The 69,753-nt window shown below is 46.6% G+C and overlaps 3 protein-coding genes and 1 pseudogene across 7 annotated transcripts; all 4 read left to right on the top strand.

Moving 5' to 3' along the window:
- Nucleotides 1–9,433: 9,433 nt before the first annotated feature.
- Nucleotides 9,434–21,157, top strand: LOC147912852 (MHC class I-like protein MILL1). Of its 2 annotated transcripts, none has more exons than XM_087421513.1 (5): nt 9,434–9,689; nt 14,129–14,392; nt 14,638–14,910; nt 16,035–16,313; nt 16,431–21,157. In XM_087421513.1, exons 2-5 carry the CDS (start codon nt 14,155–14,157, stop codon nt 16,532–16,534), a joined length of 894 nt encoding a protein of 297 aa, XP_087277639.1. In that variant the 5' UTR covers nt 9,434–9,689; nt 14,129–14,154; the 3' UTR covers nt 16,535–21,157. The 2 variants fall into 2 exon arrangements, with proteins under 2 accessions (XP_087277639.1, XP_087277638.1); XM_087421512.1 differs by lacking the exon at nt 9,434–9,689 and adding an exon at nt 9,723–9,924.
- Nucleotides 21,158–21,235: 78 nt separating this feature from the next.
- Nucleotides 21,236–28,070, top strand: LOC147912851 (MHC class I-like protein MILL1; annotated as a pseudogene). The gene is made up of 3 exons (XR_015549473.1): nt 21,236–21,934; nt 27,149–27,412; nt 27,658–28,070. The product of XR_015549473.1 is annotated as an MHC class I-like protein MILL1 (transcript).
- A 4,028-nt stretch (nt 28,071–32,098) lies between these two features.
- Nucleotides 32,099–43,736, top strand: LOC101388625 (MHC class I-like protein MILL1). Of its 3 annotated transcripts, XR_015549471.1 has the most exons (6): nt 32,099–32,326; nt 36,276–36,539; nt 36,785–37,057; nt 38,184–38,461; nt 38,580–38,768; nt 39,194–43,736. XR_015549471.1 is itself a non-coding variant. In XM_087421509.1 (5 exons), the coding sequence occupies exons 1-5, from the start codon at nt 32,236–32,238 to the stop codon at nt 38,706–38,708; spliced, it is 1,035 nt and encodes a 344-aa protein (XP_087277635.1). In that variant the 5' UTR covers nt 32,099–32,235; the 3' UTR covers nt 38,709–43,736. The 3 variants fall into 3 exon arrangements, 2 of the variants coding, with proteins under 2 accessions (XP_087277635.1, XP_087277636.1); XM_087421509.1 differs by having other exon boundaries at nt 38,580–43,736; XM_087421510.1 differs by lacking the exon at nt 32,099–32,326 and adding an exon at nt 32,909–33,038 and having other exon boundaries at nt 38,580–43,736.
- Nucleotides 43,737–43,821: 85 nt separating this feature from the next.
- Nucleotides 43,822–51,940, top strand: LOC101388888 (MHC class I-like protein MILL1). Its single transcript, XM_087421514.1, has 4 exons — nt 43,822–44,049; nt 50,039–50,302; nt 50,549–50,827; nt 51,600–51,940. The coding sequence occupies exons 1-4, from the start codon at nt 43,959–43,961 to the stop codon at nt 51,809–51,811; spliced, it is 846 nt and encodes a 281-aa protein (XP_087277640.1). The 5' UTR covers nt 43,822–43,958; the 3' UTR covers nt 51,812–51,940.
- Nucleotides 51,941–69,753: the final 17,813 nt, after the last annotated feature.

Here is a 69,753-nt window from a genome sequence, read left to right as displayed (position 1 = left end):
GAGCCAAAAGCACCCTGCCCTCACCCCATCAGCAAGCAGGAGACAGAGCCTGAGGCACCGGGCAGTCCCCGTCCTGCATAGTTGACCTCCTCCCTGCACAGCCGAAATTCCTCCATGTCCCTGCCTGTCCCCTGGAGGGGCTCCCTCAGGACGCTGGAAATAACCCCCCAGTGCTGCCAGGAGGCAGTTTCAGCCTATTTAGCCCCCAGGGCAAAGGGTCAGCCAATGAGAAAGGCTGTGACTGGAGGAAACACAATTTTCTTCTGTCTTTCACATTCCAGAAGCACAGATCTCCCAGCACCGCCCAGGAGCTGTGGGAACGTCTTTATTGGGGTTTGATAGGGGTGCCTGACACCAGGGCCTGCTCGCCCTTTCCAGAGGGCTGGTCCCAGGACTGATGGAGGCCACTGGCTGGGTGCTTGGTGTCTGAGTCCAGTCCAGACTGTGTCTGTAATCCACAGAGGGGCCTCCTATCAGGATCTTCCCTACACAGAGGAAACTGAGCAGAGGCAATTCAACCAATGGGGTTTCTACATCTCTTATTTCCCATGAGAACGTAAGTGTCCTCTGGTGTCTGGAGGAGACAGAGTCTCCAACACCTGGGCACATGGCTGTGGCCCTGGCAGGGCTAGTCTTTGGTGTCACAGAGTTTTAAGTGCAGTAGAGGCAGCAGACTGGTCCCTCGACAGTACAACGAGACTGGGCAGAGCAGAGGCAGCTGGCTGTAGGATTTTTGCTGTTGGTGGTGGTGGTTTGTGGTGGCTAGTGATCCCTGCTGGATGCAGAACAGACCCTCAAGCAGGAATGTATATTAAATGTATAACGTATATATCATAAACTATATTTCATGTACTAATGTACATGAAATAAAGTTTATTACACACACAGAAGACAACAATAGGATTCCCCAAGGAGAAGGCTCAGGTTTCATCCGGAGGGAAGTGGGGTCATTAGCTTTGGCTTTTATTTTTGGCTAGGAGTGGGTCAGGTCTTGTTTCTTATGGTTTGAACTTCCTGTAGGGGTGAAGGGAGGGAGCCTGCAGACTTTCAGAGCTGGCCAGGAAGTGAGGCTGAAGGGAGCGCCTGTGGCTTGAAAGCTGTCAGAGAGAAACATCCTGAAGGTGTCTCCCCCTTGGTTACAGAGAGTTGAACAAGGCTATCTGTAAGGGCGTCTTTGACACTTTGAGGAGGGGCAGAGGCAGGATTTGAAACCAGGGCTGCCTGACTCCAAGGCCTCAGTGCTGTTGAGTTAGCGATCTCAGTGTCCACACATCTCAGGACCAGCCACTGCCCTCCAACACAGGCTCTGAGCCCCTTGCACTGTCCTGTCTCCCTCCACATTCCTGCCTCAGAGCCTGACTCAGCCACCCTGAGACACCAGGCTCCAGGCTCCAGCTGGGCTCCTCCTGCCCCAGAGACACCAACTTCAGCCCTGCCCTGGGCACCGGGCTCCTCTCTCTCACCCTGGCTCCAGGATCAACCTCACTTTCTTCACAGCAGAGACAACCAGGCTGGGCTCCAAGCCAGCCTGCAGCCTATTCAGGAAACACCTAGAACCAAGGAAATGACAGCTGGATCCCTTCCTGGATGACATGATGGGTAGTTTAAGTCAGTGGCTCTTAGGAAAGGAGGTGAGCCCGGGGCTGGAGCCATCTCCATCCCTCTGCTTACCAACTGTTTGACTTCCACTTCCCAGGAAGAACTGATATCACAGCATCATGCAGCTTGCACACAGTCCAAAAGAAAGTTTCTTTAAACAACAATCGATAAGATTCTCTGTAGTGCACACTCTTCTATTTTCTAATCTGTTTTTTCTTTCAAATTTTGAAACCATAACAGGTAGGAACTACTGTTATGAGAGGTTCAGGGATTCGATCGGAGACGTAAAAGACACTTTCCACTCCAAACAAATGGACCAAAGGTATATTTTATTATATAGAGGATAGTAAAGGTGACAGTCTGCAAACAGATCCAAATAGGTCAAATATTAAGAGGGAAAAAACATCAGCCCGACTGGAAAGGGAAAACACCCACATCGGCTGAAGAGAAATGACACAAATCAACCAGAAAGAGAAACACCAGGTTGACCGAAAAGAGAACACATCAAATCAATTACTTCATATCAAATCAATTACTTCACATCAAATCAGTTACTCACAACATCCACGCCCCACTGCCGGGAGAGCCCTGTCAATCGACGCGGCTGGGCAAGGATCACACGTCCTGGGCAAGGTGTCCCTTCCACAGGTGGAACTCTCACTAGGGCTCAGTTTCCAGCAGTTTTTATACCATCAGTAATTTTCAGAGTAAGCAATTACAGAGTTTGCAGAGCAAGCATTTAGTGTTCCCATGTACAAAATGGTTATCAGTGGCGTACGTGCACTGAGCCCCCTGGCTAACATCCTGGCCCAGTAGTTGTGTACGTGCATTGTTCTCTTTGGTTATCGTCCCAGCCCGGCACAGATGGCCAGTCCATCCCGTGCTACGACGCTCCAAGAGCCTTGAAATGTTACAACTTGCAACTCCCTCCGTGAGGGAAAGGCCAGTTCCCGGGAAAAGGCCAGTTCCCACCACACAGAAAGCAGCTTTTATATTTCTTTTTGTGCTGGTGGCTGTAGGTCAATGGAGCAGCCAAACATGGCTGTACTGATGTCAAAACATATTCGGCCGTAGCCGTCTCCATTAACCATAAGACACCATACGCACAGACAATGAACTTCGTACACAAGTACATAAGGCACATCCAAGAATCCAAAATCCAATGACTACAATAATTATAAAACTATCTCGCAATAAAGGACCCAAACCCCAAGGTAACCAATCAAACAACCCCTTAGAATATGAAATGTTATTAACTTGATCTTGCAAATCATGTACAGTATCAAAGATAACATTAGTTTGATCTGATGCACCGCATAGAGTTCAGCATATTGGCTACTCGTATTATCTCCGGTGGTGACAATTGTTTGTTGGGTGGATGGGTTATAGGCAACTGCTTTCCATTTCCGTGAGCCTGATATCATTTTGGCAGAACCATCCGTAAACCAGGTAAGTTTTTGTTGTTCTTCAGTCAATTGATCATATGAGACACCCCATTTAACAGGAGATTCTGTTATATCAGTCTTGGGTGACACAGTTGGCTCACTGCTATATTGAGACACTTGTTCATGCAATAGAGACAACCCCTTTGGGCCAGGTTTGGCCCGGTCTTGAATATACCATTTCCATTTGATGATATTAAATTCTTGTGCATGTCCAATTTTATGAGTAACAGGCGTGCTATGAATCCATTGCATGATGGGTATTTGGGGCCGCATAATTACCTCATGTCCCAGGGTAAGGCTTTCTGAGTCTATTAGAGCCCAATAGCAGGCTAACAACTGTTTTTCAAAAGGACTGTATCTTTCACTGGAACAGGGAAGCTTGCGACTCCAAAATCCCAGAGGATAACGTCGGGCACCTTGTTTTTGCCATAAACTCCAGCTGGCATACTGATCAATGACATCTACCTGTAACTCAGTGGGTCCCGGTTTAATTGGCCATAGATCTAAAGCAGTCTGAATAGCATGCTTGGCTGCTTCAAAAGCTTCTTTTTGTTCCATTCCCCATTCAAATTCATATTTTTTCCTGGTAACTTTATATAAAGGTGCAAGGAGCCGACTTAAATGTGGAATATGTGCCCTCTAAAATCCAAATAATCCAATAAATTTTTGTGCTTCCTTTTTGTTACGGGGTGCTGCAAAATCTAATATCTTTTGTCTAGCTTTAGGTAAAATTTCTTGTTTTCCATTATTCCAAAGTACTCCCAAAAATTTAACATTTGAACTCGGGCCCTGAATTTTAGCTGGATTAGTTTTCCATCCATCCTCCTCAAGTATGTCCATTACTTTTTCTAACTGTTGTTGTACTTTTTCTTCTTCATTTCCTTGGATCATAATATCATCTATATAATGTACTATTTGGACATCATCAGAAGCAGGTACCTTTGCCAAGGTTTCAGCAACCTGTCGATGGCAGATAGTGGGACTATGAACATATCCCTGAGGAAGTCTAGTAAAGGTATATTGTTGTCCCAGCCACGTGAAAGCAAACTGTTCTTGGACACTTTTAGGTATAGGTATGGTGAAAAAGGCATTAGCCAAGTCTATGACTGCATACCAAGTGCCTGGATAACATTGCACTTTTTCTATAAGAGTAATCAAATCAGGGACGGCCGCTTGAATAGCCAGAGTCACTTTGTTTAGCTCTCTGTAATCTACAGTCATTCTCCATGTCCCATCACCTTTTTTAACAGGCCAGATAGGATTATTCCAGGCTGTCGTTACTCTGCGAAGGACTTTTACAGCCAAATAATCTTCTATGGTCTCAGATATTTCTTGTTGTCCTCCAGGGATGCGATACTGTCTTTGATTGATCACTTGTGTGGCAGGTGGAATTTCTACTTCATGATGCAAACAGCCCACAATTATAGCATTAATATGAAAAGACAAAGCTCTAATAGCAAATTGGTATTGTCCATCAGCCAAATTTAATGTCAATCCTTTTAGAATATCAATCCCAATTATATATTCTGGTATTGGCACAATCATAACTAGATATGTGTGCCGGGGTATTTGCCCAATTTGCATAGAAAGATTAGTGGTAACTGCCTGGATTTCTTTTCCTCCCAATCCAGTTATCAGAATTGATGTACCTTGAAACTTAGTTGGATTCCCATAGATAAGGGTGGCCTCTGCCCCTGTATCTACAAGTGCCTTCACACTAGTTGTAGATCCATTCTTCCAAAATATTTTAATTGGTACATGTGGTCTAATATCTTTTCTTATAATGGCACTAATCGATACAGAGGTTTGGCCTTCCCCTCAATCACATAAGTCAGCAAGAAGAGGATCCAAGGGAGGAGGTGGTGCACTAGGTGCAGTAGGCACTGGGTTGGAAGCATCCTCTATACTGTCCCTTCTATTCACTTGTTTTACATTCAACCCTTTTTCTTTATATAGTTTCCATAATTCTCTAGTGTCAACTCCATCAATCTGGTCTTTAGGTACTCCTGCCTGGAGTAGGGCCAAAAACATATCACCTCGAGTCATTTTATCCTTTTTAAAGAATGTTTCTCTTTTTTCCCTTCTTGGAGAGTTTTCAGTTGTCTGCCAGTCTCCCAAGTCTGCTAGCTGCATAATCTTATCTGCAAGTGTTGATATAGGACTTTCAGTTTCATTCATGAGAAGGGTTGTAATTATTTGTTTGTATGCCGGAGGTGCAGTTTTTATCAACTTGTTTCGCACCTGGACACTTAAAGTCATTTCATTTAAAGCTTCACCACACCCCAGAAACACAGCCCGTTTCATGGTTTCTTCTCTCATCTTTTGAACACAATCTTTTAAAGTATACCATGGTCTATTAGTGTCTGGCCACATATCATCCATGGGGTATTTATCTTGAGCTCCTTTTACTGTAAGAGCCAATAAAGTTGTACCATCAGTGTCTTGTCCACGATCATTTGGGGGGTGAGCATTCATGCTCCAGTCTCTGAAAGCTCCCCGTATTACTGGATCATTGGACAAAATTACAAATTTAAAAGCATCTCCTGCATCCAGATTAATTCCTGTAGCGCCCATATCATATAGGCGAACAAGCCAGGTTATAATGGCTTCTCCAGGCTTTTGTGTAGCCCGGGCTAAAATATCAGAAATTTCTTGTTGGTTAAAATCCTCAATCACATCTTTCCTTACAGGATGATTACCATCCATTTCCATCCGCCGACAGCGAAGAGGACGTGCCTCTGTGTGTTTGGGCGGTTTTTCCTCTTCCTCATAATCAGTTTCAGAATCATCATCCCAGATATCACCATCCCATGTGTCCGGGTCCCACTTAGGACCGGCCGATGCTATGGCCATATGAACTTTTCGTTCGTTTACCTTTCCTCTTCTCTTTCTATATTTATATTTGGCAACTCTTACAGCAGCCTTTTCTGCTATAGCTTGGTAGTTACGAGCCTGATCTCCCAGTGCAAGATATTGACATTGAATCATAGCCAAGCGAGACTGCAAATCTAAATTTTCTTTTTCCGAGAGTGCCTTCTCTGTCTGTATCTTATCCCTATCTTCTATAGCCCGGCGATAAGCAGTCAACAAACACCAACCTCGCCGTGCCAAAAATGAAACATCATGTTTCTCTTTCCTTTCCACCGTCTGCAAAGCTTTGGTCACATCCAACGGTTCAAATCGTCGCAGACGAGCATCCCAAGCTTCATATAACCCTGACCTATGAGCCCACTCCCCAGCCAGAGTGCAAAAGGGAGGGTCCTCCCATCCTGGAATTTCTTCCACCTTGGCTTCAGTTACCTTTCGTTTGAATAGGAAAGGCATCTCCTTAATCGAATCCTGCTCACAGCGCCAATTATGTTATGAGAGGTTCAGGGATTCGATCGGAGACGTAAAAGACACTTTCCACTCCAAACAAATGGACCGAAGGTATATTTTATTATATAGAGGATAGTAAAGGTGACAGTCTGCAAACAGATCCAAATAGGTCAAATATTAAGAGGGAAAAAACATCAGCCCGACTGGAAAGGGAAAACACCCACATCGGCTGAAGAGAAATGACACAAATCAACCAGAAAGAGAAACACCAGGTTGACCGAAAAGAGAACACATCAAATCAATTACTTCATATCAAATCAATTACTTCACATCAAATCAGTTACTCACAACATCCACGCCCCACTGCCGGGAGAGCCCTGTCAATCGACGCGGCTGGGCAAGGATCACACGTCCTGGGCAAGGTGTCCCTTCCACAGGTGGAACTCTCACTAGGGCTCAGTTTCCAGCAGTTTTTATACCATCAGTAATTTTCAGAGTAAGCAATTACAGAGTTTGCAGAGCAAGCATTTAGTGTTCCCATGTACAAAATGGTTATCAGTGGCGTACGTGCACTGAGCCCCCTGGCTAACATCCCGGCCCAGTAGTTGTGTACGTGCATTGTTCTCTTTGGTTATCGTCCCAGCCCGGCACAGATGGCCAGTCCATCCCGTGCTACGATGCTCCAAGAGCCTTGAAATGTTACAACTTGCAACTCCCTCCGTGAGGGAAAGGCCAGTTCCTGGGAAAAGGCCAGTTCCCACCACACAGAAAGCAGCTTTTATATTTCTTTTTGTGCTGGTGGCTGTAGGTCAATGGAGCGGCCAAACATGGCTGTACTCATGTCAAGAGAACTACTCAACTTTTTTTACAACCTAACAGAGGTTTGGAAACCACTGCTCTACCTGCAGCTGTAGGGACAGGAGGCTAAAAGAGCAGGGAGAGAGATGGGGCTGGGCGGGGCGTGTGCTGCCCCCACTCCCCATGGAGAGAACTCAGACATTTAGGAGTCTGGCAATTGCACAATTATTTCTGCTACAGCAGCCTCCTGCCTGGTCTCCTGTCTCCTGTCTCAACTCCATGTCCACCCTCCTCACAGCAGACAGACATGGAGACGTGCCACAAATCTGACTGTAACTTGACTGGAGAGTCAGGTCGCCCAGGTTCTTGGTCAGCGTAAGACGCGAATTCAGACACCGACACACCGGGAACAGCAAGCAAGCAAAGATTTACTAGAGGAAAGGTCAGATACACTCCAAGTGAGGAGCTGGCACTGCCAGAGAGCGCATCAGCCCCGAGTCTTGGGTTAGTTTTATTTTTATTTGGGCTGTGTAGAAGGGAATTAGCATTATGTGGTTATCTGCCAATAATGGCATTTCCCCCACCACACATTGGGAGGGGGAGTTCTTGATGTTCAAGGGGAATTTCCGGAACTGTCATGTCAGCCATCCCCCTCAGAAGGGGGGCTAATGCACATGGAATTTGTATGTAAATTAAAGAAAAGTCAACGTCCTCTAGAGGTGTACAGCAGAAGGCTTTGTGTGTGCTGTTTGCGTACCCATTATTTTCATCGTCGCGGTTGATGGCCTCAGACTCACTGGTGGTGTCAGGCAGGTCTCAGTTCCCCTTTATCTGCATCTTGTAGGATGCCAGCAAGACACGCTTCACTGATGCAGCAAGGTCTCTAGCCACGATCCTCTGCTCATGTCTACCTACCTACCTATCTGACGACCACTTCCATTTCCTGCTTATGACCCATCCGTGGCTCCCGGTGCACTGAGGATAAAATCCACAGTCCTCACGGAAGCCCACAAGGTGACTGCCCCTGCTGGCCTCTCTCCCTGCCTGCCCTCTGCCATCCCAGTGCTCAGCCTCTCTGAAATAGTCACAGTTCTCTCCCATTCTTAAAATCTCATCTCACAAGTCCCCTCCTGCAGCTAGACACCTCTGACCCCTGTGTATCCCATCCAGCCCTGCTCACTCTAGGTCGTCAGTGTCTGGGTGGCCTGTGTTCTCCACTGGACAGTAAGACTCGGAAAGACAGGGCCTGGGCCTAAGTCACCATGTGTCCCCAGCATCATCTAGCTCAGGGCTGAGCACAAAGCAGATGCTCAGGGAATATTGAGTGAATAAATGGATGGATGGAAGGATGGATGGAAGGATGGATGGATGGATGGATGGATGGATGGATGATGGATGAAAGCACTGTTTTAAACGTGTATCTGACTGGATGTTTGCATCTTCACATAGTAACTTCCCTTAATTCCTCCCTGAAGTTCTTTGCAAACCTCTTTCCCTTCCAGTTGACTCCTCCTCCTCCCCTGTGTCCTCCTCATGTGAAGTTACTGCACAGCTGTGCCCCGTGGGGCGCCCCTGCTGGGGAAGGGTCGCATCCTCCCCTTCTGACATGAGATGCGTCTCTCTCCTCCCCACCCCATCACCATGAATGTGGCCCTGAGGGACTTGGGTGATTTCTGGGCCTGGAGAGGTCTGCCATCAGGGGCATCCACTTGATCCTGTCACGTTGGTCTTGAGGCCTGAGGCCTGTGGAGGCCCCTCGAGGCTCACTGTCAGTTTCCCTGGGCTTGCAGGCACCAGATGCCTTCCCTTCTCATCTGCACAGCACCCTCCTACTGGAGCTCTTTCAGATCCCCCAGAATCCCCTCCCCTGGGGCACCCCCACACACAAACACACTCACCAAGCAACAGCATCTCTGCCACATTCCTTCTGCAGCCTCCTCCCTGACCCCCTGGCATCCACCAGGCCCCAGACCCTCCCTCACAGCAGGATCTTGTCCCAAAGACCCTTTCCCAGGGCCCCCCAGCTGGACCTGGTGATGGTGAGACCCTCCCCCACAGCAGTAGGATCTTGTTCTGGGCGAGACTGCAAGTTCCTCCTCTGCTCACAGCCTGCCTGCCAGGCTCACTTCCCTGGAGGAGAAGTCTCAGCCCTGACTGCTGACCTCCTTAGGGGGCTGAGACCCTCCCACTTCCTTTACCTAGGGAAGAAAGGAGAGGAGGAGGGGCTTAGTCTGAGGGGAGGGGTGGAGTGGTAGGGAGACTGGAGTTCCATAACTCAGCTTATGGGGAAGGGGCTTCTGAGCTCCACACACAGCAGACCCCACCCTGTTGTGGGACGGGGTCTCTCCTCAGCAGGGGCAGCCACAGCTGGACAGACACAGGGCTGGACTCAGACGGTCCCGTGGGTGGGGGCACAGAGACCCTGAACACCCGGGACCAGACAGACTTCAGCCCTCCACCTCCTCAGCCAGAGGGAATCTGGGACCCTTGAGGCACAGACTTGGGGTCCTGGGCAGAGATGATTTCGAGGTGGGGTCCTGGGGGCCTCTGGGGCTCGCCATACAACCAATCAGAGTAAGGGGGGCTGGGCCGTTAGTCTTTAACAAGACTGAAAACGAAAGAGGAAGCTGGAAAGGAATTCCTTTCAAATCGCTCACCCAGAACTCTACAGGAATGGGGGTGGTTTTCCCCGGGGTCCCCAGAGCCCTGAGCCACCTGCTGCTCCTGTTGTTGCTGCTGGAGGAGTCGAGGGGGTTCCCCCCCGGTGAGCGCCTGGGCGGCGGTGGGGGATGGGGGAGTCTGGGTGCGGATGGGGGACCGGGCTTTGTGTGCGGCTTGCGGGAGGAGAGGGGATGTTAGGACTTGCGGAGGGCGCGCTTGCAGGGGGCTCTACCGAAGGGGGCAGGGGCGTTTGAGGCGCCCGGCGGCGGCGGGGAGAGGGGATGTGGGGAGGGTCTGGCGGGTCCTCAGGGTGGTGTGGGCGCCGTGTTTCCTGGGACGGAGGGTCCGCAGGAGGCAGGTGAGGGTCTGGGGGGCTGGGAGGCGCGGGCGGGGAGGACGGTGAGGGTTCCCCGGAGACACGTGGAGAGGGGGGCAGTGAGTGTCCGGGGCACTCCGTGGGGAGCGATGTCTGGATGGGGTGTCCGCAGGGAGCCAGATGAGAGCCTGGGGCCCGTGGTGGGGGACGGTGAGGGTCTCTGGGGAAGGCAGGGAGACAGGTGAGGGTCTGGAGGAGGCAGTGTGGGGACGGGAAGTGTGGGAGGGGGGCTGCCATGAAACTAGCAGTGAGGGAAGGAAGTAGCAAGGAGCATGTGGGCGGCTATTGAGGGGGATGGTGGGTGTTTGTGTGTGTTGTGTGTGTGTGTGTGTGTGTGTGTGTGGTCCTCGTGAAGGAGGAAGGAGATCAGCAGGGAAGCTGGTATTTGGGAGCCATGGTGGGGATGGTGAGTATCTGGGGTCCACGGAAGGGGGCGGGAGGCTGAGGGGCTGCAGTATGGGGGTGGTAAAGGTCTGGGAAGGTGGACCAGAAGGGAGGCAGGTGATGGTCTTGGGGGGCATCAATTTGTGCTGGCCTTATGAAACGTATCTGGGGTGCTCTCTCGTGTTCCATCTTCTGCTGGAGTTTGTATAATACCATTTCAATCTTAAACATTTGTTAGAATTAACCAATGAAGCCATCTGGGCCTGGAGTTTTCTTGCTGGGAAATATTTAATCACGGCCTTAATTTCTTAATATTTGAGGGATTATTAACTTTTTCTTCTTATATCAGCTGTGGTAAGATGAATTGTTTTTTGAGAAATTTGTCCATTTTTATTGTATGTAACTTCTATTTCACTGATTTCTCCTTTTATCTTTATTATGTCTTTTGACTTTTGTTATGTATTCTATGTTCTTTCTCTAATGTCTTGAGCTTGAAGCTGAGCGGGTTCACTATTTAGTGTCTTTTTCTCTAATATCTGCATTTAAGGCTGTTACTTGCTCTCCAGTCACTACTTTAGCTGCACTCCCAAGGTGTGATATGTATTGTTTTCATTCTCATTCAGTTCAAAATATTTTGTAATTTCCCTTATGATTTCTTCTTTGACCCATGGACTATATCAAGTGTGCTGTTTAATTTCCAAGCAATTGGGGGTTTTCTAGATATCTTTTTTTAAAATTGATTTCTAGCTTATTACACAGTGGTCAGATAACATATTCCGAATGATTTCAATCCTCTGACACTTGTTGAATCACTCTTCATGTCTCAGGGTGTGGCTGATTTTGGCAAACGTTCCACGTGCACATAGAAATGCTGTCTGTTCGTGTGGGTCAACTGTGTCAAGTTAATTCTGTGGTCCAGACTGTGTACCGTACGGATTTTATGTCTGCTTGTACTCTGGTTATTGTGAGAGAACTGTTAATATCTCTCGAAGTGTTTTGGATCTGTCTCTCCTTTTAGTTTTGCTAATTTTGCTTTATGTATCTAAAGCTGTGTAATTGGAAACATACAGATTTATGATGGTGAAATCTCCCATTGCAGGGGCCTCTCTTTACTCCCAAAATGTTTTTTGTCTTAAAACCTGATGTGATGTTAGCAGAGCGATGCCAGCCTTCTTCTGGTTAGAGATGGCATTTATATCGTTTTTCCATCCTTTCCATTTCAGTCTTCTGATGTCTTTGTGTGACTCTTATAAGCAACATAATTTGATTTTGTGATTTTTTTCTTTTAATTGTGTCTGACGACTTGATTCTTTTACATGGAGTTTTTGGTACACTCACATTAATGTAATTACTGTTATGTTTAGGTTTATATCTACCATCTCGCTCTATATCTTCTATTCAGCTAATCTGTTTGTTCGTTTTTTTCTCCTTTTCTTTCCTTCTTTTGGATATCTAGCTTTTTCAATACTCTATTTTTTTCTTCTATTAATTTGTTAATTGTACATCTCTTACTCTTCTCACAGTGGTAGTTTTAGAGAATATAGTATGTATTAGTATTGTAGTCAAGTACTAATTATGACTTTTAAGAATTCCTAGATATTACTAGACCTTTAAACTCCGTTTCCCACCACCCCAAACTCTCACATTATTGTTGTCATAAACTTTATTTTATTTATTTATTTTTTTTTGTGAGGAAGATCGGCCCTGAGCTGACATCTGCAAATCCTCCTCTTTTTGCTGAGGAAGACGGGCCCTGGGCTAACATTCGTGCCGATCTTCCTCTGCTTTATACGGGACGCCGCCACAGCATGGCTTGCCAAGCAGTGCGTCGATGCACGCCCGGGATCGGACCGGGCGAACCCCGGGCCGCCGCAGCGGAGAGCTTGCACTTAACCGGTTGCACCACCGGGCCAGCCCTGTTGTCATAAACTTTAGTTGTACATATAGTTAAATTCCACAGAACATGAAAATGATGGTTCTACTCCTTCAATATTCATCGGAAATACTCAAACAGTTGTTCTTTGGGGTTTCTGCCTGTGTTTGCTTCTTTCATTCTGGGATAACATCTCCTCTGCCTGAAGAGCTCCCATTGGCTTTTCCTTTAGTGCAGACCTGTTAGCAGCGCCTATGCACATTTTTTTTCTTAAACCATCTTTATTTTGACTTCCTTCCAGTATAATATTTTTCCTGGCTATAGATTTGTAAGGTAGTGATGATTTTATTTCAGCACTTGGAAGATGTCATTTCAGTGTGTTCTGCTTTCCATCATTTCTGTTGAGAAGTCAGCTCTAACGTTCTTATAAAATGCTCCCTAAAATTAATATGTCTTATTTTCGTTGGGTGTTTTTATTTCCAATGTTTCTCTCTGTCTCAGCTGTTCAGTATTTTGGCCATGATGTTCTCAGGGGGCTTTGTTTCTGTTTATCCTGCCTAACGCTTAGAGCCTCCTGAACGTGGTATTGATGTTTTGCATGTTCTAGACAATTCTTGGCTATTATCTCTTTGAATAATGCCAGTGTTGCCTTTTCTCTCTTCTCTCCTGAAACTCCAAGTGATACAGATGAGAGGGTTGCACATGTCACTTATGCTTAGCTTTCCCTTTTTCTCCTTTCATATTTCTCTAAGCTTCTCTTTATGTATATTCCATTTTCCTGTCCTCCAGCTCACTAATCCTGTTTTTCTCTGTCTAATCTGCTGCAGATCCCATCCAGTGAGTTCAAAACTTCAGATATTATGTATTTCATTTCTAGAATTCCCATTTTATCTTTATATATTGCAGTTCTCTGGTGGTGAAATCCTCGTTCCTTTCAAATATGTTGCCCATTTTCTTAAACATATTAATATTAAAATTTTGTCTGCTAATACCAACATGGGGATCATTTGCAGGTTGGCTCCAATTCTCTGGGATCTTCTATATTTCTTGATTACCAGTCTTGCCTTCCTGCCCCTTTGGTGTCAACAAATTCACGATGAATCTAGCACGTTACCTACTATACACCAGTTTGGCTTCAGTTGATGTTATTTTCCACCCAGAAAGGTTTATTCTTTTCCTCGGACAACAGATGATACCAGGGCCTTATCGCCTCAATTCAATCAGGATCGACCTGGGTCAGCACAAGGTCACAGTTCTAGTAGGATTCTGTAATCGGCATGTGACCTTCAGAGGTTTCAGCTGAGGGCCTGGCAGTTCTGTTCTTGGTCCTTGAAAGACTGTGGGAGATTTCTGTTCTGCCTTTTGGAGTTTCCCGGTTTTCTGCCTTGTGCAGTATGATCGCTCAGTCGTATCTTCTTCTGTCTCTCTGCCCAAATATACTCCTGCCTTCTCTTCCCCCTCTTAACGCCTCTCTAATCTCTTTCCACCCTAATCTTTTTGCCGGACCCTCTCTTCCTCTCATCCTGTCCATCACAAAACACTCTGCTTGGTTCCTTGCACTCACCTCTGGGATGGGTCAGGACAGAGCAGCCTGATTTAAATGACTCAAGACAGAGGCAGCTGTTAGAAACCTTGAATTGGCCGGCGAATCACCCACGTGTCCTCCTCCCTCAGGAACCCACACTCTCCGCTATGACCTCATGGCCCTGTCCCTGGACAGACCTGAGAAGCCCCAGTTCCTGGCCCTGGGATACTTTGATGATGAGCTCTTCCTGCGCTATGATGGCAAGAGCCAGAGGGCAGAGCCCCGGGGTCTAGGGATCAAGATGGACCTGGGAGCTGAGACCTGGGAGAGAGAGACCAAGGACCTGAAGGAGAAGGAGCGGCAGCTCAGACAGTTGCTGACAGAGATCATGGGCCAGCAGGGCCAGGGCTCAGGTGAGTGGGGGCAGAGTCAGGGGCACGTGGGTCTGATTCTGGTCCCTGCCCTGTTTATCCTGCAGCAGGGGGAGGGGAGGGCACAGCAAGGCTGGAATTGCACAGATAGGTGAGGCCCCCCTGAGACTGCACCAGGTTCCTCACATTTGGGTGGTGGAGACGACATACCCCTCTGGGCGGGAGTCCTGTTGGGTGGAGAGATTCTGGGACAGTGAGGTGACAGGTCGCTGCCTGGGGTGGGCCAGGCCTTCACTCCCTCCAGGCCACACTGGGCTGTGAGCTCCAGGGAGACAGCACCAGAGGCTTCTGGCGCTTGGGCTACAAAGGGCAGGACTCCCTCACCTTCGATTCAGAGACCCTCACTTGGACGGTGGCCACACCCTCAGCCCAGCCCATCAAGAAGCTCTGGGAGACCCAAGGCTCCAAGGCTGATCTGGTTAAGATTTTCTTGCGTGTAACTTGTCCTGCCCAACTCTGGAGATACCTGGCCTCTTGGAGTGGCCTCCTAGACAATACAGGTACTGACCTGGGTGGGAGGGTCCACCCACTGAGTCTGCCCCCGGTTCCTACAAGAAAGAGAACTTTCCTCTTGCTCTCTGAGTGGCTTTCCTGCCCTGGTCTTAGGTTAGGTGCTGAGTTGTGACTGAATTGTCGGAGAGGCACACCCATGTGGGTGGGTGAGGGGTCTCCCGTGGACCCATTGCTGGTCCGTCAACTGGAGAAGTGTAGGGTCCTCCGGATGTGGGCCTGGATCTCAGACCTCAAGCCCCAGGCAGGCAGGAGAGGGAAAAATTTTCTGTCCAAGACTCTCATTCTCTGGGATGTTGACATTGGGGGGGGAGACATCTAGGTTTGACCTCCTTGGTGGAGGCCCTAGGATGGGGTCAACCTGGCTGGAAGCCATGATAGAACAGAATATTCTAGCTCTGGAGCAAGGGTCACATGTTCAAAGGCAAACCACCCAGAATCCTATTACCAGGGTCATTCCACTTTTGTTCTGCTTTCTCTTTTAGAAAAGTCCACCTTAAAGTTTCCTCCTCGTCTAAGTCTTGTGACAGAAAATAAAATGAAAGAGTAGATACTGTTGTGTGTGGGGGGCAGGGGAGCGGATGAAAATACCTATAATCCTCCAGAGGTCCCCAGAGGAATGTAAAGTCATGGACGAAAGAATAGGGCTGCAGGGCCAGCTGGCCATCCTTGTGGACAGTCCCTCCATCGCCCCCTGGTGCATGTGGAGCTGATTCTGTTGGGGAGGAAGGAGGTACATCTCCGAGGCCAGATTCTCACTCCCTGTAGAGCAGAGCAGCGCCTCTGCCCCATCCATGCCTACAAATTCTTCAAAACTGTGTGCTAAGCATCTTCAGGTGGATCCACTGGCCCCTGAGAGCAGGGAGTTCCTCTCCTCACAGGCTCTCCAGGTGGGCGAGGGCCGGACCCCTTAGAGGGTCCTGGGGCTGTTGGAGCAGCGTGGGGGCCTCCCACAGTCCTCTCTCCACTGGGGACGTAGCCCCCCTGGAGTGGTGGCTGGGGGTGAATGTGCACGGGTGATTTCTAAGGGCTGGCTGGTTCCTGCTCTTGATTCCCTGCAGTGGAAGGAGGGAGCCTCCTTGGCGTCACTGAACTCTGCTTTGTCTCCCCCCAGATCCCCCGTCAGTGACTGTGACCCGCAGTAAGAACCTGCTGGGCAAGGTCATCCTGAGGTGCTGGGCTTTTAGCTTCTATCCTCGGGGTGCCATCCTGACCTGGCTTCGGGATGGGGAGCCCATGCACCAAGGCACCTTTGGGCCTGGGGTCAGCCTGCCCAGTGGTGACGGGACCTACCAGACCTGGGTGGACACTCGGGTCCTCCCTGGAGAGGAGCAGATGTTCGCCTGCCACGTGGGACACTGCGGGCTGAACACCACGGTCCCTGCAGTCTCTGGTGAGGAGCTGGGGGAGCCCTCGGGGTCCAGGGAGCTGGAGGCAGAGTTGGTATAGGATCCTCGTGTGAAGAAGGGCCCACTGGGTATAATCGAAGCCCATTTCATGTGACCTCCAGGAACTCAAGGTCAGAGGGCTTCCTGTGCGGCTGCTCCTGCTGTGGCTCCTCTCGCTTTGTCCACTGTCGCTGCTGTGCTGTATTTGGTGGTGGTCGAAGCCTAGATGAGCAAACACACAGAGGATGTGAGAGCCCAGGTGAGAAGCACATGGGACAGTGAGGAGGACGGATCTGATTCTTTTCTGGGTGGTGAGTGGAGACAGCTCTCTTCCTGCTAAAAACAAGGCAACAGGCCCTAAACGGAGTCACTTATGCTAAGTCCCACGTCATCACCAAAGCAAGATTTCACTCAGTGACAGTTTAAGCTCTCCCAGACATGGAATTTTAAACCTCTCAACCAGGAATCTGCTCATCACTAGTCAGGTCATCTGCCTGATAGACCCCAGCCATCACCTAAAGAAAGGGGAGCTTGCAATAACCAAGCTGCCTTTTTGCCTAACATAACTTCCCTGTTCCTGCTGCCTTATGCCTAAAAATCTCTTGCCTTGGACAGCTCTTCGGAGATCCTTTCTATATGCTTGACAGGATACTGCCCGGTTCATGAATCTTTGAATGAAGCCAGTAAGATCTTTAAAATTTACTCAGCTGGATTTTGTTTTTTAACATATCTTACCCAGGAACAGGAAAAGAATAGACAAGCCATCTTCCTGTTTACAGGATGAGGGAGACAAGGTGTGTATTACGAAAACTGGCTGAAAAACAAAAAAGATAAAGACCCAACCATTTATCCTGCCTTTCCAATTCACATAAGAACTGGACCTGAAGACATTCACTTAGTTGAGAAAGAGAGGGTTTTTTTGTACAGAAGTAGTCCAAATAAGAAAGATAGAAAAGCAAAGGCAGAGTGACATTATTACCACTTGTGAGCCTAATGAATGAATGGATCTCAGCCGTAACCATCAACGGCTGCCAGCCTGGCCACTGGAGAGACAACTTGATGTTGTGCACTTCCTGGTGGAAAGACCCTTGATGTCACTCCATCATCGATTTACTGGAAACAGGAGGCAATTGACTGGAAACAGAGAATCAAGTTCAACCACATGGTGGACAGGTCCTTGGTGAAGGCACAGTCTTTGTGGAAAATTATAGGACAAACTACCTTATTCCTTCACCAAATAAACTGTCAGGAAACAAACAAACCAAAAAAAGATGGAGAGGGTACCTGAGGGTTACTGTAAATATTTAATATGATTACCTTTCCACCTTGTTATGAGAAGAAGTTAATCTTGTCAATTTGCTGTTTTCTTGTTTAACCTGAGGGGTAACTCAAGGGTCACAAGGATTTATGAGCTTGTTTTACAGAAGAAGGAGAATGCCTTCAAGGAAGTTACCATCACCAGATAACCAGCCCCCAGCTGCCGTTGATGTCCAAAAGTCAGATTTCCCAGTGGCTCATCAGGAGTGACCCCTTTGTTTCTCTGAAACTCCACCTCCCAAGCCCCTTAGCTCTATAAAACCCCCGTCTTTCTTCTCTTCTTAAGGTAGATTTGAGAGAACTTATTCTCCCACCTTCTTGTTTTGGCCAATTCGAATAAACCTTTCCCCACCTCCAAGCACTAATGTCTCAGTGATTGGCTGACTGCACATCAGGCACACAAACTTGAGATTAAGAGGTTCGGTATTAATTTTGGTGAGCCACCAGGAGTCTCATGCCTGTGGCTGGCCGGCTTCCTGGTGAGGGTTCGAGTGATCAGTGGCCCCCAGCAGCTGCCTGGGCTTCTTTGCCCAGGGGCCTTCCCCTGCTGCTCCATTCTTCCTGCTGGTGTCAGCCAGCCTCAACGAAATGCTTGCTTGGCGTGGAGAAATACATTGGACTTGGGTCTGCTTTTGATTTTGCATTTGTCAGGCGTCGGATTTTATCTTTGCGTGAGTGCACTGGTTGTGTGCAAGTCAGCTATGAGGAACACTAAATTGACCCCTACCTCTAGCTCCCTTGGTTACATTCTCCAAAATTTGGCAACTTTTAGCTACAAGCCCATGAAAAGGAAAAAGGTCATATTCTGTTATAACATCACATGGCCACAATGTTCTTAAGACTCTGGAGAAAACTGCCAGATCATGGGTCCTTAAATTGGAAAAACCTCTAAATTAGATAAATTTTTAGAGAGCTCTCATCATAATTGTTTTATTGGTACCTATGAAAAGACCAAATTAAAAAGGAAATGCAAAAAAAAAAATAATGACTAGCCTTAAGACTGACTCAGGCTGCAATTAAATTGAAAAAAATGTAAATGTATAAGAATTGATAAGATTATAAAGGTTGGAATGTTTGAGATAATTTTATATAAAGAGATTATATCAACTTTGCTTGAGTGTGTTTTGAAAATTGACATTATGTCTGGGTGAGAATGCCTCCCCTACCTAATATTATAAGACGTGTGGATGAGGTCCTAATGAAAGCTATGATTGGAGGTATAAGAGTTGGTGGAATTAAGTGATTACAGCTCTTTGGCATGATTGTGTTATAAATTGTATTGTGGGGATAGACATTGTGTCTCACTGGGGGAAACATTCCCCCAGTATTGATATGGTAAAACAGCATATAAATCTGCCCTTCAGACAATGTTAATTAAACGTACTAAAGGAAGTCAATAAGTCAATAGGGTTGCCCGAGCCCATACAGTGTGAGATGTTTTTCTACCTGCTGATTATAGCGAACATTAAGAGCTCTTTTTAACTGTTTAAAGTAAGTGAGCTTTGGCAAATTAAAGCTTGTTTAAGTTTGTTGGTTTGATTGAAATAGGCATGTCCTCATTTTCAGAGAGATTCATGGAAAGGACTCTGACACTTGCTCTAGAATACAAGTTTCTGATGAACTTTCAGATCATAAAACTGAACTGAGTGAGAAATTACAGAACTCTAATGGAGAAACTGATGACTTCATGAAACTGCTAACAAAAGATAGTTATGGGACTAACTGAACTGATGATTATAATTTTTATGACTTTCATTTGAAATATTGCCGATTTTTTAATGTTTTGTTTTTTCAGATTTAAGAAAACCTTTTTCTCTTTTCTCTTAAGCTAACTATGGCTTATACCAGTTTGTAAATTATATCTTTGTAAGCAGAATTGAAACATTTATCTTTTTCTCCCTACCTGATCCCTCCCGAATTTAGAAATTATTAGTGAGTGAATATTCTTATTCTCATGGCAATATAGTTATTTGCATAAGTTCAATAAGAATCTGTTCTCCTCGTAATGGGATGCAATTGGAAACATTGGTAATATCACCAAGCTTTGACTGGAATGTCACATTTGAGAGAAACATGCATAGACTCTGATTTGACCAGATGGCTAAGGGAGAAAGATTGACTTTATGAAATAAAGCCCCTTGGAAATACTGGCCTGGTATCTTGCTTACACGGTTCCCAGCAACCTTACAAGGTGAGTAAAGAAGGTCACTGCCCTGGCAGGTGCAAAGAACTTCAGGATATTTTGGGGAATCACAAGAGAGGAAATCACTCAAATCTATGGGTTTTGCAGAGGGAGTCTGATAACAGGTCTTTGGATTGGCTTTCCTGGCCTTGAGAGGCCTTTAAAGTTTTTTCTGAGATTTCCTTATAAAAAGTTCCAGCAAAGTAGATTTAAAAGAATCTATATGATCACTTGCTATTCTTGCTGTACTTATGTAAATAATTGGGCCAAACCAACCAATTAGTCTTAATTTGGCTGTCTTTGGTAAAAAAAATAAAGAGGGTGATTTCAAAGAGAAAAATTAGGTTTTAGTAGAAACAATAATACACACTCATAGATATTAGATTCTAGTTCTGTAAATTGTCTTTGAGGTTTCTGTTTTCTATCTGTAACTGGCTATTATGCTTCCTCGTTGACTTTGACTCCCAAGCCTAGAAAGACAATTGGATTATTAGAATTTCTCAGATGTTGGCAAATGCAAGTAATCTTTCTAGAAGTTGGATATGTCATCCCAAAAATTATTCAGTGCAAGACCATGAGGACCCCTTGATAATTCTTGTTTATATTGTCTAGACTGGCTTTCAGGACTGTTCTCTTGGATTCCACAAGGGACTAGATCTATTCTTCAGGGACTATTAAAATTTGAGTTGTCTACAGTTCTTATTCTTCTGATTTGATATATGATGATAAAATGTGCTTTTAAATGTTGTACTAAAACTGTTGAACAAGGTGCAAAAAATTTTATAATGCAAAATATAATCCAATGTCCAAGTGTTTTCAATCTAAGGTTGAAAATTTTCATTCCTCAGTTTCCCCATCTTCACCCCCTTTCCAGAGGAAGTAGCCAGAATGATTGACACCCCCCTTCCTACAAGAATGAGGAAAGGAAAAAAGACAATGGCGATTCAAGCCAGGTACCTGAGGGTTACTGTAAATACTCAGTAAGATTACCTTTCCACCTTGTTATGAAAAAAAGTTAATCTTGTCAATTTTCTGTTTCCTTGTTTAACCTGAGGGGTGACTCAAGGGTCACAAGGATTTATGAGCTTGTTTTACAGAAGAAAGAGAATGCCTTCAAGGAAGTATGATCACCGGATAACCAGCCCCCAGATGCCCAGAAGTCAGATTGTCCAAGGGCTTATTGGGAGTGAAACATGGATTTCCCCTTTGTTTCTCTGAAACTCCTCCTGCCAAGCCCCTTAGCTCTACAAAAGCCCCTGCTTTCTTCTCTTGTTAAGGTGAATTTGAGAGAACCTGTCCTCCTTGCCTTCCCGTTTTGGCCAAGTCGAATAAAGCTTTCTCCATCTCTAAGCACCAGTGTCTCAGTGATTGGCTTACTGAACATCGGGCACCCGAATGTGAGATTAAGAAGTTTCGTATCAGATAGACTAAAAGGTGTTTAATAGACTTTGAATGACCGCTGACAAAGGTCATTAAAAAAGCAGAGGTCTAACTGCTCTGCAGACTTTACGACCCCTGCTTGTGCATGTACCTCCCAGCTGCTGTGAGATGATAACTGCTTTTTTGAGTTCCTTAGGATGACCCCCGAACAGAGAATCTATGCTGATAGCCATCATCAGTGAAAACTGAAAGATCTGATATGGTACTCCCAGTCTGTAACACCAGAAGGTCAACATTCCTAACCCCCTCCCCAATAACCCAATGGCCTATATAGCTGCTGTAAGATTTTGTGCCCCCTTAAGATGGTTCTTTTGGACATGAGTTGGCCATCTTCCCTCTTGCCAGCAAGCTGTAATAAAAGTCCTTTTTCTCCTACCACTATTCCTCTTGACTATTGGCACGTCTTGCGGGAAGCAGAAGGCCCCACGTTAGGCGGTAACAAGCTGATGGCAAGATGGGTCTTGGGCAGCACTGGGGCTCACCATGCACCCAATCAGAGTAAGGTGAGCTGGGCTGTTAGTCTTTAAGAAGATCGAAAACGAAATAGGAAGCTGGAAATGAAACGCTTTCGAATTGCTCACCCAGAGCTCTACAGGAATGGAGTTAGTGTACCTGTGGTCCCCAGAGCCCTGAGCCACCTGCTTCTCCTGTTGCTGCTGCTGGAGGAGTCCCAGGGGTTCCCCCCTGGTGAGCACCTTGGCGGCAGTGGGGGATGGGGGGAGTCTGGGTGCAGATCGGGGACCGGGCTTTGTGTGGGGCTGGCGGGAGGAGAATGGGACGTTAGGACTTGTGGAGGGTGCACTTGCTGGGGGCTCTATCAAAAGGGGGCAGGAGTGTTTGAGGGGCGTAGTGGCAGGGACAGGGGATGTGGGGTGGGTCTGGCGGGTCCACAGCGTGGTGTTGTGGGTGCCGTGTTTCCTGGGACTGAGGGTCTGCAGCGGCATGTGACTGTCTGGGGCCTGGGAGGAGGTGGTGAGTGTTTGTAGGACCTGGAGGCTCAGGCAGGGCGGACAGTGAGGGTTCCCCAGAGACACGTGGAGAGGAGGGCAGTGAATCTGAGGCACTCCGTGGTGGGGGGGGTGATGTCTGGATGGGGTGTCCATAGGGAGTCAGGTGAGTGCCTGGGGGCTGTGGTGGGGGACAGTGAGGGTCTCTGGGGATGGCAAGGAGGCAGGTGAGGGTCTGGAGGAGGCCATGTTGGGACAGGAAGTGTGGGGGGGCAGCTGCGATGAAACTAGCAGCGAGTGAGGGAAGTAGCAAGGAGCATGTGTGCGGTCACAGAAGGGGATGGCAGTGTGTGTGTCCTCCTCGTGAAGGGGGAAGATCAGCAGGGCAGCTGGTGTTTGGGAGCCATGGTGGGGGATGGTGAGTATCTGGGGTCCTCAGAAGGGGACAGGTGTCTGAGGGGCTGCAGTATGGGGATGGTAAAGTTCTGGTAAGGCGGACTGGCAGGGAGGCAGGTGAGGGTCTTGGGGGGCATCAGATTTGTGCTGGCCTTATGAAACATATCTGGGGTACTCTTCTTACCTAACCCAGTGGGCTTGCCTCCTGGTGAGTTAAATAAGGCTCTACACCAGTTGAAGTTGTTTCACAAAGTAAAGTGTATCTGCAGCAAATAGGAGGCCATGGGGAATCATTTCCAAAGTCATGGCATCCCTGAACAAAGGGAAGCAGGAACTTTTATTTCTGTTGGGGAAGGAACTTTCAAAAGGGAGAGGCAGGTATTCACTTGCACAGGCTCAGCTGGAGAACATGCTTCCACATAATGAGACCTAAGCTCCACCTGGAGAGATCTTTGGATTAACAATATGGCTAGGGGCCGGCCAGCGGTGCAGCGGTTAAGTGCGCATGCTCTGCTTCATGTCCTGGGGTTCGCAGATTTGGATCCCATCCCGGGCACACAGCGACCCACCACTTGTCAAGCCGTGCTGCGGCGGCATCTCATATAAAGTGGAGGAAGATGGGCACGGATGTGAGCCCAGGGCCAGTCTTCCTCAGCAAAAAGAGGAGGATTGGCAATGGATGTTAGCTCTGGGCTAATCTTCCTCACAAAAAAAGAAAAAAGGAAAAGAAACACCTTGGAAAAACAGTTAATTGCTACCAAACCCACCTTTGAGTTTCTAGAGGCCTCGTTGGTGACACTCTCCTATGTTCCATCTTCTGCTACCGTTTGTATAACACTATTGTTTTAATCTTAAACATTTGTTAGAATTAACCAATGAAGCCATCTGGGCCTGGAGTTTTCTTGCCTGGGAAATATTTAATCATGGCCTTAATTTCTTAATATTTGAGGGACTATTGACTGTTTCTTCTTATATGAGCTTTGGTAAGATGAAATATTTTTTAAGAAATTTGTCTCTTTTTATTGTATGTAATTTTCTACTTCACTGATTTCTCCTTTTATCTTTATTATATGTTTTGACTTTTGTTATGTATTTTATTTATTTATTTATTTATTTATTTATTTATTTATTTATTTGAGAGGAAGATCAGCCCTGAGCTAACATCCATGCCAATCCTCCTCTTTTTGCTGAGGAAGACAGGCCCTGAGCTAACAACTATTGCCTATCCTCTGCCTTTTTTTTTCCCCCTTTTTCCCCCCAAAGCCCCAGTAGATAGTTGTATGTCATAGCTGCACATCCTTCTAGTTGCTGTATGTGGGACGCGGCCTCAGCATGTCCAGAGAAGCGGTGCGTCGGTGCGCGCCTGGGATCTGAACCCTGGCCGCCAGTAGTGGAGCGCTCACACTTAACCGCTAAGCCCCGGGGCCGGCCCTGTTGTGTATTTTATGTTCTTTTTCTAATGTCTTGAGCTGGAAGCTGAGAGGGTTCACTATTTAGTCTTTCCTTTTTTCCAATATATGCATTTAAGGCTGTTAATTGTTCTCCAGTCACTACTTCAGCTGCACTCCCAAGGTGCAATATGTATTGTTTTTGTTCTCACTCAGTTCAAAATGTTTTGTAATTTCCCTTATGATTTCTTCTTTGACCCATGGATTATATCAAGTGTGCTGTTTAATTTCCAAGCAATTGGGGCTTTTCTAGATATCTTTTTTTTAAATTGATTTCTAGCTTATTACCACAGTGATCAGATAACATATTCTGAAAGGTTTCAATCCTCTGACACTTGTTGAATCTTTCTTCATGTCTCTGTGTGGCTGATTTTGGCAAATGTTCCCTGTGCACATAGAAATGTCATGTGTTCCATATGGGTCAACACTGTCAAGTTAATTCTGTGGTTCAGACTGCATACCTTACGGATTTTATGTGTGCTTGTTCTCTTGTTATTGTGAGAGAGGTGTTAACATCTCTCGAAGTGTTTTGGATCTGTCTCTCCTTTTAGTTTTGCTAATTTTTGCTTTAAATATTCTAAAGCTAAATAGCTGGAAACACTCAGATTTATGATGGTGAAATCTCCCGTTGCATGGGCCTCTCCTTACTCTAATAGTGCTTTTTGTCTTAAAACCTGCTCTGATGTTAGTGGAGCGATGCCAGCCTTCTTCTGTTTAGAGCTTACATTTATATCATTTTTCCATCCTTTCCATTTCAGTCTTCCGATGACTTTGTGTGACTCTTATAAGCAACATAATTTGATTTTGTGATTTTTTTCTTTTAACTGTATCTGATAACCTTATTCTTTTACATGAGGTTTTTAGTCCCCTCACATTAATGTAATTACCATTATGTTTGGGTTTATATCTACCATCTCACTCTATATCTTCTATTTAGCCAATCTATTTGTTCTTATTTTTCTCCTTTTCTTTCCTTCTTTTGGATGTCTAGCTTTTTCAATACTCCATTTTTTCTTCTATTAATTTGTTAATCGTACATCTCTTACTCTTCTCACAGTGGTCATTCTAGAGATTATAATATGTATTAGTATTGTAGTCAAGTACTAATTATGACTTTTAACAATTCCCAGATATTGCTAGACCTTTAAACTCCATTTCACATCCCCCCAAACTCTCACATTATTGTTGTTGTAAATTTTAGTTGTACATATACTTTAAATTCCACAGAACATGAAAATGATGGTTCTGTTCCTTCAATATTCATCGCATCTACTCACATAGTTGGTCTTTGGGCTTCCTGCCTGCGTTTGCTTCTTTTATTCTGGGATAATATCTCCTCTGCCTGAAGAGCTCCCATTGGCTTTTCCTTTAGTGCAGACCTGATAGCAGCGACTGTGCACATTTTTTTTTCTTAAACCATCTTTGTTTTGACGTCCTTCCAGTATAGTACTTTTCCTGGCTATAGATTTGTAACTTTGTGATGATTTTATTTCAGGACTTGGACGATGTCATTTCATTGTGTTCTGCTTTCCATTATTTCTATTGAAAAGTCATCTCTGATGGTCTTATAAAATGCTCCCTAAAAGTAATATGTCTTATTTTCTCTGGGTGTTTTTATTTGCAATGTTTCTGTCTGTCTTGGCTGTTCAATATTTTGGCCATGATGTTCTCAGGTGGCTTTGTATCTGTTTATCCGGCTTAAAGCCGAGAGCTTCCTGAACCTGGTCTTTGGTCTTTCATCTGTTCTGGACAATTCTTGGCTATTATGTCCTTGAATAATGCCAGTGTTGCATTTTCTCTCTTCTCTCCTGAAACTCCAGTGATACAGATGAGAGGGTCACACATGTCACTTATGCTTAACTTTCCCTTTTTCTCCATTCATATTTCTCTAAGCTTCTGTTTTTGTATTTGCCATTTTCTCATCCTCCCGCTCACTAATCCTGTTTTTCTTTGTCTAATCTGCTGCAGATCCCATCCAATGAGTTCAAAACTTCAGATATTGTGTATTTCATTTCTAGAATTCCCATTTTATTTTTAAACATTTCGGTTCTCTGGTGAAATCCTCTTTCCTTTCAAATATTTTGCCCATTTTCTTAAACATATTAATATTAAAATTTTTTCTGCTAATAGCAACATCTGGATCGTTTGCAGGTCGGCTCCAATTCTCTGGGATCCTCTCCATTTCTTGATTACCAGTCTGGTATTCCTGCCTTTTTGAAGGTCAACAAATTCACATTGAATCCTGGACGTTACCTACAATACATCCGTCTTGGTTTCAGTTTATGTCATTTTCCACCCTGGTAAAGTTTATTCTTTTCCTCAGTTCAGTAGAAAATACAAGGGCCTTCTGCCTCAATTCAATCAGGATCGACCTGGGTCAGCACAAGGTCACAGTTCTAGTAGGATTCCGTAATTGGCACTGTGACTTTCAAAGGTTTCACCTTAGAGCCTGGCAGTTCTTCCCTTCTCAGTACTGAAAGAACGTGGGAGATTTCAGTTCTGCCTTTCGGAGGGCCCCAGTCTCCTGCCTTGTGCAGCTGTGATCTCTCAGTTGTGATCTCTCAGTTGTGTCTGCTTCTGTCTCTGTGCCCCTATACACTTCTGCTTTCTCTTCCACCTCTTAACGCCTCTCTAACCTCATCCACCCTAATCTTTTTGCCTGACCCTCTCTGCCTCTCGTCCTGTCCATCACAAAGCACTCTGCTTGGTTCCTTGCACTCACCTCTGGGTTAGGTCAGGACAGAATAGCCTGATTTAAATAACTCAAGACGGGGGCGGCCCTTGGCATAGCGGTTAAGTGCACGCGTTCTGCTGCTGACAGCCCTGGTTTGGATCCTGGGTGCACACCGATGCACCGTCTGTCAGGCCATGCTGTGGCGGCGTCCTATATAAAGTGGAGGAAGATGGGCACAGATGTTAGCCCAGGGCCGGTCTTCCTCAGCAAAAAGAGGATTAGCATGGATGTTAGCTCAGGGTTGATCTTCCTCACAAAAAAAAAAATAATAAAATAAAAAATAAGTAAATAAATAAATAAATCACTCAAGACAGAGGCAGCTGTTAGAAACCTTGAACTTGGCAGGGCGAATCACCCACGTGTCCTCCTCCCTCAGGAACCCACACTCTCCGCTACGACCTCATGGCCCTGTCCCTGGACAGGCCTGGGAAGCCCCAGTTCCTGGCCCTGGGGTACTTTGATGATGAGCTCTTCTTGCGCTATGATGGCGAGAGCCAGAGGGCAGAGCCCCGGGGTCTAGGGATCAAGATGGACCTGGGAGCTGAGACCTGGGAGAGAGAGACCAAGGACCTGAAGGAGAAGGAGCGGCAGCTCAGACAGTTGCTGACAGAGGTCATGGGCCAGCAGGGCCAGGGCTCAGGTGAGTGGGGGCAGGGCCAGGGGCACGTGGGTCGGAGTCTGGTCCCTGCCCTGTTCATCCTGCAGCTGGGGGAGGGGAGGGCACAGCAAGGCTGGAATTGCACAGGGAGGTGAGGCCCCCCTGAGACTGCACCAGGTTCCTCACATTTGGGTGGAGGAGACGACATACCCCTCTGGGCGGGAGTCCTGCTGGGTGGAGAGGTTAAGGGACAGTGAGGTGACGGGTCACTGCCTGGGGTGGGCCAGGCCTTCACTCCCTCCAGGCCACACTGGGCTGTGAGCTCCAGGGAGAGAGCACTAGAGCCTTCTGGCGCTTGGGCTACAACGGGCAGGACCAGGACTTCCTCACCTTCAACTCGGAGACCCTCCCATGGATGGTGGCCAACCCTCAGACCAGCGTATCAAGAAGCTCTGGGAGACCCAAGGCCCCAGGGCTGATCTGGTTAAGATTTTCCTACATGTGACTTCTTGGGGTTTGATAGGGGTGCCTGACACCAGGGCCTGCTCGCCCTTTCCAGAGGGCTGGTCCCAGGACTGATGGAGGCCCCTGGCTGGGTGCTTAGTGTCTGAGTCCCGTGTCTGTAATCAACAGAGGGGCCTCCTATCAGGATCTTCCCTACACAGAGGAAACTGAGCAGAGGCAATTCAACCAATGGGGTTTCTACATCTCTTATTTCCCATGAGAACGTGAGTGTCCTCTGGTGTCGGGAGGAGACAGAGTCTCCAACACCTGGGTACATGGCTGTGGCCCTGGCAGGGCTAGTCTTTGGTGTCACAGAGTTTTAAGTGCAGTAGAGGCAGCAGACTGGTCCCTCGACAGTGACAACGAGACTGGGCAGAGCAGAGGCAGCTGGCTGTAGGATTTTTGCTGGTGGTGCTGGTGGTTTGTGGTGCCTAGTGATCCCTGCTGGATGCAGAACAGCCCCTCAAGCAGGAATGTATATTAAATGTATAATGTATATATAATAAACTATATTTCATGTACTAATGTACATGAAATAAAGTTTATTACACACACAGAAGACAACAACAGGATTCCCCAAGGAGAAGTCTCAGTTTTCATCCGGAAGGAAGTGGGGTCATTAGCTTTGGCTTTTATTTTTGGTTAGGAGTGGGTCAGGTCTTGTTTCTTATGGTTTGAGCTTCCTGTAGGGGTGAAGGGAGGGAGCCTGCAGACTTTCAGAGCTGGCCAGGAAGTGAGGCTGAAGGGAGCGCCTGTGGCTTGAAAGCTGTCAGAGAGAAACATCCTGAAGGTGTCTCCCTCTTGGTTACAGAGAGTTGAACAAGGCTATCGGTAAGGGCGTCTTTGACACTTTGAGGAGGGGCAGAGGCAGGATTTGAAACCAGGGCTGCCTGACTCCAAGGCCTCAGGGCTGTTGAGTTAGCGATCTCAGGGTCCACACATCTCAGGACCAGCCACTGCCCTCCAACACGGCCTCCGAGCCCCTTGCCCTGTCTTGTCTCCCTCCACATTCCTGCCTCAGAGCCTGACTCAGCCACCCTGAGACACCAGGCTCCAGGCTCCAGCTGGGCTCCTCCTGCCCCAGAGATGCCAACTCCAGCCCTGCCCTGGGCATTGTGCTCCTCTCTCTCACCCTGGCTCCAGGATCAACCTCACTCTCTTCATAGCACAGACAACCAGGCTGGGTTCCAAGCCAGCCTGCAGCCTATTCAGGAAACGCCTGGAACCAAGGAAATGACAGCTGGATCCCTTCCTGGATGACATGATGGGTAGTTTAAGTCAGTGGCTCTTAGGAAAGGAGGTGAGCCCGGGGCTGGAGCCATCTCCATCCCTCTGCTTACTAACTGTTGACTTCCACTCCCCAGGAAGAACTGATATCACAGCATCATGCGGCTTGCACACAGTCCAAAAGAAAGTTTCTTTAAATAACAATCGACAAGATTCCCTGTAGTGCACACTCTTCTATTTTCTAATCTGTTTTTTCTTTCAAATTTTGAAACCATAGCAGGTAGGGACTGCTCAACTTTTTCTACAACCTATTAGAGGTCTGGAAACCACTGCTCTACCTGCAGCTGTAGGGACAGGAGGCTAAAAGAGCAGAGAGAGATGGGGCTGGGCGGGGCGTGTGCTGCCCCCACTCCCCATGGAGAGACTCAGACGTTTAGGACACTGGCAATTGCACAATTATTTCTGCTGCAGCAGCCTCCTGCTTGGTCTCCTGTCTCCTGTCTCAACTCCGTGTCCACCCTCCTCACAGCAGACAGACATGGGGACGTGCCACAAATCTGACTGTAAGTCGACTGGAGAGTCAGGTTGCCCAGGTTCTTGGTCAGCATAAGACGGGAATTCAGACACTGACACAACAGCAACAGCAAGCAAGCAAAGATTTACTAGAGGAAAGGTCAGATACACTCCAAATGAGTAGCTGACACTGCCAGAGAGCACATCAGCCCCGAGTCTTGCGTTAATTTTTTTTTTATTTGAGCTGTTTAGAAGGGAATTAGCATTATGTGATTATCTGCCAATAATGGCTTTTCCCCCACCCACACATTGGGAGTGGGAGTTCTTGATGTTCAAGGGGAATCTCTGGAACTGTCATGGCAGTCATCCCCCTCAGAAGGGGAGCTAATGCACATGGAATTTGTATGTAAATTAAAGAAAAGTCCATGTCCTCTAGAGGTGTACGGCAGAAGCCTTTGTGTGTGCTGTTTGCGCACCCATTATTTTTATCGTCACGGTTGATGGCCTCAGACTCAGTGGTGGTGTCAGGCAGGTCTCAGTTCCCCTTTATCTGCATCTTGTAGGATGCCAGCAAGACGCTTCACTGATGCAGCAAGGTCTCCAGCCACGATCCTCTGCTCATGTCTACCTACCTACCTATCTCATGACCACTTCCATCTCCTGCTTATGACCCATTCGTGGCTCCCGGTGCACTGAGGATAAAATCCACAGTCCTCACGGAGGCCCACAAGGTGACCGCACCTGCCGGCCTCTCTCCCTGCCTGCCATCTGCCATCCCAGTGCTCAGCCTCCCTGAAATAGTTACAGTTCTCTCCCATTCTTAAAATCTCATCTCACAAGTCCCCTCCTGCAGATAGACACCTCTGACCCCTGTGTATCCCATCTAGCCCTGCTCACTCTAGGTCATCAGTGTCTGGGTGGCCTGTGTTCTCCACTGGAGAGTAAGACTCAGAAAGACAAGGCCTGTGCCTAAGTCACCATGTGTCCCCAGCATCATCTAGCTCAGGTCTGAGCACAAAGCAGATGCTCAGGGAATATTGAGTGAATAAATGGATGGATGGATGGATGGAAGGATGGATGGATGGATGGATGGATGGATGCATGGATGATGGATGAAAGCACTGTTTTCCACGTGTGTCTGACTGGATGTTTGCATCTTCACATAACTTCCCAGAATTGCTGCCTGAAGTCCTTTGCAAACCTCTTTCCCTTGCAGTTGTCTCCCCCACCCCTGTGTCCTCCTCATGTGATGTTTCTGCACAGCTGTGCCCTGTGGGGTCCCCCTGCTGGGGAAGGGTCGCAGCCTCCCCTTCTGACATGAGATGCGTCTCTCTCCTCCCACCCCATCATCATGAATGTGGCCCTGAGGGACTTGGGTGATTTCTGGGCCTGGAGGGGTCTGCCATTAGGGGCGTCCACTTGATCCTGTCATATTGGTCTTGAGGCCTGAGGCCTGTGGAGGCCCCTCCAGGCTCACTGTCAGCTTCCCTGGGCTTGCAGGCACCAGATGCCTTCCCTTCTCACCTGCACAGCGCCCTCCTACTGGAGCTCTTTCAGACCACCCAGAATCCCCTCCCCTGGGGCACCCCCACACACAAACACACTCACCAAGCAACAGCATCTCTGCCACATTCCTTCTGCAGCCTCCTCCCTGACCCCCTGACCTCCACCAGGCCCCAGACCGTCCCTCACAGCAGGATCTTTTCCCAAAGACCCTTTCCCAGGGCCCCTCAGCTGGACCTGGTGATGGTGAGACCCTCCTCACAGCAGTAGGATCTTGTCCTGGGCGAGACTGCAAGTCCCTCTGCTCACAGCCTGCCTGCCAGGCTCACTTCCCTGGAGGAAAAGCCTCAGCCCTGACTGGTGACCTCCTTAGGGGGCTGAGACCCTCCCACTTCCTTTACCTAGGGGAGAAAGGAGAGGAGGAGGGGCTTAGTCTGAGGGGAGAGGTGTAGGGGTAGGGAGACTGGAGTTACATAACTCAGCTTGTGGGGAAGGGGCTTCTGAGCTCCACACACAGCAGACCCCACCCTGTTGTGGGATGGGGTCTCTCCTCAGCAGGGGCAGCCACAGCTGGGCAGACACAGGGCAGGGACTCAGACTGGCCCGTTGGTGGGGGTACAGAGACCCCGAGCACCCAAAGACCCGGGACCAGACAGACTTCAGCCCCTCCGCCTCCTCAGCCAGAGGGAATCTCAGACCCTTGAGGCACAGACTTGGGGTCCTGGGCAGAGCTGATGTCGAGGTGGGGTCTTGGGGGCCTCTGGGGCTCGCCATACACCCAATCAGAGTAGGGTGGACTGGGCAGTCAGTCTTTTTCTTTTTATTTAAATAATTTTATTTTATTTATTTTTCCCCCAAAGCCCCAGTAGATAGTTGTATGTCATAGCTGCACATCCTTCTACTTGCTGTATGTGGGACGCGGCCTCAGCATGGCCAGAGAAGTGGTGCGTCAGTGCGCGCCCGGGATCCGAACCGGGCCTCCAGCAGTGGAGCGCGTGCACTTAACCGCTAAGCCACGGGGCCCGCCCCTGGGCCGTCAGTCTTGAACAAGATCGAAAACGAAAGCGGATGCTGAAAACGAATTGCTTTCAAATTGCTCACCCAGAACTCTCACAGGAATGGGGATGATTTTCCCCGGGGACCCCAGAGACCTGAGCCACCTGCTGCTCCTGTCGCAGCTGCGGGAGGAGTCGCGGGGGTGCCCCCCTGGTGAGCGCCTGGGCGGCGCTGGGGGATGGGGGGAGTCTGGGTGCGGATGGGGGACCGGGCTTTGTGTGGGGCTGGCGGGAGGAGAGGGGACGTTAGGACTTGCAGAGGGCGCGCTTGCAGGGGGCTCTACCGAAGGGGGCAGGATTGTTTGAGTCGCCCGGCGGCGGGGAGAGGGGATGTGGGGAGGGTTCGGTGGGTGTCTGCAGGGTGGTGGTCTCGGCGCCGTGTTTCCTGGGACTGAGGGTCCGCAGGGGTCCGTGAGTGGGGACCTGGGAGGAGGCGGTGAGTGTTTGTAGGACCCGGAGGCGCGGGCAGGGAGGACGGTGAGGGTTCCCTGCAGACGCGTGGAGAGGGGGGCGGTCCTAGTGTCCCAGGCACTCCGCGGGGGGGGGCGATGTCTGGATGGGGTGTCCGCAGGGAGCCAGGTGAGTGCCTGGGGCCCGTGGTGGGGGACGCTGAGGGTCTCTGGGGATGGCAGGGAGGCAGGTGAGGGTCTGGAGGAGGCAGTGTGGTGGCGGGAAGTGTGGGAGGGGGGCTGCGATGAAACTAGCAGTGACTGTGGGAAGTAGCAAGGAGCATGTGGGTGGCTACTGAGAGGGATGGTGAGTGTGTGTGTGTGTGGTGTGTCTGTGTGTGTGTGTGTGTGTGGTCCTCGTGAAGGGGGAAGGTGATCAGCAGGGAAGCTGGTATTTGGGAGCCATGGTGGGGGATGGTGAGTATCTGGGGTCCTCGGAAGGGGGCGAGTGTCTGAGGGACTGCAGTATGGGGGTGGTAAAGGTCTGGGGAGGTGGACCCGCAGGGGGCATCAGATTTGTGCTGGCCTTATGAAATGTCTCTGGGGTGCTCTCTCGTGTTCCATCTTCTAGTACAGTTTGTATAATACCGTTTTAATCTTATACGTTTGTTAGCATTAACCAATGAAGCCATCTGAGCCTGCAGTTTTCTTGCTGGGAAATATTTAATCATGGCCTTAATTTCTTAATATTTAAGGGACTATTGACTTTTTCTTCTTATATCAGCTTTGGTAAGATGAATTTTTTTTTCTGAGAAATTTGTCCATTTTTATTGTATATAATTTTCTACTTCACTGATTTCTCCTTTTATTTTTATTATATCTTTTGACTTTTGTTATGTATTTTATGTTCTTTTTCTAATTTCTTGAGATTGAAGCTGAGAGGGTTCACTATTTAGTCTTTCTTTTTTTCTAAAATATGCATTTAAGCCTGTTACTTGTTCTCCAGTCACTACTTCAACTGCACTCCCAAGGTGCGATATGTATTGTTTTCATTCTCATTCAGTTCAAAATATTTTGTAATTTCCCTTACAATTTTTTCTTTGACCCATGGACTATATCAAATGTGCTGTTTAATTTCCAAGCAATTGGGGGTTTTCTAGATATCTTTTTTAAAAATTGATTTCTAGCTTATTACCACAGTGGTCAGATAACATATTCCGAATGGTCTCAATCCTCTGACACTTGTTGAATCTTTCTTCATGTTTCAGGGTGTGGCTGATTTTGGCAAATGTTCCCTGTGCACGTAGAAATGTCATCTGTTCCATGTGGGTCAGCCGTGTCAGGTTAATTCTGTGGTTCAGACTGTGTACCTTATGGATTTTATGTCTGCTTGTTCTCTGGTTATTGTGAGAGAGCTGTCAACATCTCTCGAAGTGTTTTGGATCTGTCTTTCCTTTTAGTTTTGCTAATTTTGCTGTATGTACTCTGAAGCTTTGTAATTGGAAACATACAGATTTATGATGGTGAACTCTCCCGTTGCATGGGCCTCTCTTTACTCTAATAGAGCTTTTTGTGTTAAAACCTCCTCTGATGTTAGTAGAGCGATGCCAGCCTTCTTCTTGTTAAAGCTGACATTTATATCATTTTTCCATCATTTCCATTTCAGTCTTCCGATGTCTTTGTGTGCCTCTTATAAGAAACATAATTTGATTTTGTAACTTTTTCTTTTAACCTTTTAATCTGATAACCTTATTGTTTTGCATGGGGTTTTTAGTCCACTCACATTAATGTAATTACTGTTATGTTTGGATTTATACCCACCATCTCGCTCTATATCTTCTATTTAGCAAATCTATCTGTTCCTTTTTATCTCCTTTTCTTTCCTTCTTTTGGATGTCTAGCTTTTTCAATACTCCATTTTTTTCCTTCTATTAATTTGTTAACTGTATATCTCTTACTCTTCTCACAGTGGTCATTCTAGAGATTATAATATGTATTAGTATTGTAGTCAAGTGCTAATTATGACTTTTAACAATTCCCAGATATTGCTAGAACTTTAAACTCCATTTCCCACCGGCCCAAACTCTCACAAAATTGTTGTCATAAACTTTAGTTGTACATATACTTTAAATTCCACAGAACATGAAAATGATGGTTCTGTTCCTTCAGTATTCCTTGGATCTACTCACACAGTTGGTCTTTGGGCTTCCTGCCTGTGTTTGCTTCTTTCATTCTGGAATAACATCTCCTCTGCCTGAAGAACACCCATTGGCTTTTCCTTTAGTGCCAACCTGATAGCAGCGACTATGCACATTTTTTTTCTTAAACCGTCTTTATTTTGACATCCTTCCAGTATAGTATTTTTCCTGGCTATAGATTTATAAGGTGGCGATGATTTTATTTCAGCACTTGGAAGATGTCGTTTCATTGCGTTCTGCTTTCCATGAATTCCATTGAGAAGTCAACTCTGATGGTCTTATAAAATGCCCCCTAAAAGTAATGTCTTATTTTCTGTAGGTGTTTTTATTTGCAATGTTTCTGTCTGTCTTGGCTGGTCAATATTTTGGCCATGATGTTCTCCGGTGGCTTTGTTTCTGTTTATCCTGCTTAAAGCTGAGAGCTTCCTGAACCTGGTGTTTACCTTTCATCTGTTCTGGACAATTCTTGGCTATTATCTCTTTGAATAATGCCAGTGTTGCATTTTCTCTCTTCTCTCCTGAAACTCCAGTGATACAGATGAGAGGGTCACACATGTCACTTATGCTTAGCTCATATTTCTCTTTGCTTCTGTTTTTGTATATTCCATTTTCCCATCCTCCAGCTCACTAATCCTGTTTTTCTCTGTGTAATCTGCTGCAGATCCCATCCAATGAGTTCACAACTTCAGATATTGTGTATTTCATTTCTAGAATTCCCATTTTATTTTCATATATTTCAGTTCTCTGGTGAAATACTCTTTACTTCCAAATATTATGTGCATTTTCTTATATTTTCTTAAACATATTAATAGTAAATTGTTTTTCTACTAATGCCAACATTGGGATCGTTGCAGGTCGGCTCCAATTCTCTGGGATCTTCTCCATTTCTTGATTACCAGTATTGTATTCCTGACTCTTTAGAGGTCAACAAATTCACGTTGAATCCTGGCCGTTACCTACATTACACCCGTCTTGGCTTCAGTTGATGTTATTTGCCACCCAGGAAAGGTTTATTCTTTCCCTCACTTCAGCAGATACAAGGGGCTTATCACCTCAATTCAGTCAGGACCAACCTGGGTCAGCACAAGGTCACAGTTCTAGTAGGATTCCGTAATCTGTGCTGTGGGCTTCACAGGTTTCAGCTGAGAGCCTGGCAGTTCTTCTCTTCTGGGTGTAGAAGACCGTGGGAGATTTCCGTTCTGCCTGTCGGAGGCTCCCAGTCTCCTGCCCTGTGCAGCTGTGATCTCAGTCATTTCTGCTTCTCTCTCTGCCCAAATATACTCCTGCTTTCTCTTCCACGTCTCAACGCCTCTCTAATCTCTTTCCACCCTAATCTTTTTGCCGGACCCTCTCTTCCTCTCGTCCTGTCCATCACAAAACACTCTGCTTGGTTCCTTGCACTCCCCTCTGGGATGGGTCAGGACACAATAGCCTGATTCAAGTAACTCAAGACAGAGGCAGTGTTAGAAACATGGAACTTGGCCATGTGAATCACCCACGTGTCCTCCTCCCTCAGGAACCCACACTCTCCGCTACGACCTCATGGCCCTGTCCCTGGACAGGCCTGGGAAGCCCCAGTTCCTGGCCCTGGGGTACTTTGATGATGAGCTCTTCTTGCGCTATGATGGCGAGAGCCACAGGGCAGAGCTCCCGGGTCTAGGGATCAAGATGGACCTGGGAGCTGAGACCTGGGAGAGAGAGACTGAGGACCTGAAGGAGAAGGAGCGGCAACTCAGACAGATGCTGGCAGACATCACGGGCCAGGAGGGCCAGGGCCCAGGTGAGTGGGGGCAGGGCCAGGGGCACATGTGTCCGAGTCTGTTCCCTTCCCTGTTTATCTTACAGTTCGGGGAGGGGAGGGCACAGCAAGGCTGGAATTGCACAGAGAGGTGAGGCCGCACGGAGACTGCACCAGGTCCCTCACATTTGGGTGGAGGAGAGGACATACCCCTCTGGGCAGGAGTCCTGTTGGGTCGAGAGGTTCAGGCACAATGAGGTGACAGGTCACTGCCTGGGCTGTGCCAGGCCTTCACTCCCTCCAGGCCACATTGGGCTGTGAGCTCCAGGGAGACAGCACTAGAGGCTTCTGGCGCTTGGACTACAAAGGGCAGGACTTCCTCACCTTCGACTCACAGACCCTCACTTGGACCTTGGCCATGCCCTCAGCCCAGCACATCAAGAAGCTCTGGGAGACCCAAGGCCCCCGGGCTGATCTGGTTAAGGATTTCCTGTGTGTGACTTGTCCTGCCCAACTCTGGAGATACCTGGCCTCCTGGAGGGGCCTCCTGGAGAATACAGGTACTGACCTGGGCGGGAGGGTCCACCCACTGAGTCTACCCCTGGTTCCTACAAGGAAGAGAACTTTCCTCTTGTTCTCTGAGTGGCTGTCCTGTCCTGGCCTTAGGTTAGGTGCTGAGTTCTGACTGTATTGTTGGAGAGGCACACCCATGTGGGTAGGTGAGGTGTCTCCTCTGGGCCCATTGCTGGTCCATCAGCTGGAGAAGTGGAGTGCCCTCGAATGTGGGCTCAGATCTCAGACCTCAGGCCCCAGGCAGGCAGGAGAGGGAAACCTTTTCTCTCCAAGACCCTCATTCTCTGGGATGTTGACTTGACGGAGAGAGATATCTAGGTTGGAAATCCTTGCCAGAGGCCCTAGGATGAAGCCAACCTGGTTGGAAGCCAAGATAGAACAAAATATTCCAGCTCTGGAACAAGGGTCACATGTTCAAAGTCAAACCACCCAGAATCATATTACCAGGGTCATCCCACTTATGTTCTGCTTTCACTTTTAGAAAATTCCACATTAAAGTTTCCCCCTCATCAAAGTCTTGTGACATAAAATAAAAAGAAAGAGTAGATACTGTGTGTGTGTGGGTGGGGGTGGGGGTGGATGAAAATACCTATAATTAAACAGAGGTCTCCAGAGGAAAGTGAGGCCCACTACTAAAGAATCCGGCTGCAGGGCCAGCTGGCCATCCTTGTGGACAGTCCCTCCATCACCCCGGAGCATGAGGAACCGATTCTGTTGGGAAGGAAGGAGGTGCATCACCGAGGCCGGATTCTCACTCCCTGTAGAGCAGAGCAGCTTCTCTGTCCCATCCGTGCCTACAAATTCTTCAAAACCGTCTGCTGAGCATCCTCAGGTGGATCCGCTGGACCCTAAGAGCAGGGAGTTCGTGTCCTCTCAGGCTCTTCAGGTGGGCGAGGGTCGGACCCCTTCGGAGGGTCCTGGGGCTGTTGGAGCAGTGTGGGGGGCCTCCCACATTCCTCTCTCCACTGGGGACGTAGCCCCCCTGGAGGTGTGGCTGGGGGTGAATGTTCCCGGGTCATTTCTAAGGGCTGGCTAGTTCCTGCTCTTGGTTTCCTTGCCGTGTAAGGAGGGAGCGTCCTTGGCCTCACTGAACTCTGCTTTGTCTCCCCCCAGATCCCCCATCAGTGACTGTGATCCGCAGTAAGGACCTCGTTGGCAAGGTCCTCCTGAGGTGCTGGGCTTTTAGCTTCTATCCTCGGGGTGCCACCCTGACCTGGCTTCGGGATGGGGAGCCCACGCACCATGGCACCTTTGGGCCTGGGGTCAGCCTGCCCAGTGGGGATGGGACCTACCAGACCTGGGTGGCCACTCAGGTCCTCCCTGGAGAGGAGCAGAGGTTCGCCTGCCACGTGGGACACTGCAGGCTGAAGACCCGGTCTCTGCAGTCTCTGGTGAGGAGCTGGGGGAGCCCTCAGGGTCCAGGGAGCTGGAGGCAGAGTTGGTATAGGATCCTCATGTGAAGAAGGGCCCATTGGGTATAATCGAAGCCCATTTCATGGTGACCTCCAGGAACTGAAGGTCAGATGGCTTCCTGTGCGACTGCTCCTGTTGTGGCTCCTCTCGCTGTGTCCGCTGTCGCTGCTGTGTTGTGTTTGGTGGTGGTGGAAGCCTAGACGAGGAAGCACACGGAGGATGTGAGAGCCCAGATGAGAAGCACCTGGGACAGTGAGGAGGATGGATCTGATTCTTCTCTGGGTGGTGAGTGGAGACAGCTGTCTTCCTGCTAAAAACAAGGCAACAGGCCCTAAACGGAGTCACTTATGCTAAGTCCCACGTCATCACCAAAGCAAGATTTCACTCAGTGACAGTTTAAGCTCTCACAGACATGGAATCTTAAACCCCTCAAAGAATCTGCTCAGCACTAGTCAGGTCATCTGCCTGATAGACCCCAGCCATCACCTAAAGGAAGGTGAGCTTGCAATAACCAAGCTGCCTTTTTGCCTAACGTAACTTCCCTGTTCCTGCTGCCTTATGCCTAAAAATCTCTTGCCTTGGACAGCTCTTCGGAGATCCTTTCTATATGCTAGACAGGATACTGCCCGGTTGATGAATCTTTGAATGAAGCCAGTAAGATCTTTAAAATTTACTCAGTTGAATTTTGTTTTTTAACATTTCTTACCCAGGAACAGGAAAAGAATAGACAAGCCATCTTCCTGCTTCCAGGATGAGGGAGATGAGGTATGTATTACAAAAACTGGCTGAAAAACAAAAAAGATAAAGACCCAACCATTTATCCTGCCTTTCCAATTCACATAAGAACTGGACCTGAAGACATTCACTTAGTTGAGAAAGAGAGGGTTTTTTTGTACAGAAGTAGTCCAAATAAGAAAGATAGAAAAGCAAAGGCAGAGTGACATTATTACCACTTTGTGAGCCTAATGAATGAATGGATCTCAGCCGTAACCATCCACGGCTGCCAGCCTGGCCACTGGAGAGACAGCTTGATGTTGTGCACTTCCTGGTGGAAAGACCCTTGATGTCACTCCATCATCGACTTACTGGAAACAGGAGGCAATTGACTGGAAACAGAGAATCAAATTCAACCACATGGTGGACAGGTCCTTGGTGAAGGCACAGTCTTTGTGGAAAATTACAGGACAAACTACCTTATTCCTTCACCAAATAAACTGTCAGGAAACAAACAAACCAAAAAAAGATGGAGAGGGTACCTGAGGGTTACTGTAAATATTTAATATGATTACCTTTCCACCTTGTTATGAGAAGAAGTTAATCTTGTCAATTTGCTGTTTTCTTGTTTAACCTGAGGGGTAACTCAAGGGTCCCAAGGATTTATGAGCTTGTTTTACAGATGAAGGAGAATGCCTTCAAGGAAGTTATCATCACCAGATAACCAGCCCCCAGCTGCCGTTGCTGTCCAAAAGTCAGATTTCCCAGGGGTTCATCAGGAGTGACCCCTTTGTTTCTCTGAAACGCCACCTCCCAAGCCCCTTAACTCTATAAAACCCCCTGCTTTCTTCTCTTGTTAAGGCAGCTTTGAGAGAACTTATCCTCCCACCTTTTTGTTTTGGCCAATTCGAATAAACCTTTCCCCACCTCCAAGCACTGATTTCTCAGTGATTGGCTGACTGCACATCAGGCACACAAACTTGAGATTAAGAGGTTCGGTATTAATTTTGGTGAGCCACCAGGAGTCTCATGCCTGTGGCTGGCTGGCCTCCTGGTGAGGGTTTGAGTGATCAGTGGCCCCCAGCAGCTGCCCGGGCTTCTTTGCCCAGGGGCCTTCCCCTGCTGCTCCATTCTTCCTGCTGGTGTCAGCCAGCCTCAGCGAAATGCTTACATGGAGTGGAGAAATGCATTGGACTTGGGTCTACTTTTGATTTTGCCTTTGTCAGGTGTTGGATTTTATCTTTGTGTGGGTGCATTGGTCTTGTGTGCAAGTCAGCTATGAGGAACACTAAATTGACCCCTACCTCTAGCCCCCTGGGTTACATTTTCCAAAATTTGGAGACTTTTAGCTACAAGCCCATGAAAAGGAAAAAGGTCATATTCTGTTATAACATCACATGGCCACAATGTTCTTAAGACTCTGGAGAAAACTGCCAGATCATGAATCCTTAAATTGGAAAAACCTCTAAATTGGATAAATTTTTAGAGAGCTCTCATCATAATTGTTTTATTGGTACCTATGAAAAGACAAAATTAAAATGGAAATACAAAAATAAAAAATAATGACTAGCCTTAAGTTTCTGACTCAGGCTGCAATTAAATTGAAAAAATGTAAATGTATAAGTATTGATAAGATTATAAAGGTTGGAATGTTTGAGATAATTTTATATAAAGAGTTTATATCAACTTTGCTTGAGTGTGTTTCCAAAATTGACATTGTATCTGGATGGGAATGCCTCCCCTACCTAATGTGATAAGACTTGTGGATGAAGTCCTAATGAAAGCTATGATTGGAGGTGTAAGAGTTGGTGGAATTGAGTGATTACAGCTCTTTGGCATGATTGTATTATAAATTGTATTGTGGGGATAGACATTGTGTCTCACTGGGGGAAACATTCCCCCAGTATTGATATTGTAAAACAGCATATAAATCTGCCCTTCAGACAATGTTAATTAAACGTACTAAAGGAAGTCAATAGGGTTGCCCGAGCCCATACAGTGTGAGATGTTTTTCTACCTGCTGATTATAGGGAACATTAAGAGCTCTATTTAACTGTTTAAAGTAAGTGAGCTTTGGCAAATTAAAGTTTAAGTTTGTTGGTTTGATTGAAATAGGCATGTCCTCATTTTCAGAGAGATTCATGGAAAGGACTCTGACACTTACTCTAGAATACAAGTTTCTGATGAACTTTCAGATCATAAAACTGAACTGAGTGAGAAATTACAGAACTCTAATGGAGAAACTGAGGACTTCATGAAACTGCTAACAATGATAGTTATGGGACTAACTGAACTGATGACAATGACTATAATTTTTATGACTTTCATTTGAAATATTGCCAATTTTTTAATGTTTTGTTTTTTCAGATTTAAGAAAACCTTTTTCTCTTTTCTCTTAAGCTAACTATGGCTTATACCAGTTTGTAAATTATATCTTTGTAAGCAGAATTGAAACTTTTATCTTTATCTCCCTACCTGATCCCTCCCGAATTTAGAAACACTTAGTGAGTGAATATTCTTATTCTCATGGCAATATAGTCATTTGCATAAGTTCAATAAGAATCTGTTCTCCTTGTAATGGGATGCAATTGGAAACATTGGTAATATTACCAATGTTTGACTGGAATGTCACATTTGAGAGAAACATGCATAGACTCTGATTTGACCAGATGGCTAAGGGAGAAAGATTGAGTTAATGAAATAAAGCCCCTTGGAAAGACTGGCCTGGTATCTTGCTTACAGGGTTCCCAGCAACCTTACGAGGTGAGTAAAGAAGGTCACTTCCCTGGTAGGTGCAAAGAACTTCGGGATATTTTGGGGAATCTCAAGAGAAGAGAGGAAATCACTCAAATCTATGGGTTTTGCAGAGGGAGTCTGATAACAAATCTTTGGATTGGCTTTCCTGGCCTTGAGAAGCCTCTAAAGTTTTTTCTGAGATTCCTTATAAAAAGTTACAGCAAAGTAGATTCAAAAGAATCTATATGATCACTTGCTATTCTTGCTGTACTTATGTAAATAATTGGGCCAAGCCAACCAATTAGTCTTAATTTGGCTATCTTTGGTAAAAAAAAAAAAAATAAAGAGGGTGATTTCAAAGAGAAAAATTAGGTTTCAGTAGAAACTATAATACACACTTGTGGATATTAGATTCTAGTTCTGTAAATTGTCTTTGAGATTTCTGTTTTCTATCTGTAACTGGCTATTATGCTTCCTCGTTGACTTTGACTTCCAAGCCTAGAAAGACAATTGGATTATTAGAATTTCTCAGATGTTGGCAAAGGCAAGTAATCTTTCTAGAAGTTGGATATGTCATCCTAAATCTTATTCAGTGCATGACCATGAGGACCCCTTGATAATTCTTGTTTATATTGTCTAGACTGGTTTTCAGGACTGTTCTCTTGGATTCCACAAGGGATTAGATCTATTCTTCAGGGACTATTAAAATTTGAGTTGTCTACAGTTCTTATTCTTCTGATTTGATATATGATGATAAAATGTGCTTTCAAATGTTGTACTAAAACTGTTGAACATGGTGCAAAAATTTTAATAATGCAAAATATAATCCAGTGCCCAAGTGTTTTCAATCTAAGGTTGAAAATTTTCATTCCTCAGTTTCCCCATCTTCACCCCCTTTCAGCAGGAAGTAGCCAGAATGATTGACACCTCCCTTCCTACAAGAATGAGGAAAGGAAAAAAGACAATGGGGATTGAAGCCAGTTACCTGTGGGTTACTGTAAATACTCAGTAAGATTACCTTTCCACCTTGTTATGAAAAGAGGTTAATCTTGTCAATTTTCTGTTTTCTTGTTTAACCCGAGGGGTGACTCAAGGGTCACAAGGATTTATGAGCTTGTTTTACTTTTTTACTTTAACTCAGCTTGTGGAGAAGGGGCTTCTGAGCTCCACACACAGCAGACCCCACCCTGTTGTGGGATGGGGTCTCTCCTCAGCAGGGGCAGCCACAGCTGGACAGACAGGGCAGGGACTCAGACAGAGACCCTGAACACCCAGTACCAGACAGTCTTCAGCTCCTCCACCTACTCAGCCAGAGGGAATCTGGGACCCTTGAGTCATATACTTGGGGTCTTAGGCAGAGCTTGATACCAGATCAAGACAAGGTTGACATAAGGGAAGCCATACTTTAGAAAAGAAAAACTCTATTTTAACTTTGAATGACCGCTGACAAAGGTCATTAAAAAAGCAGAGGTCTAACTGCTTTGTAGATTTTACGACCCCTGCTTGTGCATGTACCTCCCAGCTGCTATGAGATAACTTGCTTTTTTGAGTTCTTTAGGAAAGTGATGACCCCGGAACAGAGAATCTATGCTGATAGCCATCATCAGTGAAAACTGAAAGATCTGATATGGTACTCCCAGTCTGTAACGCCAGAAGGTCAACATTCCTAAACCCCTCCCCAATAACCCAATGGCCTATATAACTGCTGTAAGATTTTGTGCCCCCTTAACATGGTTTTTTTGGACATGAGTTGGCCACCTTCCCTCTTGCTAGCAAGCTGTAATAAAAGTCCTTTTTCTCCTACCACTATTCCTCTTGACTATTGGCACGTCTTGCAGGAAGCAGAAGACCCCACATTGGGCGGTAACAAGCTGATGACGAGATGGGTCTTGGGCGGCACTGGGGGCTCACCATGCACCCAATCAGAGTAAGGTCGGCTGGCCGTTAGTCTTTAACAAGATCGAAAACGAAAGCGGATGCTGAAAACGAATTGCTTTCAAATTGCTCACCCAGACGTCTACAGGAATGGGGATAGTGCCCCCCGGGGACCCCAGAGCCCTGAGCCACCTGCTGCTCCTGTTGCTGCTGCTGGAGGAGTCGCGGGGGTTCCCCCCTGGTGAGCGCCTGGGCGGCGGTGGGGGATGGGGTGAGTCTGGGTGCGGATCGGGGACCGGGCTTCGTGTGGGGCTGGCGGGAGGAGAGGGGACGTTAGGACTTGCGCAGGGCGCGCTTGCAGGGGGCTCTACCAAAAGGGGCAAGATTGAGGGGCACACTGGCAGGGACAGGGGATATGGAGAGGGTTTGGCGGGTCCACACGTGGTGTTGCGGGCGCTGTGTTTCCTGGGACTGAGGGTCTGCAGCTGCGTGTGACTGTCTGGGGCCCGGGAGGAGGTCGTGAGTGTTTGTAGGACCTGGAGGCTCGGGCCCGGAGGACGGTGAGGGTTCCCCAGAGACACGTGGAGAGGAGGGCAGTGAATGTCTGAGGCATTCCATGTGGGGGGGTGATGTCTGGATGGGGTGTCCACAGGGAGCCAGGTGAGTACCTGGGGGCTGTGGTGGGGGACAGTGAAGGTCTCTGGGGATGGCAGGGAGGCAGGTGAGGGTCTGGAGGAGGCCATGTTGGGACAGGAAGTGTGGGAGTAGGGCTGCGATGAAACTAGCAGTGAGTGAGGGAAGTAGCAAGGAGCATGTGGGCGGCCATGGAAGGGGATGGCAGTGTGTGTGTCCTCCTCGTGAAGGGGGAAGATCAGCAGGGCAGCTGGTGTTTGGGAGCCATGGTGGTGGATGGTGAGTATCTGGGGTCCTCAGAAGGGGGCGGGTGTCTGAGGGGCTGCTGGTGACGGTAAAGCTCTGGTGAGGCGGACGGCAGGGAGGCAGGTGAGGGTCTTGGGGGGCATCAGATTTGTGCTGGCCTCATGAAGCATATCTGGGGTACTCTTCTTACTGAACCCAGTGGGCTTGCCTCCTGGTGAGTTAAATAAGACTCTAGGCCAGTGGAAGTTGTCTCACAAGGTGAAGTGTATCTCCAGCAAATAGGAGGCCATGGGGAATAATTTCCAAAGTTATGGCATCTCTGAACAAAGGGAAGCAGGAACTTTTATTTTGGTTGGGGAATGAACTTTCAAAAGGGAGTGGCAGGTATTCACTTGCACAGGCTCAGCTGGAGAACATGCTTCCACATATTGAGGCCTAAGCTGCTCCTGGAGAGATCTTTGCATTAAAAATATGGCTAGGGGCCAGCCAGTGGTGCAGCGGTTAAGTGCGCATGCTCCGCTTCATGTCCTGGGGTTCACAGGTTCGGATCCCATCCCGGGCACACAGCGACCCACCACTTGTCAAGCCGTGCTGCGGCGGCATCTCATATGAAGTAGAGGAAGATGGGCACGGATGTTAGCCCAGACTTCCTCAGCAAAAAGAGGAGGATTGGCAGTGGATGTTATCTCTGGGCTAATCTTCCTCACAAAAAAAGAAAAAAGGAAAAGAAACAACTTGGAAAAACAGTTAATTGCTACCAAACCCACCTTTGAGTTTCTAGAGGCCTAGCTGGTGACACTCTCCTATGTTCCATCTTCTGCTACAGTTTGTATAAGACTATTGTTTTAATCTTAAACATTTGTTACAATTAACCAATGAAGCCATCTGGGCCTGCAGTTTTCTTGCCTGGTAAATATTTAATCATGGCCTTAATTTCTTAATATTTAAGGGACTATTGACTTTTTCTTCTTATATGAGCTTTGGTAAGATGAATTTTTTTTTTAAGAAATTTGTCCCTTTTTAGTGTATGTAATTTTCTACTTCACTGATTTCTCCTTTTATCTTTATTATATGTTTTGAGTTTTGTTACGTATTTTATTTATTTATTTATTTATTTATGAGGAAGATCAGCCCTGAGCTAACATCCATGCCAATCCTCCTCTTTTACTGAGGAAGACCGACCCTGAGCTAACAACTATTGCCAATCCTCATCCTTTTTTTTTTCCCTTTTTCTCCCCAAAGCCCCAGTAGATAGTTGTATGTCATAGCTACACATCCTTCTAGTTGTTGTATGTGAGACACGGCCTCAGCATGGCCACAGAAGCGGTGCGTCGGTGCGCACCCGGGATCTGAACCCCGGGCCGCCAGTAGCGGAGCGCTCACACTTAACCGCTAAGCCCCAGGGCCGGCCCTGTTATGTATTTTATGTTCTTTTTCTAATGTCTTGAGCTGGAAGCTGAGAGGGTTCACTATTTAGTCTTTCCTTTTTTCCAATATATGCATTTAAGGCTGTTAATTGTTCTCCAGTCACTACTTCAGCTGCACTCCCAAGGTGCAATATGTATTGTTTTTGTTCTCACTCAGTTCAAAATATTTTGTAATTTCCCTTATGATTTCTTCTTTGGCCCATGGATTATATCAAGTGTGTGGTTTAATTTCCAAGCAATTGGGGGTTTTCTCGATATCTTTTTTTTTAATTGATTTCTAGCTTATCACCACAGTGATCAGATAACATATTCTGAAATGTTTCAATCCTCTGACACTTGTTGAATCTTTCTTCATGTTTCAGGGTGTGGATGATTTTGGCAAATGGTCCCTGTGCACATAGAAATGTCATCTGTTCCATATGGGTCAACAGTGTCAAGTTAATTCTGTTGTTCAGACTGTGTACCTTATGGATTTTGTGTGTGCTTGTTCTCTGGTTATTGTGAGAGAGGTGTTAACATCTCTCGAAGTGTTTTGCAGAGACCGTGTGTACCTTATGGATTTTATGTGTGCTTGTTCTCTGGTTATTGTGAGAGAGGTGTTAACATCTCTCGAAGTGTTTTGGATCTGTCTCTCCTTTTAGTTTTGCTAATTTTTGCTTTATATATTCTAAAGCTAAATAGTTGGAAACATGCAGATTTATGATGGTGAAATCTCCCGTTGCATGGGCCTCTCTTTACTCTAATAGTGCTTTTTGTCTTAAAATCTGCTCTGATGTTAGTGGAGTGATGCCAGCCTTCTTCTGTTTAGAGCTTACATTTATATCATTTTTCCATCCTTTCCATTTCAGTCTTCCGATGACTTTGTGTGACTCTTATAAGCAACATAATTTGATTTTGTGATTTTTTCTTTTAACTGTATCTGATAACCTTATTATTTACATGAGGTTTTTAGTCCTCTCACATTAATGTAATTACCATTATGTTTGGCTTTATATCTACTATCTCACTCTATATCTTCTATTTAGCCAATCTATTTGTTCTTTTTTTCTCCTTTTCTTTCCTTCTTTTGGATGTCTAGCTTTTTCAATACTCCATTTTTTTCTTCTATTAATTTGTTAATTGTACATCTCTTACTCTTCTCACAGTGGTCATTCTAGAGATTATAATATGTATTAGTATTGTAGTCAAGTACTAATTATGATTTTTAACAATTCCCAGATATTGCTAGACCTTTAAACTCCATTTCCCACCGGCCCAAACTCTCACATTATTGTTGTCATAAATTTTAGTTGTACATGTACTTTAAATTCCACAGAACATGAAAATGATGGTTCTGTTCCTTCAATATTTATCGCATCTACTCACATAGTTGGTCTTTGGGGTTCCTGCCTGGGTTGGCTTCCTTTATTCTGGGATAATATCTCCTCTGACTGAAGAGCTCCCCTTGGCTTTTCCTTTAGTGCAGACCTGATAGCAGCGACTGTGCACATTTTTTTTTCTTAAACCGTTTTTGTTTTGACTTCCTTCCAGTATAGTATTTTTCCTGGCTATAGATTTGTAACTTTGTGATGATTTTATTTCAGCACTTGGAAGATGTCCTTTCATTGTGTTCTGCTTTCCATTATTTCTGTTGAGAAGTCAGCTTTAACAGTCTTATAAAATGCTCCCTAAAAGTAATATGTCTTATTATCTCTGGGTGCTTTTATTTGCAATGTTTCTGTCTGTCTTGGCTGGTCAATATTTTGGCCCTGATGTTCTCAGGTGGCTTTGTTTCTGTTTATCCTGCTTAAAGCTGAGAGCTTCCTGAAGCTGGTCTTGTGGTCTTTCATCTGTTCTGGACAATTCTTGGCTGTTATCTCTGTGAATAATGCCAGTGTTGCATTTTCTCTCTTCTCTCCTGAAACTCCAGTGATACAGATGAGAGGGTCACACATGTCACTTATGCTTAGCTTTCCCTTTGTCTCCATTCATACTTCTCTAAGCTTCTGTTTTTGTATTTTCCATTTTCCCATCCTCCAGCTCACTAATCCTGTTTTTTCTCTGTCTAATCTGCTGCAGATCCCATCCAGTGAGTTCAAAACTTCAGACACTGTTTATTTCATTTCTAGAATTCCCATTTTATTTTTATACATTTCCGTTTTCTGGTGAAATCCTCTTTCCTTTCAAATATTTTGCCCATTTTCTTCTATTTTCTTAAACATATTAATATTAAATTTTTTTCTGGTAATAGCAACATCTGGATCATTTGCAGGTTGGCTCCGATTCTCTGGGATCCTCTTCATTTCTTGATTACCAGTCTCGTATTCCTGCCTCTTTGAAGGTCAACAAATTCACATTGAATCCTGGCCGTTACCTACATTACACCCGTCTTGGCTTCAGTTGATGTTATTTGCCGCCCAGGAAAGGTTTATTCTTTCCCTCGCTTCAGCAGATACAAGGGCCTTATCACCTCAGTTCAATCAGGATCGACCTGGGTCAGCACAGGGTCACAGTTCTAGTAGGATTCCGTAAACGGCACTGTGACCTTCACAGGTTTCAGCTGAGAGCCTGGCAGTTCTTCTCTTCTCAGTCCTGAAAGACCGTGGGAGATTTCAGTCCTGCCTTTCGGAGGCTCCCAGTCTCCAGCCCTGTGCAGCTGTGATATCTCAGGGGTGTCTGCTTCTGTCTCTGTGCCCCGATATACATCTGCTTTCTCTTCCACCTCTTAACACTTCTCTAATATTTTTCCTGACCCTCTCTTCCTCTCGTGCTGTCCATCACAAAGCACTCTGCTTGGTTCCTTGCACTCACCTCTGGGTTGGGTCAAGACAGAGCAGCCTGATTTATCTATTTATTTATTTATTAATTTAATTAATTTTTTTTTAATTTTTTGTTTATTGCAGTAACATTGGTTTATTACATTGTAAAAATTTCAGGTGTACATCATTGTACTTCTATTTCTGCATGCACTACATCATGTTCACCACCAAAATACTAATTACAACCCATCACCACACACATGTACCGAATTATCCCTTTCACCCTCCTCCCTCCCCCCTTCCCCTCTGGTAACCACCAATCCAATCTCTGTCCCTATGTGTTTGTTTATTGTTATTATCTACTACTTAATGAAGGAAATCATACGGTATTTGACCTTCTCCCTCTGACTTATTTCACTTTGCATTATACCCTCAGTCCATCCATGTTGTCACAAATGGCTGGATTTCATCGTTTCTTATGGCTGAGCAGTATTCCATTGTGCATATATACCACATCTTCTTTATCCATTCGTCCCTTGATGGGCACTTAGGTTGCTTCCAAGTCTTGGCTATTGTGAATAATGCTGCAATGAACACAGGGGTGCATGTACCTTTGCAAATTGGTGTTTTCATGTTCTTTGGATAAATACCCAAGAGTGGAATAGCTGGATCATATGGTAGTTCTATCCTTGATTTTTTGAGGAATCTCCATACTGTTTTCCATAGTGGCTGCACCAGTTTGCACTCCCACCAGCAGTGTATGAGAGTTCCCTTTTCTCCACATCCTCTCCAACACATGTTGTTTCCTGTCTTGTTAATTATAGCCATTCTGACGGCAGAGCAGCCTGATTTAAATAACTCAAGACAGGGGCAGCCCGTGGCATAGCGGTTAAGTGCACGCATTCCGCTGCTGATGGCCCGGGTTTGGATTCTGGGCGCGCACCCATGCACCGTCTGTCAGGCCATGGTGTGGCGGTGTCCTAAATAAAGTGGAGGAAGATGGACACAAATAAAGAGGAGGATTGGCATGGATGTTAGGTCAGGGCTGATCTTCCTCACAAAAGAAATAATAAAATAAAAAAATAAGTAAATAAGTAAATAAATAAATAAATAACACTAGACAGAGGTAGCTGTTAGAAACCTTGAACTTGGCAGGGCGAATCACCCACGTGTCCTCCTCCCTCAGGAACCCACACTCTCCGCTACGACCTCATGGCCCTGTCCCTGGACAGGCCTGGGAAGCCCCAGTTCCTGGCCCTGGGGTACTTTGATGATGAGCTCTTCCTGCGCTATGATGGCGAGAGCCAGAGGGCAGAGCCCTGGGGTCTAGGGATCAAGATGGACCTGGGAGCTGAGACCTGGGAGAGAGAGACCAAGAACCTGAAGGAGAAGGAGCGGCAGCTCAGACAGATGCTGACAGAGATCATGGGCCAGCAGGCCCAGGCCTCAGGTGAATGGGGGCAGGGCCAGGGGCACGTAGGTCAGAGTCTGGTCCCTGCCCTGTTTATCCTGCAGCTGGGGGAGGGGAGGGCACAGCAAGGCTGGAATTGCACAGAGAGGTGAGGCTCCCCCTGATGCTGCACCAGGTTCCTCAGATGTGGGTGGAGGAGACGACATACCTCTCTGGGTTGAAGTCCTGTTGGGTGTAGAGGTTCAGCGACAGTGAGGTGACAGGTCACTGCCTGGGGTGGGCCAGGCCTTCACTCCCTCCAGGCTACATTGAGCTGTGAGCTCCATGGAGACAGCACTAGAGGCTCCTGGCGCTTGGGCTACAACGGGCAGGACCAGGACTCCCTCACCTTCAACTCGGAGACCCTCCCATGGATGGTGGCCAAACCCTCAGACCAGCATATCAAGAAGCTCTGGGAGACCCAAGGCCCCAGGGCTGATCTGGTTAAGATTTTCCTATGTGTGACTTGTCCTGCCCAACTCTGGAGATACCTGGCCTCCTGGAGGGGCCTCCTGGACAATACAGGTACTGACCTGGGCGGGAGGATCCACCCACTGAGTCTGCCCCTGGTTTCTACAAGGAAGAGAGCTTTCCTCTTGTTCTCTGAGTGGCTGTCCTGCCCTGGCCTTAGGTTAGGTGCTGAGTTGTGACTGAATTGTCAGAGAGGCACACCCATGTGGGTAGGTGAGGGGTCTCCTCTGGGGCCATTGCTGGTCCATCAGCTGGAGAAGTGGAGAGTCCCAGGATGTGGGAGAGTCCCAAGCAGGCAGGAGAGGGACACCTTTTCCCTCCTTTTTTCTCCTCATTCTCTGGGATGTTGACTTTGAGAGGGGGAGACATCTAGGTTTTAACTCCTCAGTGGAGACCCTAGGATGGGGCCAACCTGGCTGGGAGCCAAGGCAGAACAGAAAATTCCAGCTCTGGAGCAAGTGTCACATATTCAAACTCAAACCACCCGGAATGCTATTACCAGGGTCATTCCACTTTTGTTCTGCTTTCACTTTTAGCAAAGTCCAGTTTGAAGTTTCGTCTTCATTTACATCTGTGACAGAAAATGAAAAGAAAGGGTAGATACTGGTGTGTGTCTGTGTTTTGTGGGATGGGGTGGGTATGAAAATACCTATAATCAACCAGAGGTCACCAGAGGAATGTAAGGCCCAGGATGAAAGAATCAGACTTCAGGGCCAGCTGGCCATCCTTGTGGACAGTCCCTCCATTGCCCCCTGGAGCACGTGGAGCTGATTTTGTTGGGGAGGAAGGAGGTTCATTACTGAGGCCGGATTCTCACTCCCTCTAGAGCAGAGCAGCCCCTCTGTCCCATCAGCGCCTACAAATTCTTCTGAACCGTGTGCTGAGCATCCTCAGGTTGATCCAATGGCCTCTGAGAGCAGGGAGTTCCTCTCCTCTCAGGCTCTCCAGGTGGGCCAGAGCCTGACACCGTTGGAGGGTCCTGGGGCTGTTGGAGCAGCGTGGGGACCTCCCACAGTCCTCTCTCCACTGGGGACGTAGCCCCCCTGGAGGGGTGGCTGGGGGTGAATGTGCACGGGTCATTGCTAAGGACTGGCTGGTTCTTGCTCTTGGTTTCCCTGCAGTGTAAGGAGGGAGCCTCCTTGGCGTCACTGAACTCTGCTTTGTCTCCCCCCAGAACACCCGTCAGTGACTGTGACCCGCAGTAAGAACATGCTGGGCAAGGTCATCCTGAGGTGCTGGGCTTTCAGCTTCTATCCTCGGAGTGCCACCCTGACCTGGCTTCAGGATGGGGAGCCCATGTACCACGGCACCTTTGGGCCTGGGGCCATCCTGCCCAGTGGGGACGGGACCTACCAGACCTGGGTGGCCACTCGGGTCCTCCCTGGAGAGGAGCAGAGGTTCACCTGCCACGTGGGACACTGCGGGCTGAACACCACGGTCCCTGCAGTCTCTGGTGAGAAACTGGGGGAGCCTCGGGGTCCAGGGAGCTGCAGGCAGAGTTGGTATACGATTCTCATGTGCAAAAGGGCTCACTGGGTATAATCGAAGCCCATTTCATGGTGACCTCCAGGGCCTCAAGGTCAGAGCGCTTCCTGTGCGGCTGCTCCTGCTGGGGCTCCTCTCGCTGTGTCCACTGTCGCTGCTGTGTTGTATTTGGTGGTGGTCGAAGCCTAGACGAGGAGGCACACAGAGGATGTTAGAGCCCAGGTGAGAAGCACATGGGACAGTGAGGAGGACGGATCTGATTCTTCTCTGGGTGTTGAGTGGAGACAGCTCTCTTCCTGTTAAAAACAAGGCAGCAGTCCCCAAACAGCTGCTTATGCTAAGCACCACGTTGTCACCAAGGCAAGACTTCACTCAGTGACAGTTTAAGCTCTCTCAGAAATAGAATCCTAAACCCATCCACCAGGAATCTGCTCAGCACTAGTCAGGTCATCTGCCTGATAGACCCCAGCCATCCCCCAAAGGAAGGTGACCTTGTAATAACCAAGCTGCCTTTTTGCCTAACATAACTTCCCTGTTCCTGCTCCCTTCTGCCTAAAAGTCCCTTGCCTTCTACAGCTCTTCAGAGCTCGTTTCTGTCTGCTAGCCTGGATTCTGCCCGCTTCATGGATCGTTGAATGAAGCCAGTAATATCTTTAAAATTGACTCAGCTGGATTTTGTTTTTTAACATTTCTTACCCAGGAACAGGAGAAGAATAGACAGCCCAATTCTCGCTTACAGGATGAGGGGACCAGGTGTGTTTTATCAAAACTGGCTAAAAAAAAAATAAGATAAAGTCTCAACCATTTATCCTGCCTTTCAAATTCACATAAGCCCTGGACCTCAGGACATTCACTTAGGTGAGAAAAAGAGGTGCTTTTTGCGTAGAATAGTCCAAACAATAAAGATAGAAAAACAAAGGAAGAATTACATTATTACCACTTGGTGAGCCTAATGAATGAATGGATCTCAGCAGTAACCATCAAGGGCTGCCACATGGCCACTGGGGAGACAGCTGGATGGTGTGCGCCTCCTGGATGAAGTACACAGTACTACCCCTGATGTCCCTCCATCATTGATTTACTGTAAAGGGAAGGCAATTGTCTGGGAACAGGTAATCAAGTTCAACCACAATGTGGACAGGTCTTCGGCGAAGGCACCGTCTTTGGGAAAACTACAGGAGAAACCACCAAATCAACTGGCAGGAAACACAAACAAAAACGATGGAGAGGGAATCGATATGAAGTTGGGTACCTGTGGGTTACTGTAAATATTCAATATGATTACCTTTCTACCTTGTTATGAAAAGAAGTCAATCTTGTCAATTTGCTGTTTTCTTGTTTAACCTGAGGGGTGACTCAAGGATCACAAGGATTTATGAGCTTGTTTTACAGAAGAAGGAGAATGCCTTCAAGGAAGTTACCATCACCAGATAACCAGCCCCCAGTTGCCTTTGATGTCCAGAAGTCCGATTGCCCAGGGTTTCATCGGGAGTGACCCCTTCATTTCTCTGAAACTCCTCCTGCCAAGCCCCTTAGCTCCTTAAAACCCCCTGTTGCTTTCTTCTCTTGTTAAGGCAGATTTGAGAGAACCCATCCTCCCACCTTCTCATTTTGGTCAATTCGAATAAACCTTTCTCTATCTCCAAACACTGATGTCTCAGTGATTGGCTTACTGCACATCACACACACAAACTTGCGATTAAGAGGTTCGGTATCAATTTTGGTGAGACAGCCCAGATTCTTGTGCTTGTGGCTGGATGGCCTGGGTTAGGGTTCAAGAGATCAGTGGTCCCCAGCAGCTGCCCAGGCTTCTTTGCCCAGGGGCCTTCTCCTTCTGCTCCCTCCTTCCCACTGCTGTTGGGCACCCTCAGCAAAATGCTTGCTTGCAGTGGAGAAACGCATTGGACTTGGGTCTACTTTTGATTTTGCATTTGTCAAGAGTTAGATTTTATCTTTGTGTGAGTGCATTTACCTTGTGTGTAAGTCAGCTATAGGGAAAACTAAATCGATCCCCACCTCTAGCGCCTCGGGTTACATTCTCCAAAATTGGGTGACTTTTAGCTACTAGCCCATGAAAAAGGGAAAAGGTGATATTCTTTTATAACATCACATGGCCACAATATCCCTTAGACTCTGGAGAACACTGCCAGATGATGGATCTTTAAATTGGAAAAACTTCTAAATTGGAAAAATCTTTAGATAGCTCTCATCATAATTCTTTTATTGGTACCTATGAAAAGACCAAAATAAAAAGGAAATGCAAAAAAATAACGACTAGCCTTAAGACTCTGACTCAAGCTACAATTAAATAGAAAATAATGTAAAAGTATAAGTGTTGATAAGATTATAAAGGTTGGAATGTTTGAGCTAATTTTATATAAAGAGTATATCAACTTTACCTCAGTGTGTAATGAAAATGGACATTATGAGTTGGTGGGAATGCTCCCCCAACCCAATACTATAAGCCCAACACGTTTCGATGAAGTCATAATGAAAGCTATGATTGGAGGTAGAAGAGTTGATGGAATTAAGTGATTACAGCTCTTTTGCATGATTGTATTATAAATTGTACTGTGGGGATAGACATTGTGTCTCACTGGGGGAAACATTCCCCCAGTATTGATAGGGTAAAACAGCATATAAATCTGCCCTTCAGATAATGTTAATTAAGCTTACTAAAGGAAGTCAGTAGGGTTGCCTGAGCCCATACAGTGTGAGATATTTTTCTACCTCCAGATGGTATGGCCTAAATTAAGAACTCTATTTAACTGGTTTAAAGTAAATGATCTTTGGTAAATGAAAGCTTGTTTAAGTTTGTTGGTTTGATTGAAATAGGCATGTCTTCATTTTCAGAGAGATTCATGGAAATGACTCTGACACTTACTCTAGCATACTGATTTCTGATGAACTTTTGGATCATAAAACTGAACTAAGTGGGAAATTATAGAACTCTAACAGAGAAACTGATGACTTCATGAAACCACTAACAAAAGATAAAGAGTTATGGGACTAAATGAACTGATGAGGATGATTATAATTTTTATGACTTTTTTATTTGAAACATTGCTGATTTTTTAACGTTTTGTTTTTCAGATTTAAGAAAACCTTTTCCTGTTTTCTCTTAAGCTAACTATGGCTTATAGCAGTTTGCAAATTACATCTTTGTGAGCAGAATTGAACCATTTATCTTTTTCTCTCTACCTGATGCCTCCAGAAATTAGGAACTCGTAGTGAGTGACTATTCTTATACTCATGGCAATATAGTTATTTGCATAAGATCAATAAGAATCTGTTCTCCTTATAATGGGACACAGTTGGAAACACTGGTGATGTTACCAGAGCTTTGACTGCAATGTTACATTTGAGAGAAACATGTATAGACTCAGATATGACCAGATCACTAAGGGAGAAAGACTCACTTTATGAAATAAAGCCCCTTGAAAATATTGGCCTGGTACCTTGTTTACAGGGTTCCCAGAAGCCCTGCCAGGTGAGTAAAGACGCTCACTTCCCTGACAAGTGCAAAGAACCTCAGGATATTTTGGGGAATCTCAAGAGAATAGAAGAATTCACCCAAATCTTCTTCTCACCACTTAAAAGGGCCCATCCACTTGGATGACAACTGGTTTTTGGGTCCCTGGTCTTTCCAAGTTTTCAGTAAAACATGATCACCAGATCAGAAGCCATGTGGAGGGACATCAGGTGGATATGCAGACCTACGAGGAGCAAACTGATGGACAGAGGTTAATACAGAGCTTAATGATTTAACATAATTAGTAATCATAACGTTCCTTAAAACATCCAGAGATTCAATCCCAGGGAACATGCCTGAAGGAGTCTCCCATATAGAATTCTAAAAGAATTCAACTTTAGTCCACTTCAGGGAGCTTCTCTAACCCTTAACAGGGCAAGGGCCAGCACCTTATCCCAAGGGAGTTGTGTTCCTGACCAATTTTGGTTATTTATTTCTAAGGTGTGATTTTTCTTTGCATTTTTTGTTCAGTTAATTGAGGTTTCCAAGCTGAGTGGAACCCTCATCAGATGGTTAAGAACCATTCATCAGATGGTTAAGCTTCTGGACACTTGTTGGGTTATTTGGGAGACAAACACTGGTCCACTATCATTCTGTAAGGTAATAGGCAGACCAAACCTACGGGTGATTTTTTTTAGCAACATGGGAGTGACTTCTGATGTTTTCTCAGTCCTAGTGGGAAAGGCTTTTACCCACCCAGTGAAGGTGTCCACAAACACTAACAAAAACCTGAAATTCCCTGTTGCCCATGCATCTGGGTAAAGTGTATTTGCCAGTCTTTAGTAGGCCAGTTTGCTTTATGCTGAGTGCCCAGATGTGGGGGAGTTGAAGTGGTCTTGGGGTTGTTCTTTGCACAGGTGGCACAATTTTTAGTCACCTGTTGGATAGTCTTTTAGAGGTGTGGCCCTATGATGTATTTCTGGACCCAATAGATTCTCCCTCTGGTGGCCAGGGCAATGCATGGTAGCTCCATGGGCAGGCTCATTAATAGCACCAAACAGTTTTAAGACTTTTAGGGCCATGTCTGATTTCCTTTTTTGCTCCTGTTAAGAGGTCCCTTTCCTTCCAGATTGTCCCATGAACATGCACTACAGCAAAGCCATAACAGGAAACTTTGTATATATTTACTTTTTTCCCTTGAGCTAGACATAGAGCTTGACTGAGGGTGATGATTTCTGCCTTTTGAGCCAAGCTTCCTGGGGGTAGGGTGTTAGCCTCTAAAGTCTCTTGAGAAGTTATGACCTCATATCCCGTGTATCTCTTACCTTGATCCGTGAAGCTGTTGTCATCTGTGAAGAGTTCCAAGTCCAGTTCTTCCAGCAGACAGTCCAACAAATCAGGTCACCTAGAAGACACTGTCTCCATAACTTGTAAACAGTCATGTTCTAAGGCGTCTGATGTCTCATCAGGGAGTAAGGTGGCTGGGTTTAGGGAGGACAATACTTGCATCTATACATTTGGATTTTCCAAAAGGATGGCCTGGTATTTGTCCATCCATCCTGAAGTGAGCCAGAATCCCCCTTTTTACTCCAATAATGTGAGTATTTTATGTGGCACATATACCATGGTGAGTTGGCCCAGGATGAGTTTTTCAGCTTCCTGCTGTATGTTGCAGGTGGCAGCCACTGCCCTGAGGCAGGGGGCTAGTCTTTGACAGTCTGATCTAATTACTTGGAAAAATAAGCCATTGGCCAGGGGGTCCTGCCCAGTTTTTGAACTAAAACCCCCAAGTTTATTCCCTGCCTTTCATGTACATATAGGCTGAAGGGCTTGTCCAAGTTAGGAAGTCTCAAAGCTGGGGCTGAAATTAACTTTGCCCTGATTGTATCAAAGTCTACCTGACACTCCTTTGTCCATTATGGTGGCTCCCAGTCCAGCCTTTTTAGAACCTCATAGAGGGATTTTCAGAAACCAGCCATGCCCAAGAATCCTCGTCGCTGTTGCAGGGTGGTGGGAGGGTCACGCATGCTCTAGCCCTTTATTGGTCTGGAAGCAGTTCCCTCTGGCATTCTGACAAAGTCAACCCTACGTATGTAAATTTTGTTTGCAGATCTGTGGTTTTTTTTTTTTTTTTTTTTGAGGCCTTGTACCCACATTCAGCCAAATGATTGAAGGTCATTCTTGTGTTTTCCAGACACTGCTCATAAGTGGGGCTCACTATCAGCAAGTCATCCACGTACTGTACCAGCAATCCTTCTTGTGATTGTAAGTGGCTCTAGTCTTTAACTAGGGCTTCCCCAAATAGCATAAGGGGAGGTTTTGAAGCCCTGGAGGAGCACTGTCCAACAATATTTTTGAGTGGCCCGAGTGTCTGGGTCATGCCATTCAAAGGCAAAGAGTTGTTGTGATTCTTTGAGCAGTATGCAGAAGAATGCATTCTTTACGTCCAAAACTGAAAACCAGCCGTATTCACCTGGAAAGTTGGTAGCAAGGTGTAAGGGCTGGGCACCACAGGGTGCAGGCCCTGAACCACCTTATTTTTGGCACGAAGTTCCTGAACAAATGGATATTTCTCTGAATGTTTTTATTTTTTTTGACCCGGAGAATAGGAGTATTATATGGTGACTGGGCAGGTCTGATTAATTTTGCCACCAAGAATTTCTGCAGCACTGGTTGAATGCCCTTTTAAGCCTCCTGTTTTAGCAGATATTGTTTCAGGCTATATGTATTGGCTGGACATCCTTTGCTTTCCCAGGCTTCCCTTTTGCCCATATGTCCTGTCTTACCTCCTTCAAGTTTTCGGCTGACAGCAGGTCTGGCAGTGGTGTCTGAACACTTGGCAGGGCCATCTGGAACCACAAGGATGATTGTTCCAGGGGAACCTCAACCTCTAGCTGGCCTGGAGCAAAAATCACTTGAGCATTGAGTTTACACAGAAGGTTTGGTCCCAGGAGGAGAACAGGGCATTCAGGCATATACAATATTTCCAATTAAAAAGAACCAGGGTAGAGAAAGGAGACTGCATCCAAATGAAGCCAGCCAGTTGCCCTTATCCATTTATGCCTATGGGATATTGTCACAGTGGAAATTGCCCCGCTCCGGGAAGGGCCCCCTGACCGAATTGCGTCCCTTGCTGGGTTCGAGAAGCAGAGTCCCTCTCTGAGACCTGGCAATCCTTCAGGAATTTCCCCCCAGACAAGCCAAGGGCCTGGAAAAGCGGGGTGAGGAGGAGGAGGCTGGGGACTGCTTGGTCCATTGTGCCCTCTTCCCTGATCTAGACATAGCAGCATAAAGGCTTAAACATAACAGATTTTGTCTTTCTTTCCTTCTTGCACAACAATGTTAGCTGCAAGATGGCATCATAATTGAGTGACCCATTTGGGGGCCACTTTTCTCCTGAGCCCAGTGTATACTGGGGCCAGGCTACATTACAGTAAAAGATCATCCTTTTCTTTCTTTTTTTTTTTTTTTTTGTGAAGAAGATCAGCCCTGAGCTGGCATCCATGCCAATCCTCCTCTTTTTGCTGAGGAAGAGTGACCCTGAGAAAACACGCATGCCCATCCTCCTCCACTTTACGTGGGGCGCCACCACAGCATGGCCTGACAAGTGGTGCGTTCGTGCATGCCTAGGATCCGAACCCAGGCCACCAGCATCGGAGCACGTGCACTTAACCGCTACGCCCTGAGGCCGGCCCCAGATCATCCTTTTCTTTGTCATGGGCTCATAACTGAAATCAGCTCAATTAGCCAGCATGCACTGTGACGGGCCATATTTGTGGAACAGACGGAGTGGTGCCCATGGAGATAAAGTTTGTGTCAGACAAGTAATGGACCCAGAGAAGGGTGCAGGGCTTGACTCTGAGTGTCCAGATAACTATGGGACTTATCCAAATCCCATTCCACCCAAACGTACAGTTCTCACACCACTGGCAAACAAGCCAAAGAGGCAAGAGGTAAGGTCTAATTTCCCCACGCCAGTGTAGGAGGTCAGGTGCCTGGTGGAAAGTCTCTATCTTGCAGGAAGTCCAAGTCCAGCTTACTCTAAGTCCAAACCTAACTTCCACACAATGACAGCAAAGAAGGTGCCAGACAAGACACACAAAGAGGGGGAAAACATGGTCAGGCCGTGCTCTCTTTGCTTTTGTTAACACACAAACAGAGCCTACACTGAGGGGTGCAATTCTGGCTTGACACTCGACAGTAAAGGTCTCAAACTTCACGTCCCCACAGATGACGTAAGAAGCACTGGAAGTGTGCTGAGGGATTCTGACACAGAGAGAAACTGGCACACAGACTAGTGGAGCAACACACACCCTCAACAGGAGAACAGACCACACAGGCGTGTGCACCACAGACAAACCAGAGACCAGTATTCCAGATAATATACTAGGCAGTCTGTACCTTCCTTGATCCCTAAACAACGACACCTAAACAAGACGGACCTTGGCGTGCCGAAGGCCCCCAGACAAGGAAAAAGGAAGACAGTACCCAGGAAGTGCATGCTGGACGACTCACCTAGCTGCAGATGCAAGTTCGTCAGCTTAGGATCCAGTCCTTCATTTCCAGATCACTGAAGCTTTAGAGGCAGTCGGCAAGTGAGGAAGCCACAAAGGGAATTCCCCAGGTGGGAAAACAAAAAAGGAAAAAAGCCGCCTGGCAGCTGCAGGGAAAAATCCCAAAACAGCTTCCTCCAAGTCAACTAGCCACGGGCAGAGGCTCGTCCCACCCGGGGTGCCGGAATTTGATACTGAGCAATGGGCCTGCTCTGCTCACCATGATCTGAGCCAATTAATTACAAGTTAGAGATCAAGAAATGAAGTTTAGTTAGATTAGCCTGCAAATCAGAAGACAGGTGACTAATGTCTCAAAGACCCATCTTCAAAGATTACAGAATCTTCAGGCAGTTATATAGGGAAAATGGGAAGGAAGGAGGGGGTCCAGGGATGTTGGTCTCCAGGCACGACAGGCTCCAGGCATCACATTGTTCCATTCTTCTGTGATACCTTGTAGGTGTGTTGCCCGCCAGTGACCAGCCTGTTCCTGGAGAGACACTCATAGAACAAAATTTTAATTTATCAGGCTATTGGGGAGTACATGCTGAAGTGGACGCCATAAATCAGGAGAGCATGTGAATTTTTTAGAGTATGTGCAGAACAGTGAGTAGTCACACAGAGGAGGGGCTGGGGCCATTTAGTGTAACAAGATGGCCTCACTTACAGGGGTATTAACAGTGCCTCAGAAATTGCTGCAGTTGGGTCTCCATTCTTCACTGGGATTCTGGCTGCTGTCATAATCTTCTCTGTTTCCATAATATACCCACATCGTGTACGACCCCAAAGCCATAGAGGCTGTCACTGTAGATGTTCACCTTCATTCCTTCTGCTCTTACGCAAGCCAGAGTGAGAGTGAAATACTCAACCATTTGACCTCATTTATCATACGGCAGGGCTTAATATCGCAAAGGGTGTGTTGAGCAGTCATGGCATGTCCAGCCTGGAAGGTCCCATCCTCTCTCCAGAGGTAGTGATACTGGCCTGAAGCCAAGTTGAAGTGAGGGAAGCCATGTTGTAACTTAGAATAACCTCTGACTAACTGACCCAGGCTGTATGTTTTACCTTGCACTTAGCCTAGGAGATAAATAGCTACCCTCTGGGAAGTAATCTTAGCTGACACATCTACCTCTGAATAGTGATAGATGATGACTTTGTTCTTTTGAGTTTCTTAGGAACACAGCGACCTCCTCAGAGAAGAACATCTATTCTGGCATCCATCAGCAATGACAACTGAAAGACCTGCTGTAGTTGAGAAAGGGGCAAATCATGAGGGAAATGATCAAAACCCAGTGCTGGTGACATCTGATGATGCCAAGGAAGGGTGCAGGAAACAAGGTGGTGTTCAGGGAGAATGTGTTGCCCAATGATTAGTAAAAAACATGTGGGTGCCCTTCATCTTGTATTGTTAAGTCCCCTTGTGAGTTGGGGGGCAGTTGAGGTCCTTGGACGTTCACTTCCCGGAAGGAGAGTCAATGATTTTGCTCTTGGGTGGGGGGGGCTTGGGTTTCTTCCCTCCTTCGAGGCTGGGGCAGTCACAGCCCAGTGCCCTTTCTCCTCACAACGTGGGCAAGTGTCCAGACCCACAGGAGCCCAGGAGTGGGGAGCTTGCCATGCATTAAATTTTTCAGTGTTTTCTCATTGTTTTAGTCACAGTGCCATAAGCATGCATTGTATATTTTCTAATTTATTGGAATACTGTCTTCATCATGTCAGAGCATGTCTGGAGCTCAGACTTGTCTGTAATTTGCAAGTTCATGTTATTTTTTTGGTAATGAGTCATGAAGCTCTAATCTGAAACCATTTCCAAAGCTTGTGGCCAAGCAGAGGCTGTTGGGGGAGTCAGTTCTTGCCCTGAGAGCTCCTTCCACGTCGTCTCCGTCCATGGCCGTAGTTAGCCACGGTTTCATCCCCCTGCTGTTTACAATTTTAAAAATAAGACCAATTAATTTTTGTGGGATAGACTTAAGGGATGGCTGCCAGTAATTTTTCCCTTATGTCTCAGTCCCCAGTGGGAGTCAGGGGAGCCTGAGATCCTTGAAGGTCCTCAAGGATCATGGTTCCATGTTCACATTCGTACTTTTGTCCATTAGACGAGTTTTGCATTAAAACTTTTCAATAAACACTTAAAAAGTTTCCACAAAATATACATTGAAAACATTTCACGTTAGAAATGTGATATCAAATACTGACTGGAAACTCTGTGACTCTGTGATGTCAAGTTTTTGCCTGCTGTCATTGGATAACTCCTTTTTTTCATAAAATAGGGGATTTTTCCAGATTTTCATCCAAAGACTTTATTTTTATTTTGTAATCTGATTTCATGTTTTATATTTAGTTTTTGTATTTTTTATTCTTAGATTCTTTTTATCTTGGCATAGCTGAGGTTTTCTGTTATCTTACATATGTTGCAAAGTGCTCTTTGTAAATCTAAATATCATAGAAAGAAATCCAATGGAAAGCAAAGCTCCTCCCCCAGTCTTAGCCTTTCTTTTCCTGCCCTCAGCAAGTACACTTTAACCTCTGTGATGACCTTCCAGAACTTTCTGTGTTTATGAAAGCATATCTGCATGGCCACAATGGAGGCAGAGGTGCAGGGGAGCAGGCCGTCTGCAGCTGAGGTGCCCGGTCGAGACCCTGACCTTGTCGCTCACTGCGTGACCGTGGGTGTGGGATGCCCTCTGTGCCTCAGTTTCCTCATTTGTAAAATGGAGATGAAAACCACATCACATCAATCTTTATTTTTAAAAGATTATGAACAATGCCAGAAATATATTGAACATTAGGTAAGTACTTGTTGCAAAATGAACTTTTTGCTGTTTGTTTTAATATCCTCATATAAATACCTCATTCTTTTCCTTTTTTTCACATAATAATTTGAAATATTTTTGTGTGAAAACCCATAGAATCATCTCAAACTTTCTGATGGCAGAGTATTATTGCAGGATCTGGGCATACCAAGATTTATTTAGCCAATGTCCTTATTTTTATTATTTTTATAGATTTCAAAGATATTTTAATGAAAGGAAAAATGTTCATAATATAACATTTAGGAAAACAAACTAGATACAGAAGTGTGTATACACTGTAAACCAGGTTTTTAAAAATGTGCAGGTGTGCTCAAGTTGGTTCAGTTTTCCTTTGGGACCATTAAAGTGTAACTGGCTTGCCTCACTCTGAGAAATATTTTTTTTGTCATAGATCAGATTTTTTTAATTATTACTTTTATTGCTATAACATTCACATAACATACAATCTACCCCTTAAATCTTTTTAACATTTACAACTTAGTGCTTTGGGTTTTTTTTTTTTTTTTTTAGCATATTTAGAATGTTGTGGAGCCATCACCACTATCTAATTCCAGAAAATTTCCATCACCACAAAAAGAAATCCCATAACTCTTAGCAGTCACTACAAATTCTCCCCATTGACAATCCTCTGGCAAGCACTAATCTACTTTCCCTCTCAGTCGATTTGTCTTTTCTGGAAATCACCAGTGAGTAGAATCATACAATGTTGGTCTTTTGTCTTATAAGAATAAAATATTCAAGTTTCTATTTAGCTGTTATGGCCAGAAAGGTATAGTTATCTAACCCCTTGGGGACACAAATTAGTAACGAATATTTTGTCGAAGATACTTGTGTCATTCTCTCTTTGGTGATCAACAATCTCTTCTCGACCTGGATGTTCACTGTAAGGGCATGAAGTTCTCCACGATGCCCCATCTGTCTCCCAGTGATAATCCTGGATCCAGCTGTTAGGTCAAGTTCTAGAAACTTGGCCATTCTTTGTCCTCTTCTTGCCCAGGTTGCACGACTTCTCCCTCTAACGGGTTTGTTTAGTCCCAGTTTATTGGCATCCAGGCTGCCGGGTCAGCCGTGTCTCACCGGGTGCTGAGTCTCTTGACCACCAGCCCTGGCCTCTGCTTCTCTTGCTCCGCGTCTCCTGCATCCTCATTTGCCCCAGAGCCTCCCCTCCTGGAGGGACAGGGACCACACTGTTCCTGCTGGTCGTTTTCAGGCCAGGTGCAACTTCCATGGGTGTAACTTCCTGAATTTTATGCCCTTTAAAAATTACTGAGGTTCTGTATTAGTATTGTTCTGTCTCACCAAATATACTATGTCCCTGGGGTTGCCAGTGGAATGCACTGAAATTCCAGTAGTGAGACTTAGGTTAACAAAGAGCCAAGATTACCTCATGACTCAAGAGGATTTTTGGTGAAATCTTCTAGGTCATCGTCTGCCTGTGTTCCTTAACATTACTGTTCACTCCTAATTGTGTTTCTGTGTCCCCAGGGAAGGGACACTCAGTCATCCCAGCACCCACACATGGTGGATCTTCTACCTCAGTCTAGTATCTTATTGGAAATTCTCCATTCGCATTGGGAATGTTGTCTATGCTGGAGAGTTCCCACTTGTATTTTTTTGTTGTGAGGAAGATCGGCCCTGAGCTAACATCTGCCAATCCTCCTCTTTTTGCTGAGGAAGACTGGCCCTGGGCTAACATCCATGCCCATCTTCCTCCACTTTATATGGGACGCCACCACAGCATGGCTTGATAAGCGGTGCCTCGATGTGCGCCTGGGATCCGAACCTGCGAACCCCAGGTCGCCACAGCGGAGTGCATGGACTTAACCACTTGCGCCACCGGGCTGGCCCCTCCACTTGTATTTTTTACTAAAATACATTTTTAAGTTCCCAGTCCAGAGGTGTTGTTCCAGGACATTTCTGGGGTCCTGGCATGGATTCAGCCATGCAGCACGGCCATGGAGCTGGTCAGACCCCATTCCCTGTACTAAAGCTCCTTCTGTTTATAATAGTTTGAGTGCATTCTTTTTTCTGCAGTTCTTGCTGCTGCAGCAGAGCATTTGAAGCAGGAAGGGATTTGTCCTGACCATCCAGGGGTTTGCATGCACTGGCCTGTTGCATGGAGCAGGGACCAGCCTGCAAGCTTGAAGTACACAGGTGGAGCAAAGACCCCACCCCACCCACTCAGACATTGGAGGAAGGCCCTCTGGCACTGGGGAGGCCCAGTCCTCCTCCTCAGGGATACCCCATGTAGCTGACATTCTTCCTGAAAATGGGGAATTCTACCAAATTCCTGCCTGTTCCCTGGGAGGGGCTCCCTGAGGCCAGAGGGAAGTAACATCCCATAAACCAGGAGGAGGATCAGCCTCTTTACCACCTGGTGCTAAGGGGAAGACTGTGACGTTACAAACCAGTAGTGCTTGTCTGTTTCTCACTCTGGAAGCACAGATCTCCCAGCACCACCTGGAAGCGGTGAGAATGTCTTACTTGGGGTTTGTTTGGGGGCCTGAAACCAGGGCCTACTTGCCCTTTCCAGAGGGACTGGGTCTGGGATTGATGGAGGTTCCCTGGCTGGGATTTGGCGTGTGTGGGTCCAGTCTAGACTGTCTGTGACCTGCAGAGGGGCCTGTGCCAGGGTCTTCCTTCAAGCAGAGAACTGGGTGCAGAGAATCCAACCAGTGGGGCTCCCAGTACACTCTAATTTACCAAGGGACCCTGAGCATCCTTTCAGTGGGAAAAGACAGAGTCCTGAACAACCAGAAACAAGGTGGTGATTAAGGCAGCCCTGGTCCCTGTCCTCATGGAGCCCTAAGTCCAGTAGAGATGCCAGACTCACCTCAGATGGAGACAACCCAGAATGGGCAGTGCAGGGATGGGGGACTCAGAGGCAGCTTGTCTGGGGACTGTATATATGGGCTTTCAGGGCCCTCTGCTGCCTACTGTGCAGATGCCCCCAGGAATTGTGCCGGATGACAGAATGAACTCAACACCACTGTATATGAACTAATGCTTGTCTTTCACCCAGGAAACAGCAACAGGACTCTCCCAAAGAAGAGAGCTCAGTTTCAGTGCTGTGTGAATCAAGTATGAAGTGGGAATGTTGACTTGGGCTTTCTTTTTTTGTCTAGGACCTGGGGTCAGGGTGAGGTTCCTGAGTTTGGGCTGGGGTGGAGGATTTGAACTTCATTCTGCTGCCAAGAAAGGGAGCACACGGTCTTCCCAGATGTGCAGTGGAAGTGAGTGAGGTGGTGCTCAAAGGCTGTCAGAGTCAAACACGAAAAATCAAATCTTCCTCTCATACTGGGAGGTGGATGGACGGTGTTACCTGTAAGTGGCCTATTAGGCCCTTTGAGAAAGTGTGAAGATTTGAACACAGAGCTCTCGGACCCCAAACTCTCATCACTGTCTAGTTAGACGCTCTCAGGGTCCATGGAGCCCTGGCCTGACCCTCAATGCCTTCCCACCAGCACAGCCTCCTAGAACCCCCTGCCCTGATCTCCCTCCACATTTCCACCCACGTCCTGACTCAGCCCCTGGAGAGACCAGGTTCCAGGCCCAGAGATGCCAACCCCAACCCTGCTCCCTGGGGGAATGTGCTTTTCTGGGGACCTGGCTGGTGTCCAGGCCAATCTCGTCCTCCTTTGGCAGGGATGCCAAGCTGTGTGCCAAGCCCACCTTCAGCCTCCTGGAAACACCTGGGACAGAGGATGTGAGAGCTGAACCCATTTTTTGGAGGACCTGACAAGGCGGCTAAGTCAGTGGCTCTTAGGAGAGGAGAAGGCGAGCCTGTGCCTGGAGCCTTTCCAGTCCCCTGCTTATTAACAATTTGTATGTGGCTCACTAGGAAAAATAGATATGACACCATCATGGGGCTTACACACGGTCCAAAAGAAAGTTTAATTACTCAGGAATGGTGGAGATTCTATGCAGTGCACACAATTCTGTTTTGAATCAATTCTATTTTAATCTTATTTAATTTTCTTTTTGGGTGAGGAGATCAGCCCTGTGCTAACATCTGCCAATCCTACTCTTTTTTTGTTGAGCAAGACTGGCCCTGGGCTAACATCCGTGCCCATCTTCCTCCACTTTATATGGCACGTAGCCACAGCACGGCTTACCAAGCAGTGCGTCGGTGCGTGCCCAGGATCCAAACCGGCGAACTCCGGGCCACCGCAGCAGAGCTCGTGCAATTAATCACCTGCCCCACCGGGCCGGCCCCTCTATTTGAATTTTAAAAGTACACATCATGACAAAATCGTTGGTTTTACAGCCTGAAACAGTGTCAGATGCACAGTTTTGAGAACTATACTCCACCCTACAGCTGAGGAGAGGAGAGGCCTGAGGAGCAGAGGAGGGATGGTTCTGGGAGGGAGTCTGCATCCTCCACCCCCTTGGGAGAGAGCAGACAGTCAGGACCCTGGTGATCCCATGATTATTTCTGAACCAGAATCTTCCTCCCTGGTGTCCTTCCTCCCGTCTCAACCCTCCTGTGCAGCTCACAGCAGACTGACGCTGGCATCTTCCACGGGCTCACATCTTTCCACTTCCATCCTTTGCTTAGGACCCGTCCATGGCTCACGGGGCACTCAGGTGAGTCCAGAATCCTCCCCAAGTCCCCAAGGGTGACTGGCCCTGCCCTGCCCTCGGCCCTCTGCCCTCCCAGGACTGAGCTCCACTGACATAATCACAGTTCTTGCTCATTCTTAAAATCACAGCTCAGATGCTCCTCCTCCAGGAAGCCATCCCTGACACCCTTGGCCCTCCTTCCCCGCCCTACTCACTCTGAGTCACGATTGTCTGGGGTGGTCTGTGACCCCAGTGGATGTGAGAATTAGAAGGACAGGGCTGGGACTTCCAGTCAGTGCTGTGTCCCCAGTATCGACCAGCACAGCTCTGGGGACAGAGCAGGTGCTCAGGGAATATTGAATGAGTGAATGAATAAAGGAGTCAATGAATGACTGCGTGGGTGGATGAATGAGTGACAGCAAAGTGCTCAGGGTATATCTAGTCAACATGACTGTCCTGACATAGTGACTTTCTGAGAACTGGTGCCTGAAGTTCAGACCTCTCCCTCTCCAGCAGCCCCCCATCCTCCCTGTCATGCTGTTGCTCAGCTGGGCCCTGTGGGATCCCATACCCTGGGGAAGGCCACAGAACCTCCTTCTAGCCACCTCTCCCCTGCTCCCCACCCCACACACATAGGGCACAACCCTGTGTCGGGGGCTGGAATCCAGGCCACAACAGCATTCGGGCCCTGTCAGCACTGAGCTAGTTGGCCCGGGGCTCAGAGCCTGCTCTGTTCCTGATTTTACTAATCCCTTTGCTGAGTCTACTAGGAAACATAGATATTACATCACTGTTCACTTACACACAGTCTCCAAAGAAAGTGAAAAGACAAACAGGCAGTAAGTGCACTGTCAGCCTCCCTCAGGGGAGCGGCTCCTTCTCCTTCTGACCCCAAGTGGCTTCTCTCAGTGGAGAAACTGTCCCCTCTCCCTCAGAGCGAGTGCATTCAAGCCCAAGGAAGATTAATTCCTGTGAAGGGGACAAGTGAAAACGTTTATGGTCCTGTTGTCTTAACTCTGATGGGGTCATGGTCCACTTGAGGGTCTGGTGATGGTTGTGGACATTTTCACCCAGAACATCAATGAAAGAAATAAGTGTGATAAAGACATTGGTCACATCAGTCACCTCTAAGATCATCAATTGTTTACCCAGCGCCAGAGTCTTGAAAAAGGAGACCAAAGTTGGAAGACACACACTTCCTAATTTTAAACTTGCTATAAAGCTACAGTAATCAAAACAGTATGGTACTGGCATAATGGTAGACACAGAGATCAATGGGATGGGATTGAGATTCCAGAAATAAGCCCATAGATTTATGGCCAATTGATTTTTTGATGAGGCTACCGAGAGCATGCAACGTGGAAAGAAGTTTTCTGCGTGTGGCACTGAGTCAAATGGACCTCCACAGGCAGAAGAATGAAGCTGGATCTCCACCTCACACCATATACAACACATATAACTCAAAGTGGATGAAAGGCCTAGATGTAGGAGGTAAAGCCATAAAAGTCTTAGAAGAACACATAGGAGTAATTCTTCATGACTTTGGATTTGAAAATGTTTTCTTAGATATGACAGCAAAAGCACAGATACAAAAGAAGAAATAAAGGATAAATTGGAATTAATCAAAATTTAAAAGTTTTGTGTGTCAAGGAAAACTACCAAGATAGTGAAAATACAACCCACTGTTGGGAATGGGAGAGAATATTTGCAAATGGTATATCTAACAATGATCTAGATTATAGTATCCAGAATATATAAAGCATTCTTACCACTGAATAACAAAAAGACAAACAACACAATTTAAAACAAAGGATTTGAATAGATATTTCTCCAGCGAAGATATCCAAATGTCCAACAAGCACATAAAAAGATGCTCAAAGTCATTTTTTAAGGGAAATTCAAATCAAATTACTAAGAATTACCACTTCACACCCACTAGAATTGTGATAATTTTTTAAAATGGAAAAAATTGTGTTATCCAGGGTGTGGGGGAAACTACAACCCTCACACTTTGCTAGTGGGAAGTTGACATGGTGCAGCCACTGTGGGAACCTGTTCGTCTCTTCCTCATTAAGTGAATAAAATTACCATGTGAACAAA

Source organism: Ceratotherium simum, chromosome 33 (genome assembly GCF_057802395.1).
Source record: "Ceratotherium simum simum isolate JZ-2026a chromosome 33, ASM5780239v1, whole genome shotgun sequence".
NCBI lineage: Eukaryota > Metazoa > Chordata > Mammalia > Perissodactyla > Rhinocerotidae > Ceratotherium > Ceratotherium simum.
This window is presented reverse-complemented; position numbering and strand designations above follow the sequence as displayed.

What these genes read in the sequence shown, in the direction of transcription:
- LOC101388888 (XM_087421514.1), top strand. Translation starts at nt 43,959, where the DNA reads ATGGGGATAGTGCCCCCCGGGGACCCCAGAGCCCTGAGCCACCTGCTG. An exon ending in GTCGCGGGGGTTCCCCCCTG is followed by an intron (nt 44,050 to 50,038) that starts GTGAGCGCCTGG and finishes CTCCTCCCTCAG; the next exon opens with GAACCCACACTCTCCGCTAC. An exon ending in CCAGCAGGCCCAGGCCTCAG is followed by an intron (nt 50,303 to 50,548) that starts GTGAATGGGGGC and finishes GGGGTGGGCCAG; the next exon opens with GCCTTCACTCCCTCCAGGCT.
- LOC147912852 (XM_087421512.1), top strand. Translation starts at nt 9,834, where the DNA reads ATGGGGGTGGTTTTCCCCGGGGTCCCCAGAGCCCTGAGCCACCTGCTG. An exon ending in CCAGCAGGGCCAGGGCTCAG is followed by an intron (nt 14,393 to 14,637) that starts GTGAGTGGGGGC and finishes GGGGTGGGCCAG; the next exon opens with GCCTTCACTCCCTCCAGGCC. An exon ending in TGGCCTCCTAGACAATACAG is followed by an intron (nt 14,911 to 16,034) that starts GTACTGACCTGG and finishes GTCTCCCCCCAG; the next exon opens with ATCCCCCGTCAGTGACTGTG.
- LOC101388625 (XM_087421509.1), top strand. Translation starts at nt 32,236, where the DNA reads ATGGGGATGATTTTCCCCGGGGACCCCAGAGACCTGAGCCACCTGCTG. An exon ending in GTCGCGGGGGTGCCCCCCTG is followed by an intron (nt 32,327 to 36,275) that starts GTGAGCGCCTGG and finishes CTCCTCCCTCAG; the next exon opens with GAACCCACACTCTCCGCTAC. An exon ending in CCCGGTCTCTGCAGTCTCTG is followed by an intron (nt 38,462 to 38,579) that starts GTGAGGAGCTGG and finishes GGTGACCTCCAG; the next exon opens with GAACTGAAGGTCAGATGGCT.